General features: G+C 43.9%; 1 long non-coding RNA gene across 1 annotated transcript; it reads right to left on the reverse strand.

Moving 5' to 3' along the window:
- Positions 1 to 394: 394 nt before the first annotated feature.
- Positions 395 to 46,924, reverse strand: LOC140475964 (uncharacterized). Its single transcript, XR_011960381.1, has 3 exons — positions 46,798 to 46,924; positions 3,642 to 4,251; positions 395 to 1,131 (listed from the first exon to the last, which is right to left on the reverse strand). It is a non-coding gene; the product is annotated as an uncharacterized lncRNA (long non-coding RNA).
- Between the last annotated feature and the right edge of the window lie 25,165 nt (positions 46,925 to 72,089).

Below are 72,089 nucleotides of genomic sequence, written 5' to 3' on the forward strand. Positions count from 1 at the left end.
CTGTTCTCTCCAAATAGATGGAACTTTATTTCAAACCAGGGGGAGAATCTTGAGGAGAAATTGAATTCCGTGTTGGCATCACGTGATCAGTCAGCCCTGTGCGCTTTTTGCTGAAGAGCTTGGTGAAAGGTACAGGGATGTAGCCAGTGACCGTATTGTGAAATTGTTGCATTTACAGCAATATTTCATTACAATATATGATTTAAAAGTTTAATTAGACTGTGCTTGTGTGTGTGTTAGACTAACTTTAATATTTGGTTTTTACTGATATTTTGCGGTTCGCCCATTATTCTTTTTTCCCCATAGACCACATCATTAATATTGCATGATTTTCTGCAACACAGTGATGCACAGGAACACAGCTACCACATTATTGGAGAACAACCTGTAATAACATCTGATCCTCTATCTTCATACCATACCCTGCTCTCTCCCTATCCCTTTAGTTTCTAGAAATCCATGTTTATATTCAGTGCCTTGGTTTCCACAGCCTGATCTTAGAGATTATTTCCCAGGTTCATCAGTCTCTTAGTGCAGACATTTATTCTCATCTCAATGCAAAATGGCCTGTCTGTACCTAATAATGTGGCCCCTTGATGTGATGTCCCAGCCAGGGGAATTTTCACCTCTGCTTCCAATCTGTCTCGTCCTGACAGAATTTTATATATTTCACTGATATCTCCACTCATTCTCCTCAAACCCATGGGATACAGGCCCAGCCACCCAGAATTCTGCTCCCACAACAAGCCTATCATCCCAGAGATCAGTCTGGTCATCTTCGCTGCTCTGCCTCAATGTCAGGTTTTTCCTTTATTAGGTAAGGAGACCAAAACTGCAAATAATAGTGTTCGAGATGATGTCTCACCAACGCCCTGTACAGCTGCAATAAAACACCCTTACTCCTGTAATCAAATCCCGCTGAAATGAAGGTGAATACACGATTTGTCTGCCTATCTGTTTTCTGCTCCTGCAATATTGCTTTCAGTGACTGGTGTACAGGGAGATCCAGATCCTTTTCAATGTTACAGCTCCCCACTTATTGTGTCTGTGTACACTGGTCAGCATCCCAATGCCATTCCGAGTATTGACTTCTCGATTCAGATCTCATTGCCCTAGACTGTCCTCGGAGGGCTGCACAGAAGGAAATAAAAATGCAGCGTAAGTTCCAGTATAGATCAACATTTTTCAACCAATCCCTTTTCAAATGAGAGGCTCCCATTCTGTTTTTCCCATCAAAGGTTACAATATCACATATCCCACGCCTCCCCTCCCCATTGCACCCTATCTGCCACGTATTTGCCCAGACATTCCACTTGTCTCAATCACCTTGGAGCATTTTGACGTCCTGCTCACCCACTCACAATCCGATATTGTTTAGTGCCATCAGCACACTTTGAAATATTTTATCTGATGCACTCAACCAAATATATGATGTGTATTAGGTATAGCTGCAGCCCAAATCCCGATCCTTGCTATATCCTCCAAGCCTTCCATTAAAAAAACAAATTGTTTTATTCCTACTCACTGCTTCCTGCCAGCTCTCCCATTCTAAACCCATATTAGTCCCAGTCCCATAGTATTTGTATTTGCATAATAGGCTTGGTGCTTTATCAAAAATCTTTCTGAAAATGCAATCATATTTCATTGATTGCTTCTCCATAATTATGCTAAACGTCATTTTCTCAAATATGATTCCCATTTGATGAATCTCTGTTGACTTTGTCTGTGCTCATTAATTTCAGTTCCAATACTTCCTCTAAAACTATTTGGTTGCTAATTTCATTCTATTCCCTTTTTCTCAACCGAATAATGTTCACTAGTATTGTTGGGAAGTTTTCTTTTTTTGTTTTGTTTTCTTCTGTGAAGGCATAACTAAAGTATTTGCTCCATAGGTCTGCCTTTTCCCTGTCCTCAAGTCTCTGGTATCAGACTGTCAGAAAGCTGCACCTTTTTCCACTTACTTTTGCCATTTACATATCTTCAGAAGATGTTCCAAGTTCAATCTTAAAACCCTTGTTAATATACTCTTCAGAAAACATCAATTTCTATCTGAAACTACTCAGTGATTGACCTTCCACAGCCATACAAACACAGAAGCACAGACTTTGTACCATCAGAAATACAGCACGGTCTACATTAGTCCCACTTTGCGACACAAGACCCGTAGCAGTGTAGCTTATGGCATTTCAAGTGCACAGCCGTGTATTTTCTCATGGTTGTGAAGTTACCATGACAGCTCCTCTCTCAGGAAGTGCATTCCTGACCCCAACACTCTCTGGGTGAAAACCAATCCTGAATTCCCTACAAATCTCAAACCCTTAACTTTAAAATGTGCTCCATCGTTCTTGGCCCTTTGACGAAAAGGAACAGCTGCTGTCTGTCCACCATGTCCACGTCCCTTGGAATCCTATCCTTCTGAATCACATGCCCCTCAGCCTCTCTGCTCCAAACTAAACAACCCATGCTTATCCAGCCTCTCTCCAAAGTTGATATGCTCCATCTCAGGGAACATCTTGGTGAATCTCCTCTGAGCCTCCCCCCACCCCCACCCCCCCCCCCCGCCCCCACACACTACAATCAGATCCTTCCTGTAATGTGGTTTCCAGAACTACACACAGTATTCCATCTTGGCCAAACCAAAGTTCCGCATAGCTCTTATAATCGATGCCTTGATGAATAAAGATTATGTTTACGGTCCCCTATGCTTTCTCAAATTGTGTATTAACCTATTTAGTCACATTCAGGTAAGTGTGGAGAAACACCCTCTGAGCTTCCTCGTCTGCTGCCATTCATTGAGTACTCCCTGTCCAGTTCCTTCAACCAAAGTGTATCACCTAATATTTATCAGGGTTACATTACATCTGCCATTGCTCTGCTCATCTGACCTTCCATCTGTATCTTCCTGCAACATAAGGCCTTCCTCCTCATTGCCAACCACCCGGCCAATCTTTGTATCAAACACAAACTTAGTTGTCACACTCCCACTACCCCCGTCTATATTCACAGCTGTATCATTTATGAATACCACAAATAATAAGGTTAATGATCACACAACATCAGGTTATAGTCTAACAGGTTTATTCGGAGGCACTAGCTTCGAAGCGCTGCTTCTTCATCAGGTGGTTGTGTGCTTTGAAAGCTAGTGCCTCTGAATAAACATGCTGGACTATAACTTAAGTAATTTTTAGGTTTGTCCACCCCAGTCCAACACCAGCACCTCCGAATCACAAATAATAAGGGACACAACACTGATCCCTGTTATACACCATTGGACACCGGTCTCCAATCACACTAACAGCTTTCAACCATTACCTCTGTCTCCTAACACTAAGTTGATTTGGATGCAACTTGACAAGTCACTAATTACTTCACCTGTTCCCTTGTTATTAATTTCTGCTTGACACACTTGCAGAATGCCTGGGGATTATCCCTAATCTTATCCTGCCAGCAGGTTTCTGTGACCCTGTTTTAGGCAGTTCTCACCGAGTGATGAATTTCCTCAAAATTACGTTCTTAAGTGGCCCAATCCCTTATCTTGTCATTATTTGCCTTGAATGTGGAATAGACAGCGAGGGAAGCGTTCTGTTAATTTCCAACTTGTCATATGTTTTGTGAATTTTCTAAATTTCACTGTGACCCACCTCTCATTCTTTGAAACTCTAGAGAACACAGGCCGAGTTTCCTCATCAGGCAATATCACCATCTGAGGGATTAATCCGGAGAATGTCCATTGCACTTCCTCTGTGGTCAGTATATTCTTTCTGAGATTCGGTCACCAAATCTGTACACAATGGACGCAGGTTTGTTCGCTGAGCTGGAAGATTCTTTTCCCGACGTAGCATTACCTTACTAGGGTACAACTACAGTGGACCTCAGGCGAAGCGAAGCGACAAATTCCTGCTTTCTTTTTATATGTTTGGGTTGTTGATATCATTTCCTGTGGCGAAGTCACTTTCTGTTCCTTTTCTCAGGGGGTGGTAGATGGGGTCGAACAACTAATAGCACATCGAGTTAGACATCTGGCAGAAATACATGTGGATTCTCTCCAGTGATCCTATTAATTTTTAAATATCCAATATCACATGCTGCATAACAGATTCCAACAGTTTCCCTGCAGATGTCAAGTTAATTGTTCGGCAGTTCTCCAAACTATGTCTTCTTCCCTTTATAGACGCTTGGATCCCTTCCATTATTCTAAAGTGCTTGGGCCAGGTTTACTAACTTCCATTTACCCGCAATGGCTTCCGGCCTCTGCAGAATGCACATGAAAATAAAACACAGTCATCGACAGTACAATTAATACTTCTATTGCTGATTTATGTCTGACATTTTAATATGAAGTACATCAGGTTTGTCAGACTTAGCAATGCTCCATCCAGTTACACTTTCAAGTACTACCTTGTTACTGATATAAATTGACTTTATGTCTTTAGTTGAACAAGGCATACATGGTCACTTGGTATTACTAGGTGACTTTGTGGATCTTCCTCCATGAAGAAAGATGAATAGTAACTGATTATTTTCTTGACCATTTCCCTGTTCTCCACAATAAACTCTCCTCTTCCGATTACAAATTTCCATATTTTCCTTCCTTTTATTTTGTTCCCTTTGAAATACAGATTGTAGATTTATGTAGTGTTTTTGTTCCTGTTTGTTTGCATTCATGTTCTCTTTCTGATTTCCTTATCAGTTTCATGGCCCTCGTTTCTGAATCGTGAATTTCTGAAAACTCTCAGGTTTCCACAATGAATTAAATTTTTCTGAAGCCACTTGCTATGATTAATACATTTTCGAAATTGTTATGTTAAGAATCATTGTGTCATTTTCCCTTTCTTTGGTATTTGTACCTGAAATAAATAGACGTATTTTTCAGACTTTGTATTTCTACAAATCTCCTGGTCCTGACTAGATATATTCATGAACACTGCAGGAGGACAGAGAAGGAATTGCGGGAGCCCTGGTTGATATTTTTGCATCATTTCTGACCAATGGGTGAGGTCCCGGGGGATTGGAGGGTAGCTAATACAGTGCCCTTACTCAAGAAGGGCTACAACGATAAACCTGGCAACTACAGACCAGTAAACCTAAAATCTGTAGTAGGCAACTTACTGGAAAAGGTTCTGAGAGATAAGATATATATGCATTTGGAAAGACAGGGTGTGATTAGGAGTAAGATTACAGTGATGCTAGAAAAGCACAGCAGATCAAGGAGCATCCGAGGACCAGGAAAATCAATGTTCCAGGAAAAAGCCCATCATCAAACTCAGCACGGCTTTGTGCGTGGGAGATCATGGTTCACAAATTTGTTCGAATTCTTTGATGATGTGACCAGCAATGTTGAGGAGTGCAGGGTGGTATACGTAGTCTATATAGATTCCAATAAGGCCTTCAATAAGGTTCTGCATGGTACGCTGCTCTGGAAGGTTAGATCGCATGAAATTGAGGAGGAGCTGCCAAATTAGATACAAAATTGTCTTGATGGTAGGAAGCAGAGGGTAATAGTGAAAGGATGCTTGTCAGACTGGAGGCCTGTGACTAGTGGAATGCCTCATGTGTTGGTGCTGGGACCACTACATATTACATATATCTATGATTTAGATGAGAATGTACAGGCATGATTTTTAAGTTTGAAGATGACACAAAAATAAGCAGCATTATGGAGAGTGAGGAAGGTTATCAGAATGTTTTTTTCAGAAATTACAGCAGTACCTTCATCACCTGGAGAAGTGGCTGAGAAATGGCAAATGGATTTTAATATTGATCAGTGTAAGTTCTTGCAGTTTAGAAAGTCAAATCAAGGCTGGAGTTCCATGGTGAATGGTTGGTTCCGAAGGAGTGTAGTGGAACAGAGGGACCTTGGAATTCAGGTGCATGGTTCTCTGAAAGTTGATTTAGAGGTAGAAAGGGCAGTGAAGAAAGCTTTCGGCACACTGGCATTCATCAGTGTATATCACTGAGTATCGAAATTAGGGAGTTACGTTGCAGTTATACAGGATGCTGGTGAGGCCATACTGGTAGCGTTATGTTCAGTTTTGTTCACTTTGCTATAGCAAGAATGTTATTAAACTGGAAAGAGTGCAGAAGAAACTTATAAGATGTAGCAAAGGACTCAATGGTCTGCGTTATATGTAGAGGTTGGACAAGTTAGGAATTTTTACTTAAGATGTATGAGGCTGAGGGGGAATCTGACTGAAGTGTATATGATCATGGGAGGAATGGACAGAGTGAATGCACTCACTTTTTTCCCAGGGGTTGGGCAATCACGGACTAGAGGGCATTAGTTTAGGTCAGAGAGGAAACAATAAGAGGGAATCTGAGGAGCAACTGCTTTTCATACAGGTGTGATACGCAAATCGAATGATGTGCCAGCGGAAGAGGTTGAGGTGGGAACATTTGCAAAATTTAAAAGGCATTTGGATAAATACAAGGACAGGAAATAATTAGAAAAATACAGGGCAAAGGCAGGGAATTGGGGTTAGCGTTAGTGGACAATTTGGTCGGAATGGACGAGTTTGGGCCGAAGGGCTGTCACCATGCTGTCGGACTCTATGACTCTAACAACCAGTGGTGCCATTCCACTGAATGTTATATTGCACTTTCCCAATTTACTGGAGCGAACTTGACCCTCCAGGCTACCATGATGATTGACCAGAATGTTCGAGCATTCTTTATTTTATGCAGCCAACGTGTAAAATGCACCTTATTAATGTCACTATTCCTTAAAAGCTGCTTCAGAGCAAGGTTATTAATTCATCCTTCTTATCACGCAACACGAAATCCAAAATAACCTGCTCTCTAGTTTACTTCACCTAATACTCTTCAACCCACCTCAGATACACTTACAGAATTTATTTCTCACAGCGTGAGCAGTCACTTAGTTAATGCAGTTTAGATGCAACTTGAGATCAACCAATAAAGCTGCAGTGTCCATGATACTTGCTTATCCAACTTCCAGAGTTTGTGATGCTCAGAATTTCTGCAACCACTTTGGTTTCGATATATAACACAACAATATTTGCCTTTCCTTGCTATCTGTAAGCTCTACCTAAACTGATTCTGTGGAATCTAGGGGACAGCTCTGTGTCATTATTAGTGATAGACATGGACAAGACATTCAGGGAGGCTCACCTTGACACTTAGATGATCTGAAGTAATGTCCATCAATACAGGACAAGCATCAATATCTTCCCCACTGTGTCAGGATAAAGGTCACTGTATTCTCTCTGCTCCCTCACACTCAATGTATATCTGTTATAGCACCGACCCCCAGAAAATCCTCATGCTCTATCTCCAAATAAGGCTCAGGCACTACCACTCTCACTATTGAATTCAACCACTTCCTTCCGACACTTTCTCTGTCACCTAGGTAATACCCCCCACACTAATAATACTACATGGATTCAAGACTATCAACTGACTCGTTTCAGACACATCAAAACTCCCCCCAGTCCCACCTCCACCAGCACTAAAAGCAGGGCCACCCATTCCTGCCCTCACTCCCTCCCTCCCTTTCTCCCATTCCAAGAGAAACAGCCTGGAATAGGACAGAAAGGGCCAAGCCGGATGATGGATTGCCCAATATCCATTCTCTCACCCGCCTACCCCCACCAAGTGGGGAGGACCCTAGTACGAGATGGAGCGGACTGTGATGTCTCATGTGGAGTTTCTGAAACATCAATGTCCCACTGACCGATCAAGGACCAGTGCTCAGTGAAAGACAATTCTCACTTGAAACCCACTGGAAGTTCCAACGACAGTCCTTTCACTCCCCCTGTCCCCTCCAAAAAAAAATACGGATACCTCATTACACAGAGATGCAGACACAGAATTATTTGTAAACACCCCAAAATATGAACAAACACAATACATACAAGGGGATAGGCATACAGACATGTAGAAACACACAGAGATGTATAGAGTCACACACAAATAGGCACACAGATAGAAACACACAGGCTAATACACAGAAAGGCAGACGTAGAAACACAAATACACAGATGACAAGAAGATGGACACACACACACAGACAGACACACAGAAGCACAGACACTAGTGTCATTAAGATACAAATAGATAAGACTTTGATTTATAAGCGGATCAAGGATTCTCAGGGGAAGGTAGGAGAATGAGGATGAGGAACATATAAGAAATTATTGAACGGCTTATAGGACTCGATAGGCCGAATTACCTCAATCTGCTCCTTTTTCCATGCTCATGTGATGTTATGCTATCAGGTATTCTCTTCGTGAGACAGCAGAAGATGCTGGGTTGGATACATATTTGATTTGAAAGGGTCAGTGGCAATGTGGAACAGGTTTGGAGTCCGGAATGGTTTACGTTTATACCTAATTATTCTGTCCTTATGTCCGAAAAGAGGTAGTGATTTGATGTTCAGTTTTAAAACAACAGTTTCTAGAAAGAAAGATGGACGCCCCTTTCCCTTTAGCGTTGTGCTACCTTTAGTGCCCTCGTCCTCAGGGAGCAGTGAAGACTCAGTTATTGAAGATATCCAAGGCTGAGCTTGACTGGTCTTTCCTGGACTGGAGAATCAATGTTATTGGAAACAGACGGGAGATAGATGGACAGACACACACGGATCAGCCATGAATGGTGCCGGAAAATGGCCAATGCTGACCCTACGACGCATGTTGTTCCCTCAATCCACCCTCGAGGCTGTTACAGAGATATACTGTTGCCCCTATCCCGTGTGTTGTTCCCTAAATCCACGTGCGAGGTTGTTACAGAGATATACTGCTGCCCGTATCCCGTGTGTTGTTCCCTCAATCCAGCCCTCGAGGCTGTTACAGAGATATACTACTGCTCCTACCCAACGTGTTGTTCCCTCAATCCAACACTCGAGGCATTTACATGGTAGGGGACCAACCCAATTAGTCAGACAAGATCATTACAATGAGACAGGAGGAGACCATGCTGTCCCTCTAAGGAGTTACACAGAAATATAGAATGAAGTAATTCAGCTCGTTGAGTACATTACACAGCCCAGGAGGAGGACATTCAACCCATCTGAACGGCTACACAGGAACAGGGAAGCTGTCGGTAGCTGGAAATAGAGAGTAGAGACAAATGTTTATTTTCAGGTTGCAAAGATGTTACTGATGGACTGCCTCAGAGATCACTGAGGGGTTATCAGTGATCAATAATATTTTTCAATGATCTGGAAGAAGGGGAGGGAATGGCGTGGAGCTCAATTGGATGGTCATTCAATGTCTCGTCAAATGGACGTTGTGAGTCTGCAAAGTCATAGACAGGGAAGGTTAATCAGCTAAGCTTCAGCAGAAATAACATAAGGTAAGATGTCTATTTTTGGCATGAAAGATAAATCAGTTTAAAAGCAGAGAGATTGCAGAACTCTGTGATACAGGCGGTTTTCATGTTCTTGCGACATGAATCGTATGAAGTCAATCTGCAGATGCAGTAAGTGATTTCAAAGGTAAGTGGAATGATGCTGTTTTTGGAAGAAGGCATCGGTTTAATGGCAGGAAAGTTTTACTGCATCCGTACAGGGCATTGCTGAGTCCGAACCTGATGCACCGTGTCCAGTTTTGATCCCCTAATCTAAAATAAAATGATATAATTCTTTTTGAAGATTTTCAAAGAGGTTTCCCTTTACTCATTCCTGGAATGCCGGCCTTTTGTTATGGGGGATTATCAGTTTTGATTTTAGCTGAGAAATGGTATTGAACTGTCCATGACTTTCTGAAAAGTGTATCAGCTGGATGCATTGTATCTCTTGTCAGAAGGACTAAAGCTAGAGAATAAATTTTAGGAAAAAGATGTATTGACATTAACACATATACTATGAAGACACCTACCAATATTTACAAATTACACAGACACATGTAAGTATGTCATCAAATTAAAAAGTGGAGACTTTTTTTTGCGATTGAAAGGAATTGTGTACAAAAAGAACAATGATGCCCCTGCATATAATCCATAATCTGGTTTTCCAGAGAATGCTCCAGGAGAGCACATTTGGCGCAGTTTGGTGTTCAGTTGACATTATTGTATGTTTCAACAAGAGAGGGAGAAAAATGTTCCCTGCCTGAGAAGCAGCAGCCGATTGATCCCTCTTACTTGCTTTGTCCTGCCCGATAGCAAAGTGTGAGAACATAAAGTACTTGATTTATCTTTACCACTTGTGAAGGATTCCTGGTGAGGATTTATTGGAATCTCTCCACTGCCTGAAACAAAGGGATTTCAGCCAAATCCAACTGTTCCAGTAAGAAATTCCACTATCAGAAGCTTATGTGAGCAGAATAACATCAAAGGCAGAATAACGTTTGAGACACTCTATCATTTTACTATTTGTTATGAGCTCACATTTTTCTTGAAAGTGACCTATTCTGAGACCTATATCATTGGTCACATCACAAAATTGGTTGCATTTAAGATTGGTGTAACCAGTGGAGAAGTGGGACTGGAAAAAGAAACAGTGACCTTCCAACATTGGCTGAAACACAAATTAGAAATTCTCAAAGGGCTGTTCAAGTGGGAATTCCCTTCCCCAGTAGTTTGTTGTCCCTGGATATTTGAATTTATTCAAAGTTGTTTTTGTTTGACATTTGACAGACAAGTGAATGTAGTAAAATGGTATACAGACAGAAAAGTGCTGCTGAGACCATAATACATCACCCATGACCTTTATGTGTGGTGAGGCGGTGACAAAGTATCGAATGGTCCACTCCTTCTGCTCAGTCCTATGTCCCTATGTTCCATTCAACCCCTCAAAGCTCATGCAAGGAACGGATGGAGGCCACTTGCTCCAAATACATGGTCCACAGTAACACAGGATCTCATTCTGTCCCTCCAGACTGTCTCACACAGTTTGGTGTGGGTTGGAAAATGTTGTTTGGAAATCTAGTCTGCGTTCGAAATACTCCTCTGTTCCTTTTACAGAGTGTCTCCTCTCTGCAACGTGTGCTTCATTTGTTGATCATATTAAAGACCCAGATTCACTTTGAATACAGCCCTCATACTTCACCCAGAGATTACGTACAAAATACTTTTCTCTCTCTGATTACAAAGTTCAATAACAGAACTTTCCGGAAAATTACAACCATTAACTTTGTAATTACAGAATATGAGAACAAAAAGAACAGGATCAGATCGTTCGCATGGTCAAACAATTGTATACCATTATGGCTGATTTACTGTTGACATTAACTCCTCGTTAATGCCCAAATCGTCACACCCCTTAGCGCTCTGACAGTTCAAAATTCATTTATCTCCTCCGTAAATACTTTCAGTGATGTAGCCCCCATAACTCTCTAGCCCAGATAATTTCTGACAGCGATTCCCCTCTGCGAGAGGAAAACACTTCCTACACATACACCGTTACCTATTGATATGAACAAGAGGTGAACACAGGGGCTCAGGAAAGAGTGAATGGCTTTGAGGTCAAGGCAGTATTTGACTGAGGATGGCATCAGGATCACCTACTTATTTGAGCTGAATGGAAATCAGGTGTAACCTCCCAGTGGTCTGGGTCTTTCCGAGAACAAAGAAAGATGCTTGTGGTCAGTGGCCAACAGTCCTCTCAGTTCTGGGACATCTCTGCAGAAGATCCTTAGGTTAACCTCCTCAGCACATAACATCTTCAGCTGCTCCATCAATGTCTTTCCCCATCATAAGATCTGAAGTGGGGATGATGACTGAAGATCACACAATGTTCAGAACATTTTGCTCCCCCTCAGTTCCTGAACCAGTCTGTGTCCATGTGCAGTAAGACCTTGATAGCATTCAGCCTTGGCTGTTAAAGTGTCAATAACATTCATGTAACAACACGGCCAGACACTGCACATTTGCACAGTTAAAAGAGGAGCTCATTCAGCATCTCAAGCTGGTTACACACGGATATGTGGAAGCCATTCAGCCCATCGAAACTAACGAACAAAAAGGGGGAGAGCCCATTCAATCCTCCTGCCTGTTCCATAGAAAGAAGAGGGGCCTGATCAGTACATCGAGGTGTTAAACAGGAATATGCAAAGCCCAATCAATCAGACCCTTAAATCTGTTCCATGAGACCAGGAGGAGGCCATTCAACCCCACGAGACAGTTATACAGGAACAGCAGGGCATCATTGATATTCCAATGTGACAAGCCAGTGAAACTGAGACTGCACTGATAGAGGGCTCCATGATATTAATTACGGTTCCATTGTTTGTAGAACGTGTGCTACTTTAACATGATTTGCTGGCAGTGAAGAGGGAAGTCAACTGTTTTGTGTCAAGTCTCAAGGAGGCATCTCCCATCTCCGAGAAGACGCACCCATGTTCTCCATGGAGGTCAGAAGCTGCAGGGAAGAGTTAACTCTTTTATAATGAAGGTATTGTGGCTGCTGTCGGGATTATGGATAACATTACGTTCATTGCAGGATCACGCACCAATTGGACTGCATTAATGTTGGGAGATTTTATTCAAAAGCCTGGACCTCTCCGTCTGTCTGTCTGTCTGTCTCTCTCTCTCTCTCTCTCTCTCACACACACACACACACACACACACACACACACACACACACACACACACACACACACACACACACACACACACACACACACACAAAATCCCTCACTCTGTCTCTCTCTGTATCTCAATTGAAATAGGGTATAGGGGTGGTTGGGTCGATCATTCTCAAAGGCTCTTAAACTATCGATAATCATGTAACCCAAATGAGAAAAATGTCATGAAATTTATCACCGTATCAGTGTCTGTTTAGAACATCATCACTGATTGTCCATCCCCCTTAAGGTTTAATTCAATCACCTCTTATGCACTCACTGAGCTTCATGCACTGCTCTTAGTGCCATCATCCCAGGGATTAGTCTGGTGAAACATGAGAGAACGTCTATCAATAGTATCCCAAATACTGCCTCAACAATACTCTCAGGAATGATCGCAATAATTCCCTTCTCTCACTTAGACATCGCCGATTCGTTTCTGTGCCACAAAAAGCCATTCCTTCTCTATGCCCGACATCTGACATGGAATCTATAAGTCCCTTATCAGCATCAATAAATCACATTTGCCTATGGAGATGTTCATCACTCTCAGGGAGAATTTCAATGTGATTGAATACACCTAAAATAGTAGATGATCACCTACCTGAATAGAAATTAGCTGTAGGAATACGGGAAACAGACAGAGGAAGAGAGCTATCTTTACTTTTGTTATTCTCTCACATGATGTATGAAGCACTGGTCAGGGCAACATATTATGCTGATCTTGAACTGAGTGGCTGGTTCAGCCTTCCACAGGACAGTAAAGAGTAAAACACATTGCTGTGGGTTTGAAGTGTTACAACACAGAAGCAATTCTACTGCTTACTTAAAACCAGCAACAGAGAAAAGACTTATCCAATGCAGTAATCTGTGATAATTCTCAAGTCCAAAACTATTTAAAGTAAAAATTAACAACTTTATTTCTTCAAGTATAACAGAGAATAATAAACTGACAGCTATTTACAACTTCTTCCTCTGATCTATCCTTGACCTTCCCCCTCCACAATACTAGGCCAATAACACTCCTACTTAAGATTTACAAAACAAAACTTCTTATCTCAAAACCAGGAAGCTTTCAGTTCCTCTCCATATTCATGTCTTCTTTTCTTCTTGTGGATTCTGCTTCACTAGTTACTAATCAATAAAAGTTCCTTTAGGAGAGCTGTTTTTCAGGCAGTCTTCACCTGCTAGTAGCTTGGCAGTTCTCCTCTCAACTGTTCAATTTTCCATAGTATTGAACCCCCAAAGCATCGGATTGTGTCATTGGTTTTTAAGATTGTCAGTATATTAAATTCAAACTTGATTGTAGGTGGGTATTTTGGCGTATAATTTAAACTGTTTGGCTGAATTTGTTTTTGTTGAGAGACAATGAGCTAATCGAGCTGTTCGAACAAATGTTAAATCATTAGTAAGTGACGTTCTGGGTGGAGGACGTTGAGATCGAGCATTTGCAGAAAACAGAAAAAAAAAGCTTGTACTGGTCCTGCAGGTGCTTGATAACAGGAGGGTCGACTGAAAGGGACAGGATTTTACTTGGATAATTTTACAGAGATAGCATTGGCGAAGCTGGAGGAGCTTTCAGAGCCTAGGAGATTTGTAGATGTTAATGAACGTTAGAGATAAGTGGAAGGTCTTTATAGTGATTGGAATGGGGTCAGTCAGGTAAACCTCGTTTATAAAAGTTCCCTGTTTGGGACTGTTAACCTGCTCCAATCAGGGATTCCTGGCTCAGAAATAAACAGAAGCATCAGGTGCACTGTTCACGATAGGAGCCGGCTCTAATCTAGCGTGGGTCAGTGCCATGGATCATGCATGTAGAAATAAAAAGGGATTTGGTAACAGGATACCAGCCTCTGTGGAGTTATTTCAGTTTTAACATCTGGTAGGTATTACAGGGAGAGGGAGGGCTGGAGGTGTTTCCACAGATCGGGATGGATTTAGAATCTGGGTGTGACAGACACAGTGAATACAACTGTGTTGGGGCAGAAGGTGGTTACAGAATCGGAAGCATGGTAGGGACGAGAGGATGTTACACAGCTGGTTAGGTATTGGAGTAGGTTACACAACAGGAAATAATGTCGGGACTGGAGTTTAAAAAAAAAGAGTTGGACAGGGCTGGCGATGCTGGAAAAAGTTGGAGACATAATGAACACTGTTGTGGCTGGAGTTTATGGAGATACTGTAATCTGTCAGGGCAGGAGGAGGTTGGTAGCGCTGATTGTTGTATGATCTGGAGGAGATTGCAAAGATTAGGCTTCTATGGATCAGAGTAGTTGCAGAGAAGGGGAGAGCCGTAAAGACTTGAGAAATATTTTATAGAGAGGAAAAGTTATCGGGGCTGGAGGAGATTCCAGGGAAAGAATGTATATATGGCCTGTATGAGTAACAGAGATAAGGAGGTCTACGATGGCTGATGGAGGTTGCAGAGATTAGAATGTATCATACAGGATCAGCACAGTTACAAAATCGGGATATTTATGGATTTGGAGAACTCTCAAGACGCCACACTGAATGTCACAGACGCCTTGTGGCAGAGAAGGGTGTTATTTGGCCAATCATGGTTACACCAGCTCTTCAACTGAACTCTTTGCTGAGTAATGATATCCTTCACTCACATCCTCACATTTTTTTGTATCAAAAATCATCCAATCGCCTCCTGAATGTTTTAATCAAACATGCAGCTACAACGAATCTAAGTGCATCTTAACTACTTGCAAAGATCTTTTTCCATGTAGAAATACTCTTTCTAATTTCGATGCAGCTTTACTCCATCTTTTAACACGTTCATTATGAGGGGCCCACAGGAGGATTCTGAGACAGCTCCATGGTGGTTCTCAGTTTCCCCATAATTTCCCTCTGCTCTATCATCTCCCTCTGGACCTCCAGTATTCCTCTTGGTTCCCAATTCGATTCTCCATAAAACACAAATTCTATAGTTCTTCACCGAGACAGCATTGGATTTGTTAATCCTGCCGTTCCTATTTGAGTGACCATTCCTCGACTGGACCTAAGCCATCTCCTCTTTGCATGGAGCCCATGGTTCAGTTTGTCATTTTCTGACCAAATTGGTGTTCCAGTCAAACATTCCCAGCTTCATTCTTTCCCCATTGAAGGCTGCTCTCAGTCAACTAATGTTTCTTACTCTCAATTATTGTATATCATTCTATACCATCATCCTAAACTTTAAAATAAAATGATCACTCTGAACCAAAATCTTCCCCTTCTGACACAGGATCCACTTGCCCCTCCTTTTCCCAAGGATCAGGTCCAACAGTACATGCTCTCTTGGGCTGGACACATACTCCTGCAGTGAGCTCTCTTCCATGTAATCCAGGGATACTCGCCCTCGTGACCCTGCACTACCAATAACCCAGTCAATATCTGGATAAATTAAGTTTCTCAATATAACTAATCTGTAGTATTGTCATCGCTCTCAAATCACCCTGCATATTTATTCTCTCCATCTTTTCCAATGGGTGCTGGCCGACAGACTGTACCTCACAGTGTAATTGTATACTTTTTGTTCTGTAGCTCCACCAAATTCATTCTGTCCTTGGTCTGGATCCTCTTTCTCTTGGACTCGTTAGCTAACGCTAATCTAAACCAGTACATCTGCCATCATCCTTTCATTTACCTTCTATCATTTTGGAATCCTTTATACCCTGCAATATTTAATACCAAGTCCTGCCATTCCTTCAGCCAGCTCTCGGTGATCAGTCCATCAGATTTCCACACAGCAATCTACATCTGGAACTCCGCGCAGTCTGAGTGTTCATGTCCATGCAGAGTACCTCAGATTAAGGCTTTCTTTATTACTCCATCTTCCACTGATAAACGTGTTCTTGTAAGTTAGTACCAACTGTATCGCCCATTATTTTCAGAATCCTGGTAGTCTCCTCTACTATTCCTTTTTGGATCTTGAGCACACGCCAAGTTATTTTCAATCCCTGTCTATAAAACCCTGTGAGAAATTCAGTCCCAGCTGTGTCACGTTAGCCCATCCAGCTTGTACAGTTGCTGTTACAGTTACAGTTCCCCAGAACCAGCCCCAATGTCCCAGGAATCTGAAGCCCTTCCTGCTGCATCATCGTTCCAAGCAAACTCTCATCTTTCTAAAACTCTGAGTTCTGTTCTCACTTGTACACGGCACTGGGAGAATTACAGGGATTACTATATTTGAGATCCCGCTTGCTAACCATTCACCTAGCTACATAAATTCTGATTCCCAGACCACTTCACCCTTCCTACCCAGGTTATTCCTCCCAACATGGACATGACCTTTGATTGCTCACTGGCCCCCAGACGAATGTCTTGCAGATACAGTGACATTCTTAACCCCACTGTTCTGGAATTACAGACATGCTGACACCTTCTTCACTTTCCTGACTTTCCTGACTATTGCTTCTCCTTCGTTTTTACTTTTTTTCTGTGTTCAATCCTTCTTTCAGCAGTTAAAAAAGTAAATTTGCTAACTTACAGTAATTAAAGGCAGTCGCTAATAACGGTTTATTATTGGACAATGAACCTACAGCTTTTTTCTGTGATGTCTCATGCACTTCTTCCAAACTCAGTGCAGGCAGGCCCCCGTCAAAGAAAACTGCCTCTGTGACTCCCAGGTACATGTAATCCCCCAGCCTCCACTCCACTCTGCACACTCACAGGGTCACCGTCTCTGTGATTCCCAGGTGCGTGTAATCCTTCAACTCCCATCCTCTCTGCTCCCTCACAGGTTCACCGTTTCTCTGACTCCCGGGGACATGTAATCCCAGGGACGTGTAATGACAGCTAGTAAGTGTTGTAAGGTACTGGAGACCGTTGGATGTTACAGAGTTAGAAGACTGGCAGTAACTTGGGGGCGGGGGGGGGGGGTTACAGATGTTTGAAGCACTCGTGGTGTTCAAGGACCCTCAGGACATAAGGAAGTACAGAGAATGGGAGCATTGCAAATAGTGGGATTGTAGGGGCTGGAAGAGCTAAGATGGATAAGGAGGATGAAAAGTACCAATTTCGCACAACCAACCGCTGTAATTCACAGAGATTTAAGGAAGGCAACATGTGCTTTCATTGAATACAGTTATATGGAGAGTTACAGATACTTAGGGGCTACAAATTTAGAAAGGAAGAGGTTATAGGTGATCAGAAGTGTAAATAAGAATAAAGAAATTTGAGAGATCACTATCACAGATAGGAATGGAGGTGGTGAGACATTCTGATGAACAAGAAGAGCTGTTGGCAGAGGAGGATGCCACATATCCATGAAGAGCTGCATTGCCTGTATGCATTTACAGACACGAGGAGTGTTGTAGCGCCTGCTGGAGGTAAACACAGATACAACAGTTCCAACGGCTGGTGCAGAGGCTCAGGAAGTCAGTTCACCAACACCTTGTAAGCGACAACTCCAAATCAACAATGCATCCAGCAATGCTCATGACCACGAGGGAATAAATAAATAAAAGATTTACAAGTAGCGCTGAGGTCTCTCAGGAAGGCTCTTTCAGCAGCACTTCACAAACCCGGAACCACTATACCCTGGAAGGTCAGGAGCACTAGGTGCACGGCAATACCAGCATTTCCAAAGTGCCCTCAAAACTACGCTCCATCCTCCCAGCACTGTGTCTATCCCTACACCCAAAGGACCGCAATGGGTGAGGAAGGCAGCTCACCACCACCTTCTCCAGGGAATTACAGATTGGAAGGTAATGATGGCCAAGCAAGTGATGGCCACATCCCATCAATGAATTTGTAAAAGGGAAACTCATGGACTGTTCATGTCTCCTTTGCTTCCTCCACACAACCCACATTCACATCTCGTCCTGTGTCTGCAACAAACATGGAATCAGTCGATTTTGTCCATCCATCAAATGTATCAAATTCCTTTGTGAATAGTTAGGGGTCAATCACTAATCCATTTATTCTTTCTTAGTTTCCTGTTAAAGAATTCCCAATCCATGCCAGTTCATTCCCTCCAATTCCACATTTGCTAATATTCCTTATCCACCTCTTCAGTGGGAGCTTATTGAAAGGTTTCTGAAAATCCTGACAAACCATTCCTCCCTTTTATCTACTCTGCTTGTTCACAGCCAGACAGGAAAAAAAAAACTCCAGCAGGGTTTGTCAAATGAAATTTCAGTTTCAGAACAACATACTTGGCATGGGTAGAGGATTGGCTGATTGGCAGAAGACAGAGCAGGTTTAAAGGGGTCGTTTTCACGATGGGAACTGGTGACGAGGGGAATTCCGCAGGGGTCAATTTGGGACCACGCTGTACATGTTGTGCATTAACAGTCTGGAAAAAGGATGTGAGGGGGTACAAGAATTTGGTTTACAAGAAAGAGCCCACGATGAAATGCTTGCCATATGAGGAGCAGGTGAAGTCTCTGCGTCTGTACTTGATGAAGTTTCAGAGGCGGCGGTGGCAGGATCGCATTCAAACTTACAGAATACTGAGGGGCCTGGATGGAGTGAACGGAGGTGGGGAAGATGTTTCCTCTAGGCGGAGAGACTAGGGGCCAAGGGCACAGCTTCAGAGTGAAGGAACGAGCCTTTAGAATGGAGATGTAGAGGAATTTATTCAGCCAGAGGGTGATGAATCTGCGGAAAAGTTCGTGCTGTAGCGAGGGTTATAGATGAGGGTGACATTTACTCCGATAGGGCGACAAGAGCTGGAAAAGGTTACGTAGATGATTAGATGGATGGAGATACTAGAGGAGCTTCCATTAATAGGGTGGGTGATAGTGTCGTGAGAATGTTACACAGATAATGACTCTTGTAGGAAGTGGATTGGGAGAGTCACAGGCATTGGACTGGGTTCTACAGATCGAGAGTATTTCAGTGACCTGAGAGAATTAAACAGATATGGAGGATTGTGGGGTCTCCACACGTTGAGAGGGTTTCAGGAAGAAGGTATACTGATAAGGAGGGATGGTGGAGCTGTCGTAGTTAACAGAGATTGGGAGGTTTGGAGCTGTTTAATTGTTAGAGGGATATTTTTAGGGACAATAATATGGAATGCAGAGGGAGAGTTTAAATATTATTAAATTCCCTACAGTATGGAAACGGCACTTCGGTCCAACAAGTCCACACCAACTCTCCAAAGAGTAATCAACCCAGATCAATTTCCCTCTGACTAATGCACCTCACACTATGGGCAGTTTAGAACGGCCAATTCACCTGACTTGCACGTCTTTAGACTGTGGGAGGAAAACGGGACACCTTGGGGAAACGCATGCAGACACAGGGAGAATGTGCTAACTCCATGCAGGGAATCCTCCAAGATTGAAATCGAACCTGGGTCTCTGGTGCTGTGAGCAGTGCTCGCCACTGAACTGCTATGCCACCTAACCTGCAGAGCTACACAAAGAGAGGATGTTTGAGGTGCAGGGAGGAGCACACAGTGATGGGGAGTGTTGTTTCCGCTGGAAAAGGGTCTGGAGGTGTTTACACAGATAAGAAGGTCGGTACGCATTGGAGATGGTTAAAGACGTCGTCTGGTGCTGTAGGCCAGGAGACAGGAATGGGATCGGGCCTGCAGAAGGTTACAGTGATATCATGTTCGCTTGGAGCTTCAGGAAGGTACATAGGTGGGTATTTTGGTCCGGGCTGGAGGATCTTACAGAGACAGGATGGACTGCACTTATTGTGGAAAGCTACAGAAAGAGAGATTATTGTACTAAGGGCAGGATGGGATTGTTGAGATGGGCAAGTTATCGAGACTGGAGCAATTTACAAATAGGGAGAGTCATCAGCATTGGAGTAGGTTTCAATTATACAGCAGGATAATGGGAGGGGTGGAGGTTACAGAAATCGGAACTTTTCTGGCAATTACAACCATTCATGGCACTGGTGCAGATGAGATGGACGAAAAGGTGTGTTTCCTTGCTGTAAGACCCTATCACATGACAGGTGACCATCTGAGAGGGGGAAGAGGGAACAAAAAGATCCCAGGTTTCAATACCACCTTCTTAAAGGAGGCCTCCTTTCCCCTATGTTGTCCTGATGCTCACTAAGGCAGCACAGGCCTGGGTTGATAACTGAACATCCTATATTGTCATACGAAGGCTCAGAACTGCAGTGATGAAAGCTAACAAGAGAGTGGAGATTGAGCCTGGAACTTTCATGCTCTGTGTTTACCCTTCAGCACTGTATCTGGGTCAGGTCTTCTGGACCAAACTTCGATCCCTTAACTTCGCTCTGCTCTGTTCACTGTGAGTGATCTTAGCTCGCTGCAGATTTATTAAAGACTCCAGATCTCCCTGCCCTCTGGCTGACCAATTGTGTTCAAAGAGAGGATGGATGAAAAACCCAGCAGTTGGGAAGTTTATTGAGTCAGGAACGTCCTGATTATATGCAGAAGACAGAGAAATAGACCGAATGGGAAAATAGACTGATACAGTGAGGGTTACACATGGAGAATGGCACTGAGTCCCACAGAGATCTGCAAAATCTATGTCTCCATCCCTGGACTGCGTTGCCTCGTCTCCCTGGAGTACAGACTTCTTATGGCTTAGGATCTGGAGTAACTACAAAAGCTGCAGTCACCGGAAGCAATTAAACCCTCATAGTGACAGATATCACATGGAGAGATACTGAGTGATAGCACCAGAGTGCTGGAAGGTGTCAGGATCAAACCACAGTCAAGAAGAAGGGGTTTGATTCATGGTGCACTGAGATCAGAGCTCAGGGATGAGAGAGCTATCAGTGGGCCAGGCGATGGCCTAACATTACCCTCACTAGCCTCTTCATCCAGAATTTAATGCCAGTGGCATGGAAAAGCATCTGAATGCTTGATATCCGTTCAGGAAGGAAATCAATGGTAGACAGCTGGTCTGACCTACATATGATTCCAGACTCAGAGCAATGGAGTTGACTTTCAACTGCCCTCTGTATTAGTCTAGCAAGGCACTCAGCTCAAGGGCAGCTCGGGGGTTGGCATGAAATGCTGAGCAGCCAGAGACAGCAATATCCCACGAGTGAATTAAAAACAACATCGTTGGAACCTGTGTCCTTGCCAATCATGTCGGTAGGTTTATGGACAGAGCTTTAAACTGACATGGAGGTTGCAGGGACAGGGTTCAGGTGAAAGGAGCTTTCTAAGTCCAAAGTTTAACTAAAACTGTACATCAGTGAATTGGTTTGAGACAGCACATTGTGGGAAAGAATACATTATTTATTTTTTTCGAATTGCCAAAGTATCTCCAATAAGATAATAGACTTGTGACACAGAGATAAATGGGATTTAGTCAGCAGAGACACGTGCTTACAGAATGAACAAAAGGTGGAACATAAATATTCAATGGTACACAATCTTGTGGGATCTCAGGCAGAATGGGAGTACAGGATGGGTAACCCTGACAGTAATCAATAACAAAGGCAATACATAGAAAGCATGTGGTCTCACATGATGTGGCTGAATCAGCCTGAATGTGAATCCTGGGTCCCATGTGTCACAAACATAAGCAGAAGAACTTTGTTTTTACGTTGCCTAGCAGCATTTCATTGTTCCTCCCTGCATTAAACAGGAATTCATTGGAATTGGTAACAAAGGCATTATGATAGTTTTGGGAGACGTCAACCGTTGCATGACCTGGGACAGTCACAGTGGCAAAAGTGATATTATCAGACCTCCTTTTTGATTTTTTTTTGTCAGTGTTCCTTTGAATAACATATTGTGGAGTTAGCTAGGGATATCATGATCTCAGATCGACCGTTGAGTGACGAAGCTGAGTGAAGATGTGATGTAACACAGAGAACCTCCAGGAGATTGCAATATAGTGGAATTCAAAGAGATTGTTAAGTTTTCCAGTGACCATAAAGCACACCTGAGCATCAGAACCAAAGCCAATTACATGAGTTTGAGAGGAGAACTGACCAAGGTAAACAGGGGAAACAGACAGAAATGTCAGTCTGTAAATCAACAGTGGAAAACAATTAGAATTATAGAGTGATAGAGATGTACAGCAGAGAAACAGACCCCTCAGTCTAAGTCGTCCACGCCAATCAAATATCATAACCATTCTAGTTCCATTTACCGGCACTTATCCCACTAAACCCTTTCTATTCATATACCCATCCAGGTGCCTTTTAAATGCTGTAATTTTACTAGTCTCGACCACTTCCTCTGGCAGTTGATTCTGTACACACAGAATCCCTTGGTGTGAAAAAAGTTGCCCCTTAAATCCCTTTCAAATCTTTCACCTCTCCGCCCTGAACTTATGCCCTTTACTTCTGGACTCCCCCATCTCAGGGAAATGTCCTTGTCTAATTTTCCTATCCAAGCACCTCCTGACTTTATAAATCTCTATACGGTCACCTCTGACACTCCAGGGAAAACAGCCCCAGTCGATTCAGCCTCTCCTTGTAGCTCAAATCCTCCAACCCATGCAACATCCTTGCAAATCTTTTCTGAACCCTTTGAAGTTTCACAACATACTTCCAATAGGAAAGAGACCAGAGTTGCATGCAATATTCCAACAGTGGCCTAACCGATGTCCTGTACAGCCGCAAGATGACCTCCCAACTCATATACTCGATACTCCGACCAATAAGGAAAGCATACCAAACGCCTTCTTCACTATCTTATCTACCTGTGACTCCACTATCAAGGAACTATGAACCTGCACTCCAAGGTCTCTTTGTTCAGCAACACTCCCTAAGACCTTATCATTAAGTGTATAAGTCCTGTGAGGATTTGCTTTTACAAAATTAAGCACCTCACATTTATCTAAATTAATCTCCATCTGCCATTTCTCACTCCATTGACTCATCTGATAAACAGGAGACAGTGAGGTCTGCAGCTGCTGGCAATCAAAGTTAAGAGTGTAGTGCTGGAAAAGCACAGCAGGTCAGGCAGCATCCGAGGAACAGGAAAGTCGACGTTTCGGGCTGGAGCCCTGCATCAGGAATGAGGCTGGGAGCCTCTGGGGTGAAGAGCTATATGGGAGAACGCGGGATTGGGGTGAAGGTAGCTGAGAGTGCAATAGGTGTTTGGAGATGGGGGGTAAGAGTGTTAGGTCAGAGAGGAGGGTGGAGCAGATTGGTGGGAAGGAAGATTGACAGGTGGGACAGGTCATGAGGGTGGTGCTGAGCTGGAAGGTTGGAACTGCGGTAAGTGGCGAAGGGGAAATTAGGAAACTGGTGAAGTCCACATTGATGCCATTGGGTTCAAGGGTCCCAAGGCAAAAGAAAAGGCGTTCTTCCTCCAGGCGTCGGGTGGTGAGGCAGTGGCAGTTGGAGGAGGCCCAGGACCTGCATGCTCGCGACAGAGTGTGAGGGGGAGTTGAAATATTTGGCAATAGGTCGTGGAGTTGATTTTCAGGTGTCCTGGAGACCTTTTGTGAAGCACGCTGTAAGAAGGCTCCTAGTCACCTCATCTCCTGTACATTGAGAACACGGACACCGTCTCGCAGAGCACATGAGAGAACATGTCCGGACATCTGCACCAGTCAACCCCACCACCCCGTTGGGCAGGATTCGAACCTGTGTGGGCCAGCCCCAATGGAATTCTAACCCATCGCCTTAACCACACGACTACAACTACATGCTTACAGATGTTACAGAGCTAAGGAGGATTGTAGGGACTGGAAGAGGTTTCACAGTTTATGAGTGCAGTGTGGACTGGAGGAAAATACCAAAATAGGGAAGGTTTATGAATGAAGTATTCTGCAGAAAACCTTTACAGGGTTAAAGCTGGATTCTTGACAGTGAGGAGTAGCAGAAAAATCTTGGGTCAATGTCCAGGGATCCTTCACAGTTGCGAAACAAGTTGTTAGGGTTGTGAAGAAACAATGACGTACCGGCTTTCATTTGCAGGGGCCTTGAGTTTAAGAGCTGTGAGGTTATGTTGCAGCTCGATACATCCTGTGGTTAGAGCACAATTAGAATATTGTGTTCAGTCCTGGTTGCCTCATTACAGGAAAAATGTGGAAGTTTTGGAGAGGTTGCAGAGGAGATTTATCAGGATGTTGCCTGGTCTGGAGGGGAGGTCTAACGAAGGAAGGTTGAGGGAGCCAGGGCTTTTCATTTTGGAATGAAAAAGGATGAGAAGTGACTTGATAGAGGTACGAGATTATGAGAGGCAGACATAGGGTGCGTGACCTGAGATTTTTCCCAGTGCGAAAATAGCTATAACTAGGATGCAAAATTGTCAGATAATTGGAGGAAGGTTGAGGGGAGATGTCAGAGGTAGCTTCTTTACACAGAGTGTGATGGGTGAGTGGAATGTATTGCCAGTGTGGGTGGTAGAGTCAGATACAATCAGGACATTTAAGTAATTTTTAGATAGACACATGAATGATAGCAAAATGAATTTCTCAAAATGGAGACCTGTGACCCTTGGTGTTCCCCAGGGATCCGTGCTGGGACCACTGTTGCTTGTGATACATGTCAATGATTTGGAGGAAAGTATTGGTTCCTTGATTAGCAGGTTGCAGATGACACTAAGATTGGTGGAGTAGCAGATAGAGAAGGGGACTGTCAGAGAATACAGCAGAATATAGATAGATTGGAGAGGCGGGCTGGGAAATAGCAGATGAGGTTCAATCCGGACAAATACGAGGTGATGCATTTCGGATTATCTAATTGGAAAGTGAACTATACAGTAAATGAAAAAGTCCTGGGGAAAATTGATGTACAGAGAGATCTGGGTATTCAGGCCCATTGTTCCTTAAATGTGGCAATGCAGGACAGTAAATTGGTCACGGCGGCATATGGCATGCTTTCCTTTATTCGAAGGGGTATCGCGTACAAAAGTTGGCAGGTCACGTTACAGTTGTATAGAACTTTGATTCGGTCATATTTAGAATATTACACACAGATCTGGTCGCCACATTATCAAAAGGAGGTGCATGCTTTGGAGAGGGTGCAGAGGATGTTCACCAGTAAGTTGCCTAGTATAGAGGGCACTAGCAACGAGAAGAGATTGAATATATTCGGATTATTTTCGTTAGAAAGATGAAGGTTGACTGGGGACCTGATTGAGGTCTGCAAAATCATGGGATGTATAGACAGGATGGATAGCAAGAAGCCTTTTTCCCCAGAGTACGGAACTCAATTACTAGGGGTTACGAGTTCACAGTGAGAGGGGGAAGGTTTAGGGCAGATACGCTGCAACGATCTTTATGCAAAGGGTGATGGGGATCTGGGACGCGTGGCCAGCAGAGGTGGTACAGGCGGGAACGATAGTGTCACTTCAGATGTATCCAGACAGATGCATGAATGGACAGGGAGCAAAGGGGTCCAGATCCTTACAAAATAGGCGACAGGTTTCGACAGAGGAACTGTATTGGTGGAGGCTTAGAGGACTGAATAGCCTGTTCCTGCGCTGTGATTTTCTTTGTTCCTTGAATGGCTTGCAGGTAAGATTGATCTTAGAGACGGGTAAAAGATGGACACAATATTGAGGGCTGAAGAGCCTGTACTATGCTGTACTCTTCTGTGTTCTAAATAGGGAGGGTTACAATGACAGGAAGAGGTTTCAGGAGGCTGGAGAGGATGGTATCTGAATGAATAGGCACATTAGGGAGGTTTAATAGGATTGTCCGCGGTAACAGAGACAGCAATGGTCTGATCTGGTGCAGACGACCCAGACTTGGAGGGTCGTGGGGGCTGGAGGTGGTTTCACAGGGAGGGAAGACCATAGAACCACAGGGTGTTACAGAAATGTGGAGAGCTGTATGGCCTGCAGGGGTTCGTGGAGATGGGGAGTTTGGGAGGGATGGGCAGTTTACAGGGAGAAGGAAGTTGGTAGGATGGAGCAGTTTACACAGACAGGGAGGTTTTCGGTGAATGGAGCAGATGACAGAGATAAAGTGGGTTGTACAGACTGGAAGACCAAACAGAGATATGGAGGGTAGTTATGACTGAAGATGTATATATATATTTCCTTCTGCAGATTATTTAGATATGAAGGGTGTGGAGACTGACAGATATTCCAGAAGGGCAGTAACTTTGGTTGAAGGGTTGTATGGGAGGGTGACATTTACACAGATAGGGGTGTAAGAGCAGGAGAAGGTTATGGAGATGAGTACCTGGATGGAGATACAGGAGGAGCTCACATTGATAGGGTGCGTGTTAGCAATGGGATGACGTTACACGGAGTCTTGTCAGAACTGTATCGAGAGAATCATAGGCTTTCAGCGGATTCTACAGATCGGGAGTGCTGAAGGGACCTGTGAGGATTGTAAAGTCTCCACCGAGTAATCGTGTCTTTAGGACTGGAAGAGATTACGTAGATACAGAAACATTGAAGACAATATGTGCCTTCTTCTTTTTATTGAAGAGAGCCTCAATATCCCCCATCAGACAGGGATCCCTAAATCTGCCAGCTTTTCCCTTCACTCAATCAGAGACATATTGGATTCTTCAGATCACATTTTCAAAGCCTCCCATTTGCCAGTCATTTCCTTTTCCTTCACACAGACTCACCCAGTTGATGGGAGCATGATGTAGTGGAGCCTGTTTTGGACTTGGATGAACAACCTTAAAAATCTCACAAAACCAGCTTACAGTCCAAAACGTTTATTTGGAAGCACTAGATGTCAGAGCACTGCTTCATCAGGTGGAGCACAATCATAAGGCACAGAATGTATAACAACAGGATAGCAGTGTCATGGAATGTAATATCAAACACATTTAGTTTAAGTTTTCATCTTTAAGAATGATTACCTGCACTTCAAAAGCTGGTGCTTCGAAATAAACCTGTTGGACTATAACTGGTGTTGTGTGATTTTTAATTCACCCAATCAACCTCTGCTCGATCCTGCCAAATGGCCCCAAAAGTGGCCCTACTCCAGTTTAAGACCTTAAAATATGGACCTGCCTGATCTTTTTCAATAACTATGTTAAACTAAGACAGCTGTGGTCACTGGACATAAAGTGCTCTCCGACTGTCACTTCAGTCACTTGCCTGACCCCGTTTTCTGAGGGGAGATCTCGTTTGAAGCCGCCTGAGTAGAGTGCAGCCCTCTACATATTGATCTCGGAAACTTTCCTGGACACATTTGACAAATTACACCCCATACGGGCCTTTTACACTCTGGGTGGTCCAGTCAATACAGGGGAATTTAAAATCTCCAACCAGTACTGCCCTATTATTTCTTTCAGTACATGCAATCTCCCTTCACATCTGCTCCTCTAGTACCCGCTGGCTATTTGAGGATCCAGAACAATATCCCAGCAGACTGACCAATGTTCTTTTGTTTGTTATTTCTAAACATATGGCGTCATTTGATCACCCCGAAAGAGTATCCTCTCTAAGCACTGTTGTTATGTCCTCCATTATCCAAAGGGCACCTCCCCCTCCTCACTTACTTGTCCTTCTGTCCTGCCTGTAGCTTCTGTATCCTGGAACACTGAGCTGCCAGTCCTGTCCTTCTCTCAGCCATGTTTCTTTTATGTCTATATTATCCAAGTACCCAGAGCCAATCCATGCTCTGAGCGCATCTGCCTTACCAGTCAGGCCTTGTGCATTGAAATAAATGCGCGTTAAATCAAAAGTCTTTTCCCTCCCTTGACTGTGCCCCTCGATATCCTGGATAGAAAACTTGCTCTCGAAGGCTGATGCATTTTTCACTTAACTGGTCAATGGGCCTTCTCTTACTCAGAGTCCAAAACCCTGCCAAACTAGTTTAAACCCTCTGGGATAAGACAAGCAAATCTCCCCCCAGGGATACTGATGCCCCTCTGGTTCAAGTCAAACCCGCCCCCCTTGTTCTGGTAAAGGAAGAGATTGCTGGAACCCTCGTGGATATATTTAATAATTTGCTGGCTCCGGATGAAGTGCCGAATGACTGGAGGATAACTAACGTGGTTCCTTTATTCAGGAAGGGAAGCAGGGATAGGCCAGGTAATTACAGAGCAAATAGTCTGACAGCAGGGAGAGGGAAATTATTGGACACAATTCTGAGGGACAGAATGAATCAACATTTGAAAAGGCAGAGATCGATTATGGATACTCATCACGGATTTAGTAGAGAATGATCCTCTCCCAAATTCAGCGGAGATCTTTGTTTGAAATTACGATTGAGGATTTTGATGAGGGCTATGCAGATGATGTGGGTTACATGGAGTTCATTAAGGCATTTGACAAGGTCCCTCATTGAACGCTGGTCCAACTGACCAGTGGGATCCAAGGCAATTTGGCAACCTGGATGCACAACGGTGGAGGGTAAGTTTTGTGTTTGAAATTCTTTCACCAGCGGGTGTAGTAACCATTGCTGGTTATTATAGAACATAGAACATAGAAAAGTATAGCACAGAACAGCCCCTTAGGCCCACGAAGTTGTGCCGAGACTTAATCCTAATGTAAAATATAGTAGCTTAACCTATGCACCCCTCAACTCTTTCCTAACCATGTGCATGTCCAGCAGTCGCGAAAGTGTCCCCAATGACTCTCCTTCCACCACCTCTGCCGGCAACACATTCCATGCATTCACAGCTCTCTGCATAAAGAACCTACCTCTGATGACTCCATTATACCTTCCTCCAAATATATTCAAACTATGACTTCTCGTACCAGTCAATCCTGCCCTGGGGAAAGGTCCCTGGCTATTTACTCTATCTATTACTCTAATTGTTTTGAACAGTATTATGTACATTAATAACTCGATGTGAGAGCACAAGGTCTCATTTGTAAGTTTTCAGATGACATGAAAGGTGAGGCTGTTGTCCACAGTGAGGGGGGATGGTCTCAGGCGACAATCTGAAGGTTGAGGACAGAACAGCTGGTGAGAGAGGAGGGGTATTGGAGTTTCTGATCAGTGAAAACATTACAGCATTAATTAGAGAGGATATTCGTGGGGATCGTTCAGTGAAGATATAATGGTGCAACTGAGAAATGAGAATGGGTTATCAGTTTGATATGACTGTACTACAGGCCCCCAACAGTCAGCGAGAATTTGAGCAGCAAATATGACGGGAGATCTCAGATATCTGTAAGAATGATAGGGCTGTATTGGTCAGGGATTTTAACTTTCCAAACCGAGACTCGGATTGCGAGAGTGTTCAGAGCTTGGATGCAAGGAATTTGTTTGGCAGGTACAAGAAAGCTGTCCCAGTCAAAATGTAAATGGTCGGACTACAGGAAGAGGTAAAACCTGACTTCGCTTTGGGAAACAAAGTAGTGAAAGGGACTGAGTTGTTAGTGGGGCAACACTTTGCCAAAGTGATCACAATCGAATTAGTTGGAAAATGGCGATGGAAAAAGACAAACCTGGTCCACAAGTTAAAGATCAAAACTGGCCTTTCCTTAATCCAGATGTTATTAGTCAAGAGCTTTTAACAATTGATTGTGGAGGCTATGTGCAGGTAAAGTGATGTCAGGCAGGTGGAAAGCTTTCAAAAGGGAGTTAAAATGAGAGTTCAGAGCCATCATATTCCTGTTAGTGTGAATGACAATGCTGACACTAGTAGGAAACTCTGGATGACTGTGGGTATTGAGGTTCTGGTCAACAAAAAGGGGACACATGTCACATATAGCCAGCTGGATTAAGGGAATCCATCGAAGAACATTATGGGTGCAGTAATTCACTTAAAAGCGAAATCAGGAGGGCACAAAGGGGACCACAAAAAGCATTGGCAGATCAGGCTGAAGAAAATCCAAAGAGATTCTACAATAGATTAACAATAGAAGATTAACTAGGGGCAGAGTATGGATCCTTGAAGATGAATGGGGCCATCCAAGTGTGGAACCACAGGAGATGGGTGAGATCCTAACCAAAAATATCATGTTTGAACTTACTGTGGAGAAGGACAGGGGATGTAAGAGAAATAAACAGTGATGTCTTCACAATACCCCACATAACAGGAGGTACTGGAGGTTTTTAAATGCATATAAGGGAAGCTCAGGACGAAATTGTGGGCCCCATAAAGAGATTTGTCTATCACTGACAGCCACGGTTGATGGGCAGGGTGCCTGGAGGGTGGCTAATGTTGTGCCAGTGTTTAGGAAAGGCTGCAAGGGAAAGCCAGGGAGATAAACACCAATTAGCTTGATGTCAGTGGTACGTACATTGTTGGAAGTGATTCTGCGGGACAGGAGTTACATGCATTTGCAACGGCAAGGATTGATTACGGATAGTCAGCACAGCTTTGGAGTACTGCATAGGATTCTGATCATCCTGATTGAAGATGCATTGCCTGAAACTGTAAATGGAGCAAATATTGAAGAAGATGTTACTGATACTGGAGGTTTTGAGAGAATCGGAGAGACTGGATATGCTGGAAAGAAACATGGGGGGATGAGATAGATTTGGCAGATAAGGCTAAGGAGAATGCAAATAATTTTCTATAGCATGCAACTACACAAAAACAACTGGACAGACACTAGGGCTCCTCACAGATCAGTGAGGCCATCCAAGTGTAGACATACAGGAGATGGGCGAGGGCCGATATGAGCATTTCATGTCAGAACGTACTGCGGACAAAGACTAGGAAACAAAGGGAAGAAACAGTGATGGCTTGTAAAGAGTCCCCATTACAGAAGAGGTGGTGCTGGAGGTCTTAGAAAACAAACGTAGAGAAAGCCCTAGACCCTGAACAAATGTATCCCAGAACATTGTGGCAAAGTAGTGGCAGGGACACGAGCAGTACGATTTATATCATTGTCTTTCGCATTTCCATTGGGTATAGGTGGCTGAGGGGTGACCTTATAAAGATTTAGAAAACCATGAGGGGTACAGGTAAGTTGATTAGCCAACGTCTTTACCCCAGGGTAGTGGGGTCCATATCTAGATGGGATGGAACTGCAGAAAGAGAAGGTGTTAGCAATTCTGGAAAGTGTAAAAATCGGTAAGTCCTCTGGGCCAGATGGGATTTATCCTTGGCTTCTCAGGGAAGCCAGGAAGGAGATTGCCGAGACTTTGGCTTCGATCTTTTTGTCGTCATTGTCTACGGGAATAGTGCCAGAAGGCTGGAGGACAACAAGTGTTGTCCCCTTGTCCATGAAAGGGAATAGAGACAACCCTGGTAATTATAGACCAGTGAGCCTAACTTTGATTCTGGATAAAGTGTTGGGAAGGTATGTAAAAGCTAGCATTTATAACCATCTGGAGATAAATAAGTTGATGAGGGATAGTCAGCACGGTTTTGTGAAGGGTTGGTCATGCCTCACAAACCTTATTGACTTCTTTGAGGTGACCAAACAGGTGGATGCGGGTAAAGCAGATCTTGGTAGTACAGATGAGCAGAGAGATCACTGTGTCCATGTACATAGATCCTTGAAAGTTGCAACCCAGGTTGATAGGCTTGTTAAGAAGGCTTTCAGCATGTGAGCTTTTATTGGTACAGCGATGGAGTTTCAGAACCATGAGATAATGCTTCAGTTGTATACAACTCTGGTGCAGCCACATCTGGAGAGTTGCCTCTGGTTCAGATCACCGCATTAGATGAAAGATGTGAAAGATTTGGAAAGGGATCCAAGGAGATTTACTAGGATGTTACCTGGTACAGAGGGAAGGAGTACATAACCTCCAGTTATGAGGAAGGCTTAGGGACTTGAATCTGTTTTTGTTCGAGAGAAGACATGTGAGGCTAATTGATGGAGACATACAAGATAATCAGAGGGTGAGATGGGTTGTGCAGTGAGAGCTTTTTCCCTCGGATGCCGATGTCTAGCACGAGAGGAGATAGCTTTAAATTGAGATAGATATTCATATTATTATTAATTAATGGATATGGGACAGATGCCAGTGGTACTCAGAATAATCACGGAATGGAATGCATTGCCTGCAACAGCAGTAGACTCGCCAACTTTAAAGGCATTTAAACGGTCGTTGGATAGGCATGTGGTTGAGAATGGATTAGGGAAGGTTAGATGGACTTCGGATTGATTCCACAGGTTGGCGCAACATTGAGGGCCGAAGGGGCTGTACCACGCTGCCATGTTCTATGTTCTGTGTTCTGGAAGGTATAATTATGAGATGGGAGAGAAAAAACTTAAAAGGGTTTGGAGAAGAAAATTTTCTAGACGATGGTGCAGGCATAGAATGAGCTTCCAGGGGACGTGGTAGAGAAAAGTACAATAAGAACTTGGGAAAGACATTTGGGCAGGTACATGGAGAGGAGAAGGTTTGAAGGGATATGGATCAAATGCAGAGAAATGCGACTCGTTCAGGGATTCTGGACAGCGTGGACTAGTTGGACCAAAGAACCGTTTCAGTGCAGCATGGCTCTACCTGCAGTTATTGGAGGAGGTGACTACCGAGATAGGCATGTTGTAGACACTGAAGAAAGTTACAGATAGAGGGATTTTAGTCTGGAATGCAGTACATTTCAAATATGTGGAGGGACTATTGGGAAAGGAGGAGGTTACAGGAACAGGAAATGTTATTGGAGTTAAAAATTATTGAAGACGCTGGTCCGCAAGACTTGCCACAGATACAGTGTTGCGGAGTAGTGAGTCTCAGAACAACAGAACTGACAGTAGGGGCAGTGACTGAGCCTGGGGTGTGCCTGTACTATATTCCCCCTCCAGCACTGTATCTATGTCATCTTTTGTTAGCTGATGTTTGGAGCTCTCTCATTCCTCTCTTCTCTGTGCACTGTCAGTGATCTTACCTCACTGCAGGATTTATTGAAGACTCCAGGTCTCCCTGCCCTTTGTCTCTCTGGCTGACAAACCATCTTCAATGTGGTGATGGACAAGACACCCAGTAGTTGGGAAGTCTACTGAGACAGAGAAATAGACAGAATGGAAAATTAGACTGATGCAGTGAGGATTACAAAGGGAGAATGGCACAGAGTCCCAGAGAGATCTGGAAAATCCCAGTCTCCATCCCTGGCCTGTGCTGTTGAGTCTCTCTGGATTGGAGGATTCAGTTAGCTCAGGATCTGGAGTAGCTGCAAAAGCGAGAGACACTGACAGATGCAGCAATTAGACCCTCACAGTGAGGGATACCACTTGGAGAGAGACTGAGTGATATCAGCAGATTGCAGGAAGATTTCATAATGAAACAATTATGTCGAAAGAACAGGTTTAGGTTCCTGATGCACTGATATCAGTGCTCAGCAATGAGCAACCTTTGAGCAGGTGAAATAATGACCTAGTGGTAATTATTGCTACAGCATGTATCCAAAAGGTCACCCAATGTTCACTGGAGACAGATTTGAATCCCCCCATCAGAAGTGGTGGAATTTGCAGTCAATACTTCTTTTTAAAATTGCAATTAACAATCCATTAATAAGTGCAAAACTATTGCTGACATCCAAAATAACGTTTGTTCATCAAAAAGGCACTTGGGGACATCTGCCTATCCTCACGTGGTCTGCACGACATACTCACAGCAAAGTGTTTGCCTCTCAATGACCCTCTGAAATGGCCAAGCAAGTTACTCAGCTCAAGGGCAGCTAGGACTGGGCAAGAAAAGCTGGTCAGCCAGAGAAACCCACACCCCATACCTGATTTAAAATATAATCCATTAGGATGGTCCCACTGGCACTGTGCTGGAACCAGTGTCCTGGCCAATCATGTTAGTAGGCTTATGGACAGGGCTTTAAACTGACAGAGCGGATGCAGGGATAGGGTTCAGGTGAAAGGAGCATTCCAAATCCAAATAAAAGGTGAAGCATCGGACCAACATGGGGATGTGGCTGAAGACAAGCAGAAAGGAACAGGAAGGGACAGAGTTTAACTAAAACTGTACATCAGGGAATCGGTTTGTGACAGGAAATTGTAGGACACGTATATTATGGGTTTTTTTCGAATGGACGAAGTCTCTGCAATAAGGTAGATGGATTTGTGACAGAGATAAAAGAGAGTTAGACACCAGGGTGACGTGGTTACAGGGTGAACAAAAGGTGGGCATAAATATTCAATGATTTGTAACCTTGCGGAATTTCAGGCAAAAATGGACATCGCTATCAATAATGGATACCAAAGGCATTACAGAGAAAGCATTTGGCCGCAGATCATGAAGTAGGGTCAGTCTGAATGTAAACTCAGGCTATTACTTGCCAAGACACAAGCAGCAGAACAGTTTTCGGCCACCAAACAGCATTTCATTGTTCATCGCTGCATTAAACAGGAACTCATTGGAATTTTTAATAAAGGCATAATGACAATTCAGTGAAACTTCAAAATTCGTATAATGTGGGACAATCACACTGACAACAGTGATATTGGAAGGGGATTTCGGACAATTGTTTTCAGTGTTTCTTTGAATAACACATAGTTACAGCCCTAGCCAGTTGCACAATGTCAGATCGACCGTTGTGTGAATGAAACTTAGTGAATGAGTAATGTCACCTGGAGAGATCCTCCGGGAAATTGTGATAAAGTGCTGTTTAAAGCAATACAAAATGTTAAAGTGAATCACAGAAAGGACAAGCTACGATTAAAAACAAAAATAGCCAATTACATGAGTTTAAGAGAAGAACTGACCAAGGTAAATAGGCTAAAAAGACTGAAACGTGTGTATAAATGAACAGTGGAAAACATTTGAAGGAACAGTGTAAAACACTCAGCAAAAGGAAATTCCATTGAAACAGACAAAACCTCAGCGAGCAATTCAAACCTGTCCCTCACTCAGGACAAATTCAAGTATGAGGTTTAGAAGATCACCAAAAAGTATTTAAAATCCTGAAGTGAGAGAGGGTTTTAGGAGTAAGAGTTAAAGGGATTGCAAAGGGTTTGTTAACAGGAGGGGGGGGTGGGGCAGTGGGAAGGGGAACCATTGTCAGGGTTTAATGACACATCAGGAACAGGGAAGGGGAAGGTGCTGAAGGTGGGGAGAGTGTTACAGAGAGTGGTCAGGGCCTGAACAGTGTTACAAAGCCAGGACAGATTGCTGCAGCTGGAGGGGTTTGCAGAGGAAGGGAGATACGTATGTATTTTTATTTATTCATTCATGAGATGTGGTTGTCACTGCCTGGACTAACATTCTTTGACCCCACTGCTAATTACCCAAAGGGCTCCTCAGAGTCAGCCATATTGCTGTGGGTCTGGAGTCAAATGTTGGCCAGACCAAGTTAGAATATTTGATGTCCTTGCCTAAAGCAGTTAAGTTAACCATATGAGTTCTTCCTACTGATCAGCAATACTTTTATGGTGGCCTCACCACTGTCTTGTACAGATACAACATGACATCCCAACTCTTACTCTCAATGTTCTGCCCAATGAAGGTAAGCATCCCAAACACCAGCCTGTTTGCTTGTGACGCAATTTTCAATGAACTGTGTACCTGCGTCACTACGTCACTGATTGACAACACTACCCAGGGCCCAAACATTAACTGTACAAGCCCCACCCTGGTTTGTTTCACCAAAATGGAACACCTCACAGATATATAATTAAACTCCATCTGCTATTCTTCAGCCCACTATCCCAGCAGTACTGTTCATCCTGTTGTATCATAGATAACCTTCTCCACTGACCACTTTGACACCAATTTCAGTGTCACCCAAGAAGCTTACTTACCAGGAAACCAATATTCCCATCCAAACCATTTATCCAAATGACAAACAACAGTAGGCCCACTACACCACTGGTCACTTGCCTCCAGTCAGAAAAACAACATGTCTCCCATCACCCTTTGTCTCCTACCATTAAGCCAATTTTGTATCCAGGTGACTAGATCCTCCTGAATGCCATATTCTTTTACATTGATCTGAGCTTATTACCCACTTTATCGTATGGAACGTAGAACACAGAACAGTACAGCACAGGATCCTTCGGCTGTGATGCCATGCCAGCCTTTTATCCAACTGTAAGATCAAACTAATCTACATACCAGTCATTTTACTATCATTCATGTGCCTACTCAAGAGTCTATTAAATGTCCCGAAAGTATCTAATTTTACTACCATCGTTGTCAATGAATTCCAACCACATTCCATTCTGTCCTTTCTCTATCCTACCATTCTCTATCCTTTTATCCATCCTCCATTGACCTGAAAATTATACCCCCTTGTAACAGCCATTTACGCGATAGGAGAAAAAGTCTCTCACTATTCACTTTCTCTGCGCCTCTCATCAACTTGTTCACCTCTACCAAGTCGCCCCGCCCCCTTCTTCACTCCAATGAGCGAAGCCTCACAAACCTTCCCTCAACCTTTCTTCATAAGAAATGCCCTCCATTCCAGGCAGCATTCTGGTAAATCTCCTGTGTACGCTCTCTAAAACTTGCACATCCTTCCTGTAAAGAGGGGGCCAGAACTGAACACAATATTCCAAATGTGGTCTCACCAGGCTGCTATAAAATGCAGTAAAACCTCATGGCTCTTAAAATCAATCCACTTGCTCAGGAAAGCCAACACAACATATGCCTTTTTAACAATTCTATCAATGTGCGTGGCAACTTTGAGGGATCTATGGACATGGACCCCATGATCTCTCTGTTCTTCCACACTACCAAGTATTCTGCCTTTCACCCTGTATTCTGCATTCAAATGCAACCTTCCAGAATGAATCACTTCACACTTTTCCAGATTGAACTCCATGTGACACTTCCAGCCCAGCTCTGGGCCTGTCAATATCCCATTGCAACCTACAACAGACCTCCACATTACCCACCACTTCACCAACCTTCATTGACAAACTTACTAATCCACTCTCAAACATCCACATGCACGTCATTTATAAAAATCACAAAGAGCAGGGTCCCAGAGCCGATTGTTACAGAACATCACTGGTCACTGAGCTTCAGGCTCAATACTGTTCGTCTGCTGCCATACTCTGTCTTCTCTGAGCCATCCAATCCTGTATCCAGACAGATAGATTTCCCTGTTTCTCATGCCTCCTCATTTTCTGAATGAGCCATCAACGTATTCTGCCATATCCTCAAAGGATTCAATAAAGTTTGTGAGGCATGACTGCTCCTCACAAACCCATGCTGACTGTCTCCAATTTAACTATGGTTTTCCAAGTAGTCATATATCCTGTCTTTAGAGTCGGCTCTCCAATAATCTGCACACCACAGACATTAGACCAAATCTGTAATTCCCATGATTCTGCCTCCGTAACATGGCATGGACTCCACAAATCTTCCCTGCTCTGCCATGTTCCTCAGAGTTAGGGACAAATATCAGGACAGGAGGAGTTTGCAGACATTAGGAGGTTTGCAGTTTCAAAAGGAGGCTTCAGTAATTTTAGGTTTCATGGTGATGAAGGCATTTGAGGAGGGAGGGAGGGAGGAATGTAGGGAATTAAGACGTTTCACAGTTTAGGTGTTTTGTTAGGACTGCAAGAGGTTACTGAGTTGGGGAGGGTGTAAGCACTGGTGGATATTACATAAACACGTGGTTTTGGTTGCAATGGCAGGAAGAGAATGCAGGACGCTGGAGAGTATGGGGTCTGAAAGAGGTTACACAAATGGGAAGAGTTTTCAGGAGTGGAGGTGTTTACAGAGATAATAATGGTCTGATCTGGAGCAGAGGACGCAGTCTGGGCGGGATGTGGGTAGGGGAGATGGTTTCACAGGGTCTGAGGACCTTTGAGCCACAGGAGGTTACAGAAATGTGGAGGGCTACAGGGATGAAGTTTGGAAATGTTGGGAGGGATGGAGAAGTTCACAGGGATAAGCATGTTTGTAGGACAGGGCTGGATCACAGACAGGGAGTGTTTTAGGTAGCTGAGCAAATTACAGAGATAAAGATGTTTGTATCGAGTGGACGAACAAACAGAGATATGCCGGGTCGTCATGACTGAAGATGGTTATAGACATAGGAAGGCTTAGGTTCTGCTGGTTGTTTAGACATGGAGGATGTGGAATCTGGAATATTTTTCAGAGATTGATGCATCAAGTTTGGTTGGAGACAGTTTCACAGATAAGGGAGCACAGCAGTAACAGGAGGAGGTTGCAGAGGAGGGTGATGTTTACACAGATGGGGGTATTAGAGCTGGTCAAGGTTATGGAGATGGGTAGATGGTGGAGACAGTGGAGGAGCTCATATTGACGGGGGCGGTGATAGTGACGGGAAGGCGTTAAATAGATAGTGGGCTTTGTAGAAACTTGATTGGGAGAGTCACAGGCATTGAAGTGAGTTCGACAGATCGAGTGCTGCAGAGACCTGAGAGGATTACACAGAAAGGGATAGTGTTCGGGTATCCACAGACTGTTGGTTTTTAAGGGACTGGAAGAGGTTTTGTAGATAGGGAGGGCTGTTAGAGCTGCAGGAGCTTATGGAGAGTTGAAGAGTTGAAGAGTTGGAGCAGTTTACAGAGGGAGGTTTCTCAGATAGGAGTAAATTACAGATAATGAGGGTTGTGTGGCCTGAGAAAGTGAAAGAGGGGGAGAGTTTTCAGGTCTGGAAGAGATTACACTGACAGGGACCGTTGAAGAGTGTGAAGCAAAAATGCATGGAGAAGGTTACGCAGTTAGGGAGGGATGTAGGGACTGAAGGTAAATACACAGACATGGAGGGTTATATTGTTAGACGGAGCTTAGAGGGATAGGGACTGGTGTAGGGATTTACACAGATAGGGAAGTTTGTGTTTTGGTGAAGTTTACACTGATAAAGACAGTGTTAGAAAGTGTTTCATGGACTACAGAGGAGCTCAGAGAGAATGTATTATGGGGAGTGGAGGAGATTGCAGACACAGAGATGACTGTCCGGTTGAAAAGAGCTTCTACAGACCCTCAGTGCTGTAAGGCTGGAGGGAGGTTACAATAATGAGGGATACCAAGACTTAATTACTTCACTGATATAGAGCAAGTCTCAGCACATAACTGTCAAAGGGAAGTTGAGACAGTCCAACTAAGTTTCAGAGATATGAATGTTCATGGGAGTTTCAGGACGGAACAGTGTTTGGGAGTGGCGTAACAAATGGCAATAGTTATAGGTAGGGTTCTAAAAGCAGGAAGAGGTGACAGTCATATCGATCTTTGTAAGCACTGGAGAAGCTTACATCGGAAAGGAGTGTCTGAGAGACTGGAGGAGATTACAGTGTTAAGGAGAATACTGGGGATGAGGCAAGGTTCAAGAGACAGGGATGGTTGGCAGGACTGGACAAAAATCGGAATAGAATCTCCACAGCCTGGAACCAGGCCATTCGGCCCAAGCACTCCATTCCAAACCTCTGAAGAGCATCTGACCCAGACCCACCCCTCCACCTATGCATTAAAACCTGCATTTCTCATGGATAACTCAACTAAACCACACTTTATCATAGTCAATCCACTGATCGTGCAACGTTTGGACTGTGGGATGAAACCAGATCGCCCGGAAAACCCACATAGTCGGAGGGAGAACATGCAAAGTCCACATAGACAATTGCCCAAGGCTGGAATCGAAGCCAGGTCCCAGGCGCAGTGAGGCTGCAGTGTTAACCACTGAGCCATCCCTGTGTCTGATTATACAGAGCACTGCAGACATTAGACCAGGTTCCAAAGTTCACAAGGGTTTATTGGAAAAGGAGGAATATATAGTCAGGAATAGGACAAGGTTACATAGATGGTGTCAATGAGAGGGACTGGAGGAGGTTAACGCAAAAGGGAGGGTTGTGGAATCTCCAGGCAATAAGAGGTAGGAACGGTTGGGCAGACTGAATGAAGTTAGTACTACTCAGAGTTGTACACGCTGGGTGAGGTTCCAGAGTTAGCAAGGATTCTACAGACTGGCTGAGGTTATAGACAGAGGCAGTTGTGTGAATGAAAGTTGTTACAATTGAGAGGGGGTTTCAGACACATGCATGGTTATAGTGGCTGCAGGATGTTTGAGAGCTAGAAAGGCTAGTACTGACTGGAGGTGGTCAGAGGTAAGGAACATTGTAGAGAAGGGAGTTTGTTACAGAGACAGAGAGGTATGGAAAGAGAGGGCAAGGTTACAGATATTGGGACGGTTCAAGTGGCTTCAGAACGTTATGCAAAGGGAGGGTTGGCAGGAAACGCTACAGAACTGAAGGACTCTGTACAGACCGGGAGGTGAAATGGATGGTGGAAGGTTAGAGATAATGAGGTGCTGTATGAAAGGATGGAGGAGTGCTGTGGGGACTGGAGAAGGTTACAGTGACACCATGTGCTGGAGAGGCTGGAGGAAGGTTCACAGATGGGGCGGTCAGTATGGGCTGGATGTTACAGAGAGAGTGGGCTGTAGGTGCTGGGCAAGATGGCAAACATAAGGATTTTTGTAATGTTTTGGCGATGGTGGTCATAACACTAGGTTTCAAAGTCATTTTGGAAAAAGAATAGTTCAGAAGTGAAGAGGCCAAATTTGGGGAAGCCCCGTAATCGTACTAATCTCACTGCCACTGGGCATTCTCACTATCTGGAGACAGGGTCTGGAAAACACAGGCTGGGAGGAACTATTTGAAGTTACGTTCACATTCGGAAAGAGGAAGTATGTTAAAATGATACAGGGAGAATTCAGGGCCAGTGTGCTCCCTGAACAGCAAATATTGGGCAAGCAATACTGTGAGCTGGATAAAGGAGGTACACAACGATGGAAACAGGCGAAGCTCTTCAGAAGTATCAAGAGTGCAAGAGGGTCCTTAAAAAATGAGTAGCAAAAATGGCCATGAAATATCCTCATTAAATTACTGTTAAGGAAAGGTCATAAGGTATTTTATAAATATAGTTAGAGGAAGAGGATTCCCAGCTAAAGAGTGGGGCCTGTTCGAAACCAAAGGGAGAATCTGTGCATGGAGCCAGAGGATGTAGGTGAGGTCTATAATGAATACTTCCCATCTGTATTCACACAGGAGAAAGACATTGTAGCCGCGGACTTCATTTTGGATGGTGAGGTTCTATAACATGGTATGATCAATAACTAGGAGATATTAAATGTTTTCTTTACCATAAAGTTGGAAATAATCCCCAGTGCCCAATGAAATGTATCCCAGGCTGCTATGGGAGGTAAGGGAGGAGATTGCTGGGGCCCTGATGGACATATTTAATACTTTGCTGGCCACAGGTGAAGTGCCGAATGACTGGAGGATCGCTAATGTGGTTCCTTTATTCAGGAAGGGCAGCAGAGATAGGCCAGGTAATGACAGAGCAGGGAGGCTGACAGCAGTGGGAGGGACATTATTGGAAACAATTCTAAGGACGAATCAACACTTGAAAAGGCAGTGATCAACTCAGCTTAGTCATCATGGATCGAGTAGAGGAAGATACTGTCTGAGGAATTCAGTTTTTGAGGTGGTGTCTAAGAATATTGATGAGGGCAGTGCAGATGATGTGGGTTACATGGACTTGAATAAGGCCTTTGACAAGGTCCGTCATGAAAGGCTGATCCAAAGGTAAAGAGCCAGTGGGATCCAAGGCAGGTTGGCAAATTGGATGTAAAATTAGCGGATAGACGTCTTTGTGTTTGAAATTCTTTCACCAGCGGGTGTACCACAGGGATCTGTGCAGGAACCACTGTTGTTTATGATGTGCATTAATGACTTGGATGTGAAAGCGGAAGGTGTCATTAGTCGGTTTGCAGATGCCATGAAAGGGGAGGGTGTTGTCCACAGTGAGGGGGGTGGTCTCAGGTTGCAGTCCGATGTCAATCAGATGTTATCTGAGGAGAGTTTATTTCTGATCAATGTGAGATAATAACTTGTGGGAGGTATGATAAGCAACGGACAGACACAATGAATGGTCAGTCCTTGCGGCGTACTGAGGAACACAGGGACCTTGGTGGATAAGTCTATTGATTCCTGAAGGGGTCAGCACAGGTAGGCAGGGTGGGTAAGACACCAGAACTGGGAGCGGGAGGGAGACCAATATCCTGATGGGGTAAATCACTACAGCTACTTGAGAGGATATAAACTAGTCTGGCAGGGTATTGGACCTTAAACAGTTGTAAATTCAGAACGAAGATTGAGGCTGGTACACAAGTTAAAGAGAATGATTTCAAAAGACAAGGCAGGCAAGAACATAGCAGGGAATGGGGGGAAACTGATGATTAAAATGCATTTATTTCATTGCAAGGGGCCAGACAGCTCAGGAAGATGAACTCAGGACATGGATTGGAACATGGGACTGGGATATTATAGTTATTACAGAAACACAGCTGAGGGAGGGGCAGGACTGGCAGCTCATCGTTTCAAGGTAGAGATGCTACAGGAAGCATCGAAGGGGAGGTAAGAGAGGACGCGTGGTGGTGGTGTGTTTTGATTGCATGAATCATCACAGCAGTACTTAGAGAGGATATTCCAGTGGGATCGCCCAAGAAACTATGTGGAACTCAGAAATAAGAACGTGTCATCACTTTGATGCGGTTGTCCTACTAACCCCGAATAACCAGTGGCAGATTGAGGAACAAATATGCCGGGAGATCTCTAATATCAATCATAATAATAGGGCTGTAATTTTAGGATTTTTTTTTAAACTTTCCAAACCTAGACTGGGAGTGCCAGTGTTCAGCGTTTGCAAGGGAGGAATTTGGTAATTGCGTTGCAGAAAACTCCCAGTCAATATGTAACCGGCCTGAAAAGAGAAAGGGACAAAACCTGACCATTCCTTGGGAAACAAGATCGGGAAAGGGACTGAGGTGTTAGTAGGAACGCATTTTGCTAAAGTGACCACAGTTCTACTAGTTTACAAATAGCTCTGGAAAAGGACAGGCCTGATCCACAAGTTCAGTTTATAAAACTGGGCCAGCCCAATCTTGATAGTATTAGCCAGGAACTTTCAAAAGGTGACTGGGGAGTGTATTTGCAGGGAAAAGGAAGTCTGGCAAGTGAGAATATTTTATAAGTGAGATAATTTGAGCGTTCAGCGCCAACATGTTCCTGTTTGTGTGTAGGTCAATGCTGAAAGCATTTGGAAATGCTGGCTGTCTATTGAGGGTCTGGTCACGGAAAACGGGCACATGTCAGGTATAGCCAGCTGGGTCAAGGGAATCCTTGAGGATCATAGGGACTGTAGGAATACACTTTGGGTAGAAATCAGTTATGCAGAAAAGATACATGAAAAAGCCTTGGCAGAGAAGGATAAGGAGAATCCAAAAGTGATTGTATAAAATATTAAAAGTAAACGAGTACCTCAGGCCAAAATTGGGGCCCTTAAAGATCAATGCGGCAATTCATGTGTGGAACTGCAGGATCTTTCCTAAGACCCTAAACAAATTTTTCACTCCAGAAGTTACAGTGGACAAAGACTGTGGAACTCAGGGAACAAGAGTAATATGTTAGACCACAATTGGAGTTCTCTGCAATTCCAGTATCCCAGCTATAGGAATGATGCTGTGAAACTTGAAAGTGCTCATAAAAGATTTACAAGATGTCGCCAGGGTTGTTGCTGAATAAGCTTGGGTTATTTTTCGTGGAGCATCGGAGACAGAGGGGTGACCTGACAGAGGTTTATATAAACATGAGGTGTATGGATTGGGTAAACATTCAAGGTCTTTTCCCAGGGGTTGTGGAGTCCAAAACTAGAGGCACAGGTTTAAGGTTAGAGGGGAAAAGTTTAAAAGGGATTGAAGGGACAGCTTTTTCATGCACATGGTGATGCTTGTATGGAATGAGCTGAGAGAGAATGTAACATAGACTAATACAATTACAACATTTAAAAGGTATCTGGTTGGGAATATGAATAACAAGGGTTTAGAGGTACATGGGCCAAATGCTGGTAAATGGGATGGATGTGTTAGATCTCTTGGTCAGCATGGATGAGTTGGACCGAAGGCTCTGTTTCCATGCTGTCCATCTCTATGACTTGAAAAGAGTGTATGTTTTAGAAGAGGTGGTGCTGGAGGTTTTAAATCACAAAGGTATGGAAAGCCCTAGGACCTCATTAAGTGTATCACAGGACATTGTGGGATGCTAGGGAAGAAATGGTGGAGCCCCTAGCAAAGTTATTTGTACCATTGACAGCCAAGTGTGAGGTGCTGGAAGGCTGGAGGGTGGCATAGTGGACAGTGAAGTAGGTTTACTAAGATTACAAAGGGACCTTGATAATATGAGTGAATGGGCTGAAAAACCGTAGATGGTATTCAATCTGAATAAATGCAACGAATACATTTAGTACAACAAACAAGGGTAGAACTTGTGCAATTAATGTTCGGGCCTCAGTTAGTGTTTTAATGCAGAGAGACATCCAGGTTCAGTTACATATTTCTTGAAGTTTGCATCACAGAATGGATAAGGCAGTGCTTGGCATGTTTGACTATTGCTCAGTCCATTGAGTGTAGGATTTGGGACGTCATGTCGTGATTGTATGGACATTGGTAAGGCCTCTTCTGCAATACTCCATCCAGTTGTGGCCACCCAGTTATGGGGAGGATATTATTAAGCTGCAGGGGTTCAGACGAGATTAACCAGGATGTTGCTGGGTATGGAAGGCTTGAGATTGAAAAATGGCTAGATAGGCTGAGTCCTTTTTATGAAAAAAAATGAGATATATAGATCAATTTAATGGTAGGTGCCTTTTCCTCAGGGTGGGGGATTCTCAAGAGGACAGAGCACATTTTTAAAGTTAGAAGAGAGAGATTTTTTTAAAAAGGCATGAGTGTAAATTGTTACACAGAGAGTGGTTTGTATGTGGAATGAACTTCCTGAGGAAGGGGTGCATGTGGGTACAATTACAACGTTTAAAAGACATTTGCATGAGTATGTGAACAGGAATGGTTTGGAGGGATTTGGGCCAGCAACAGGGAGCTGGGATGAGTTTAGTTTGAGTTTATGGTGGGTATCAAGTGAAGGGTCAGTTTCCATGCTTTATGACTCGATGACAAGAATTGGTTTCATTCCATGATTTAAGAAAGGCTGCAATAGAAAACCAGGGAACTAAAGACCAATTGGCATAATGGTGGGTAAGTTGTGGAAGTGATTCTTCCAGGCAGGAGTCACATTCATTTGGAAAAGGCAAGGATTGATGAAAGATAGTCAGCACGGCTTTGTGTGTACAAAGTCAGGTCTCATTAACTTGATACTTTTGTTGAAGTGGTGACCATACATTGTCTACACTAAAGTCAGCAGAGTCTTTGACAGGATTTAGCAAGATATACTGGTTCGTAAGATTAGTTCACATGGGATCGGGGGAACTAGCCAACTGGATACAAAATTGGCTTGACAATAGGAGACAGAGGGCGGTGGGAAAGGGTTGTTCAGACTGGAGGCCTGTGACCAGCGGTGTGCCATAACGTTCAGGGCTGGGTCCACTGATGTGCATCACCTACACAAACGATTTGGTTGACAATATAGGAGTCATTGTTCGCAAGTTTGTAGATGATCAAATTAATGGTGTAGTGGGCAGTGAATACAGTTATCGAATACAGTGAATACACTGACCAACTGGGGCAGTGGTCCAGGGAATGAAAGATGGAGTTTAATTCAGGTTTTGAATTTTGTTAAGACAAACCAGGGATGAATGACACAGTTAATCGGAGGGCCCCGGCCAGTGTTGTCGAACAGTGAGAGACCAAGGGGTACAGTTACAGGGTGGCGAAAGTGTCCAGCGCTTTGTTAGGTACGTTGGAGATATTGTCCTAAATAGTTTGCTTGGGCAGAGGAGGCTACGGAGTGACATAATAAAGTTTTACAAAACCATACGGTTCCTAAGAATGGTGAATAGCCAAGGGGAAGTGAGTCCAAAACTAGAGCCTATAAACGGGAGGTGAGAGAGCAAAGATTTAAAGCGGGAGCTGAGGGGGAACATTATCTATGGAGGATGGTGCATAGACGGAATGGACTGCCAGGGGCACATGGGAGAAACAAGAATAATTACCACATGGAAAAGACATTTGCGGAGGAACATGGAGAGGTACATGGAGAGGAGAAGGTTTGAAGAGAAAAGGGCCAAACGCAGGCAATGAGACTCGTTCGGTATAGGAAACCTGGGCAGCATTGATGAGTTGGACCACAGGTTCTGTTTCCGTGCTGTATGACTCTGTATTCATTTAAAGAGGATTAGAATTCCGAAATAAAGCATGTTGTAGACACTGAAGCTTTTTACAGCAATAGGGATGGTAATCTAGAATGCAGTAACTTTCAAATATGTGGAGGGAGTACAGGGAAGGGAGGAGGTTACATGGACAGGAAATGTTATGGGAGTTACAAATTATTGAAGACACTGGCGCACAAGCCATGCCACAGACACAGTGTTACAGGTACTGAGTCTTAGTGCAGTGTTGGAGGGAGAACACAGAAGAGAAAGATCCCAGGCAGCATTCCCGACATCTTGTGGGAGGCCTGCTTTAACCTCTGTTGTACTGATGCTCACTTAGACAGCAGAGGCCTGGATTGATAGCTCTGAACTCCCGATGCTGTCTCACAACGTAAGTTAAAGTCGACGTGGTGATTGAGGCTGGGGTGTGTTTGTTCGATGCCCCCACTTCAGCACTGCATCTGTGTCATGTCTTGTTAGCTGATGTTTGGAGCCCTCTCATTGCTCCCTGCTCTGTGCATTTTGAGTGATCTTACCTCACTGCAGGATTTATTGAAGGCTCCAGATCTCCCTGCACTTTGTCTCTTTGGCTGACCAACCATCTTCAGTGTGGTAACAGACGAGACACCAAGCAGTTGGGAAGTCTATTGAGCCATGAACTTCCAAAGTACCTACAGGAGACAGAGAAATAGACAGAATGGGACATTAGACTGATGCAGTGAGGTTTACACAAGGAGAACGGCACTGAGTCCCACAGAGGTCTGGAAAATCCCAAACTCCACCCCTGCTCTGTGTTGCTGTGTCTTTCTGGAGGTAGAATTCTGTTGACCCAGGATCTAGAGTAACTGCAAGAGCGGGAGGCACTGACAGAATATGCAATTAGACCCACACAGTGAGGGATACCACATGGAGAGATACTGAGAGATATCACCAGTGTGCTGGAAGTCGTCGGGATCACAGAATCATGGGTTTAGCTTCATGATGCACTGGTTTCAGGAATGAGCAACTAGTGAGCAGGTGAAGTGATGCCCTAGTGGTATTATTGCTAGAGCATGTATCCCAAACCACAGCTAATGTTCGGGAAGACAGATTTGAATCCCACCATCAGAAATAGTGGAATTTCAAATCACTAGTAACAATTCATAAATAAGTATGAAACTATTGCTGATGTACAAAAAACCCAAATACTTGTCCCTTAGATAAGGACATCTGCCCATCCTGACGTGGTCTGGATGTCATACCCACAGCAAAGTATTTGCCTCTCAATTACCCTCTGAAATGGCCGAGCAAGTTACTCAACTCAAGGGCAGCTAGGGCTGAGAAAGAAAGGCTGGTCAGCCAGAGACACCCACATCCCATACCTGGCTTAAAAAAATAATCCATTAGGATGGCCCCACTGGAACTGTGCTGGGAGCAGTTTCCTGGCCAATCATGTCGGTAGGTTTATGGACAGGGCTTTAAACTGACAGAGAGGATGCAGGGACAGGGTTCAGGAGAAAGGAGCTTTCCAAATCCAAAAAGAAAAGGTGAAGCATCGGAACAGCATGAGAATGTGGCTGAAGACAAACAGGATGGGACAAAGTTTAACTAAAACTGTACATCAGTGAATCAGTTTATGACAGGAAATTGTGGGAAAGAGTAAAACATGACTTTTTTGGAATGGACAAAGTCTCAACAATAAGGTAGATGGATTTGTGATGCAGTGACAAGAAGAGATTTAGACACCAGGGAGACGTTGTTACAGGGCGAACAAAAGGTGGAACATAAATATTCAATGGTTCACAACCTTGTGGAAACTCGGGCAAAATTGGTAACGCTAACAATAATGGATACCAAAGGCATTACAGAGAAAGCATTTGGCCGCAGATCATGAAGTAGAGTGTGTCTGAATGTAAATTCTGGCTACTACTTGCCAAGAACACAATCAGCAGAACAGTTTTTAGCCACCGAGAAGTATTTCATTGCTCATCACTGCATTGAACAGGAACTCATTGGAATTTTTAACTAAGGCATTGTGATAATTTTGGGAAATTTCAATTTTCGCATAATCTGGGACAGTCAGACGGACAAATGTGATATTGGAAGAGGAGTTCCAAGAATTTTTTTTTTCAGTGTTTCTTTGAATAACACATTGGGCAACTGGCTAGAAACGTAATTATCTCAGATCGACCGTTGTGTGATGAAACTTAGTGAATGAGACATATCACCTTAAGAGATCCTCTAGGAAATTGTGCTAAGTGCAGTTTTAAGAAATATAATTTGTAAAGAGACTCACAGAAAGGACTATTTACAACTAGAAATGAAAATAGCCAATTACTTGTGTTTGAGCGGAGAAGTGCCCAAGGTAAACAGGCTAAACAGACTGAAACATGTGTCTGTAAATGAACGGTGGAAAACATTTGAAGGAACAGTGTAAAGCACTCAACAAAAGGACACTCCATAGAACCAGACAAAACCTCAGCAAGAAATTCCCACTGGTCCCTCACTCAGGACAGAGTGGATCATATTAGATTATCAGGCTGAGAAGATCACCAAATATTACTTAAAATTCTGCAGTAATGTAGTGTTTAGGAGTAAGTTTTAAAGGAATTACAAAGGGTCGGCTAGCAGGAGGAGGTCAGATGGAAGGAGTACCATTGTCAGGGTTTATTGTAACAAAAGGAACAGGGAGAGATGAAGGTGCTGGAGGTGGTGAGAGTGTTACAGAGAGTGGTCAGGGCCTGAACGTTGTTACAAAGTCAGTACGGATTGCTGCAACTGGACGGGTTTGCAGAGGTAGGGAGCGCCTTGTGCATTTTTATTTATTTATTCATGGGATGTGGGTGTCACTGCCTGGACTAGCATCCTTTGCCCCCACTGGTAAGTACCCAGAGGGCAGCTCAGAGTCAGCCATATTGCTGTGGGTCTGGAGTCACATGTAGGCCAGACCAGGTTAGAATGTCAGGTGTCCTTCACTAAAGCAGGTAAGTGAGCCAGATGAGTTCTTCCTACTGATCAACAATGTTGTTATGGTGGCCTCACCGATGTTTTGTACAGATTCAACATGACATCCCAACTCCTACTCTCAATGCTCTGCCCAATGAGGGTGAACATCCCAAATGCCTGCTTCACCAGTCTGCCTACCTGCGACACTACTTTCAAAGAACTGTGTACCTGCATCCCTGGGTATCTGATTGACCACACTACCCAGGGCCCGAGCATTACCTGTACAATTCCCATCCTGGATTGTTTCACCAAAATGGAACACTTCACATTTATCTAATTAAACTCCATCTGCTATTCGTCAGCCCACTATCCCAGCAGTACTGTTCATCCTGTAGATTCACAGATAACCTTCTTCACTGTCCACTTTACCACCAATTTCAGTGTAACTCAAAAATAAAATCTTACTTTCCAGGATACCAATATTCCCATCCAAACCATTAGTCCAAATGACAAACAACATTGGACCCACTGCACCGCTGGTCACATGCATCCAGTCAGAAAAACAATATGTCTCCCATCACCCTCTGTCTCCTATCATCAAGCCCAGTTTTGTTCCAGTTCCCTCACTCCTCCTGAATGCCATATCCTTTTACATTGATCTGAGCTCATTACCCACTTTACCATATGGAACAAAGAACACAGGACAGTGCAGCACCAGACCCTTCGGCCATGATGCCATGCCAAGATTTTATCCGAACATAAGATCAAACTAACCTACACACCCTTCTTTTTATTATCCACGTGCCTATCCAGAAATATATTAAATGTCCCTAATGCATCTAACTTTACTGCCACCACTGGCAGTGCATTCCACACGTCCACCACTCTGTATGTAACGAACCTACCTCTAAAATCTCCACTTAACCACTCACTAATCACCTTAAAATTACACCCCCTTGTAATAGCTATTTATGTCAGGGAAAAAAATGTCTCTCACTCTGCACTCTTTCTGTGCCTCTCATCACCTTGTTCATCTCTGCCAAGTCACCCTCACACATTTTCACTCCAATGAGAAAAGCATTAGCTCCCTCAACCTTTCTTCATAAGACATGCCCTCCAATCCAGGCAGCTTCCTGGTAAATCTCCTCTTTTCCCTCTCTAAAGCTTCCACATCCATCCTGTAATGAAGAGACCAGAACTGAACACAATATTACCAGTGGGGTCCAGCCAGGGCTGTATAGAGCTACAGCATAACCTCGCGGCTTTAAATCCCCCAGCTAATGAAATCCAACACAATAGATTCCTTCTTAACAAGCCTATCATCTTGGGTGGCAAACTTTGAGGGATCTCTGGACCTGTTACCCAAGATCCTCCTGTTCCTCCACAGTGCCAAAGATCCTGCCTTTAACATTGCAGTCTGCATTCAAATTCAATCTTTCAAAATTAATGACTTCACACTTTTCCAGATTGACTTCCATCTGCCACTTGTCAGCCCAGCTCTGCATCCTGTCCTTGCCCCGTTGCAAACTACTACAGTCCTCCACACTATTCACTACTCCACCAACGCTTGTGTCATTGGCAAACTTACTAACCCACTCTTCTACTCACACATCCAAGTCATTCATAAACTCAGAAAGAGCATAGGTCCTGGAATCTCTCCCTGCAGAAAAACACTGGTCACTGAGCTCCAGGATGAATGCTTTTCATCTGTCATCACCCTCTGTCTTCTGGGGGCCATTAATTCCATATCCATACAGATAGGTTTCCCAGCAACCCATGTCTCTGTACTTTCTGAATTGAGCCTCAAAGATGTTTTGTCACATTCTCAAAAGATTCAATAAGATTTATAAGGCATGACCAGCCCCTTACAAAGCCATGCTGACTATCTGTAATCAAACTATGGTTTGCCAAGGAATCATAAATCCTGTCTCGGAGTCCTCGCCAATAATTTGCACACCACAGACATAAGACTGACAGGTCTGTAATTCCCAGGATTATCCCTATTCCATTTCCTGAACAAGGGAATAAAATTTGCAACTCTCCAATAATCTGGTCCGACTCCAGTGAACAGTGAGGGTGAAAAGGTCATCGCCAAAGTGCAACAATCTCTTCCCTCGCTTCGTGCAGTAACTTTGGGTACATCCCATCTGGTTCAGCGGACTTATCTATCCTTATCTTTTACAAAATTCTCATCATATCCTCATTCTTAACATCAACCTGCTCACGTATATCAGCCTGTTTCAGGCTGTCCTCACAAATGTCCCTCTCAGCAGTGAATACTGAGGCATATGATTCATTAAGGTCCTTCCCTACCTCCTCCGACTTCAGGCACTAGTTCCCTCCATTATCCCTGATAGGCCCTACTCTCACTCTGGCCATCCTCTTGTTCCTCACTTACGTGGAGACTGCCTTACGGTTTTCCTTAATCCTTCCCAACAATGACTTTTCATGTCCCCTTCTAGCTGTCCTAAGTCCACTCCTAAGTTCCTTCCTGGTACTTTCAGATCATCCCTACAGTGTGGAAACAGGCCATTTGGCCCTACACCTCCATATCAACCCTGCAAACAGTATCCCACCCGGACTCATTCCCCCACCCTATTACTCTCCAATTGCCCTTACTAATGCGCCACACCTACACATCCGTGAACACTATGGGTAATTTATCTTGGCTGAGTCACCTGACATGCACATCCTTGGGATGTGAGGGGAAACCGGAGCACCTGGAGGAAACCCAACGCAGACACGGGGAGAATGTGCAAACTCCACACAGACAGTAGCCTGAGGCTGGAATCAAAATGGAGTCCGTGGTGCTATGAGGTAGCAGTGCTAACCACTCAGCCATCGTGCTGCTCTATGTTACCTTCGAAAAAGCTTTCTGACCCTTGTTTCCTCAACCTTAAATAAGCTTCCTTCTTCCTCTTGATTAGATTTTCGAAATCCCTTCGAACCATGTTAAATGCCTCGCTGTCCATGTGGACAATGTTCACTGGTCTGCCTTCATCTATCTCTTGGCCACCTCCTCGAAGAGTCAATCCGGTTTGTGAAACACTGTTTTCCACTCACAAAACCATGCTGACCACCTCGAATCAGCCCTTGCCTTTGTTAACATATGTGGTACCTTTTCCTCATAATCTCCTCCAGCAACTTCCCCACCACTGGGCTCACTGGGCTGTAATTTCCTGCTTTTCCCTGCAGCCCTTAAGTGATGGAACAGCATTATCCTCCCTCCAGTCTTCCGGCACCACACTGCATCTGTTGATAATATAAATATTTCTGTTCGGGGCAGTGCAATCTATTCCCTAGATTTCCGTAATATTCTAGGATACACCTAATGAGCTACTGAGGATTGATCTAACTTTATTTGTTTTAAGATTCCAGCACTTTCTTTTCTCTGTTGAGGATTCTTTCTATGACATCACTATTTACTTCCCCATTTTCCCGAGCTTCCATTTCTTTCACCACAGTAAATACTGACAACATTATTTTGTCGAATATCTCACCCACCTCCTCTGGTTCCACACATAGGCGAACTTATTCATATTTCAGAAGCCCTATTCTCTACCAAGTTACTCATTAGCCTTTGTTGAAATTTGTGTAAAGGCTTCTGATAATTCAAAGACACCATATTCCCCCGTAGCACTACACCCCTTCTATACCCTTTCAATTCAGCCATTTATATTCACACAAACAAATTAAATCCAACAGGCTCAAAAACAAATTCACTTTTATAAAATGTGTTTCTAGGTGGCCAGTTATTGTATTTTAAAATATCCTTTCTAACAATTTGAGTATACTCAAGACTTAATGTCAAGCTAACACTATTTGGTTTCAGACTGGCAAGAGAAAGGGTTATGGGAGTTCTTGTTCATCAATCTAAAAAGGTTAGCTTCCAAGGTCAGCTGGTAACAGAAAAGTCAAATCAAATGCTGACATTTATTAGAAAGGGAATGGAGTCTAAAAATAGACAGATCCAGATAAAATTAGGCAAGGTTCAAGTCAGACCACACCAAGAATATTATGAACAGATTGAGTGTCCGAAGGAAAGATACTGTTGCATTGGAGGCATGTCAGAGAAGGGTCACTCGGCTGATCCTGGGAATGGAGGGATTTTCTAATGAGAAGAGGTGGAGTAGATTGAGGTTGAACCCATTGAAGTTTAGATTATGAGAGAGAAATGAAATGAACCATCCAAGATTCTGACGGGCTCTGATCGGTCAGATGCTGTGAAGTTAGAAAATAGAACAGTAGAGCACAGCAACAGGCCCTTCGGCCTACCATGGCTGTGCTGTGCAAGATGCTATTCTAACTCATATCATCTGCCCGCACATGGTCCATATCCCGTATCCCTGTTCATGTTTCTGTCTAAATGCCACTTTGAAACTTTATTCACATTCTGTTGCTACGACCTCCCTTGGTAAACTCCACTCTCTATATTAAAAAAAATCTTGTCACAAACATCTCGTTAAAATGTCCTCTTTCTCACCTTAAACCTACGTATTGGAAACTTACACACTGGAAAAGAGTTTCCGACTATCGACATTATCTATCCCTCTCCGTATGTTATATTCTTGTACCTGGTCTCCTGTCAGCCTCTGATACTCTTGCAAAACAATCCAACTTTGTTTAATTTCCTCTTACACCTAACACACCATGAAAAACCTAACACAGGCAACATGCTGATAAACCCTTTTTGTACCCTCTCCAAAGTCTCCACATCCTTCCTATTGTGTGGAGATGAGAACTGCACACACTACTGCAAATGTGGCCAAGCAGAAGTTTCATACAATTACAACATCTGATGCAAACCACTATACCCAGCGTTGTGACCGATGAAGGCCAGTGTTCTATTTGTTTTCTTTCCTGTCTGACACACATCAGTTGGCATTTTCAGGGAGTTAATGTCTTGCACCAAGATCTTTCTGTTTATCAACTTTCCTCTGTATCCTCAATTTCCGCTTGAATCTGACATCACCTCACGCTTGTCCAGATTAAAATCAATTTGCCATTTCACTGCACATCTTTCCAACTGATCTGTAAAGCTCTGTAACCTTGGACATTCTTGTTCGTTAACCCCATCTCCACCAATTTTCATTTCATCTCCAATAATTATCTTTGTCATTTCCCTTCGTTTCAGTTGTGAGAGAATTTGTAAACAGAGGTTATAAAATCCAATCAAGGGCTCACCCATTTAAGATGGAGATGAGGAGGAATGTCTTCACTCAGATGGTAGTGACTCTTTGGGAATTCCTGACTGGAGGGGGCTGTCGAGGCTGGGTCATTAAGAATATTTACAGCAGAGATGGTCAGATGTTAATGAATCAGGGAAACAAGGGCTTTGTGGAAAAGGCAGGAAAGTATAGTTGAAGAGTATAAGGTCAGCCATGATCAGATTGAAGGGCAGAGCATCCTCAATGGACCAAATCTGTCTAATCTCACTCCTACTTCTTGTGGTCTTACCACAAACTGAGCATCTACATTATAACATTGTGGGTCCCTGCTCACAAAACGCCTTTAGATTAGGAATTTTAGGTATTTATTATTACACAGCATATGATCTACAAGAGACAATTTTGTTGATGGCTCCTTGATATGATGTCATGGAAAACCATTTCATATACAATCCAGGATTCCATCTATTATAGCCCTGATACTCATTAGTTATCCAGTCGGGATGGAAACCACCGTCACACACAGTAACTGTACTGCCCTTGCTACAAGTATATTCAGTGTCCTGATCGTAACCATATTGACATTACCATCACTTTCTGGTGCCCATAAAATAATTCCTGCTAACGGTTGCTGCTGCTTGCTCCACCCAAATAGACTCCAACATTTGATCTTCAGATCCATATGACTGTCTCATTAATGCATTAACCTCATTCTTTCTTCACAACTTGTTGCCTTTTTGCATAGATCCCAACAATCCTTTAATATTCCTTTCCCTGTGATGGTCATTCTGCAGCTACATCTCCGGAATGACGGCTCCATCACATCTGTTCACTGTCATTCCATCTGCCTTATGGCGAATACAGGGAGTCATTCCTCAGTAGTGTGAGTTTGAACAGATGTATAGCGGTTACAGAGATAGGGAGGCTTACAGGGACACAAGGATGTTAGAGTTAAAGAGAGTTACATCTGATCAAGAATGTCAGCGGGACAAAGGGGTTTGGGGATTGGAGGAATTTTCAGAGATAGAGGGAGCTGGATTAAATTCTGGAGATAGGGATAGGGATGGGTGTAGGGTGAGGCAGGCAGACAGAGGGGCAGACAGGGGGTGTTTCCAAGCGAAGAGTCCTAAGAGAGAAATGGAAGGTCGTAGTGACGGAAGACGTTTACATATATTCGAAGGCTTCTAGGTTCTGAAGGCTCATAGATAGGAAGGCAATGGAGAATGCCAGGTTACTGGGTTAGAGACAGTTACACAGATGGGAATGTTGCTCAAACTGAAAGAGGTTCCTGTGGTTGGAAGGGTTGGGGGAGAACCAGGGTCAAATTTAAATAGATTAATTTCTAAGAATTGGAGAAGAATAAGCAGATTATAGGTAGGTTTTGAGACTAGATAAACTGGCATTGAAAATGAGTCTTATTGGAATTGGAGAGTCATAAAGATTGGGGAAACTGCTAAAATTGGGAAATCGCCAGGAACTTCAAGAAATTACCCAATAAGGGAAGATTAAATGGGCTCCATAGATTTTTTTGACAGGACTGGAAGAGGTAATACAAATAAAGATGGATTTAGGGGTAGCAGGTGTTTATGGAGATAGTGAGGGGTTGGAACAGTTTACATAGACATGCACGTTTTTTAGGCAGTACTAAGATACACAGGCTTTAGTTAATGCAAGAATGGGAAGCTTAATGGGACTGGACGACCGAAGAAAGTTACGGACAGTAGTGGTGGCTGCAGGTGTTAACAGATTACAGAGAGACTTGCAGATTAGAGAGAGTGTGGGCATCAGATTCTGACAGACATTGTAGGAACTGGAGTAGCCTTGGCAAATGGGCAGTTTGTAGTTATAGAAGGTGCTGAAGGGACTGGAAGCAGGAAAAGGTGTGTGTGTGGGAGGAGTCGGGGGGGGGGGGGTTGTTGTGGAGGCAGCTTGTGGTTTGAGATACGGATGGCTGCAGAAACCGCAGGGGATCATACAGACAGGGAGTGTTGTAAGAGCAGGAGAAAGTAGCAGAAATAGAGAAAATGCAGAGCCTGAACAAGGTTCAGCAATCAGGAGGTTTCAAGGTGCAGGATAATGTTACAAAAACAGGTGCAGTTGTCGGGATTAGAGGACCATACAAATATAGGGAGAGCTTTCGACACTGCAGGATATATTACAGACATGGGGAGAGTTTCACAACTAAAGGGAATTAGAAAGACCAGGAGGCTTTGAGGTTATTGGAGCAGCTTTGACTGCTCCAGAGAGAGATGTGGAGGCTGGAACAGGAGACATAGTTAGGTAGGATTTTAAGAATAAGGAGCACTTTTCAGAAAAACGGAGGGATGTAGGGATGGGACATGGTGAGAGTCACAGTGAGAATTACGGAAGCTTATGAAGGTAACGGAAATAAATAGTGCAGTCACATGGGGAGGAGGAAAAGGTATACGGATATGTAGTGACTTAAGTAGATTACATGCACAGGGAGGGGAGTAGGGACCAGCAGAGTTTACATAGATTGAGTACGCTTTAGAGAAGAAGAGTTTATCGTCATCATTACGTTTATAGAGACTAAGTTCCATGATAGGGACGGTTGAGCTGGAAAATTTCTACAGACATGGAGGATGTTATCAGGTGGAGGAGGTTCCTAAAGTCAGGAGTTCCTTGGGAGATTACACTGATAGTGAGATTCTCAGGTAGGAGCCTGACATAGTTACAAAGACAGGGAGGTATTTAGATCGGGAAAGGAATACACAGATCCGGACAGCTCAATGGAGTGAATAATTTTTCACGGACAAGGAAGGTTTGGAGGAGCTGCAGACCTTTACCCAGATAGGGAAGGATGGAGAGGTTAAAGGCAAATACATTGACATGGAGGGTAACATTGGTAGGAGGGGCTTACAGGGATAGACAAGACTGTCGGGTTTACCGGGATGAAGGAATTTAGTATCTACTGGAGACGTTTAGGGATTAGGTTGTTAGGGGTTGGAGAAACTGACAGAGACAGAGAGCATTGTGGGGACTAGAGGAGATTCCAAACAGAGGAAAGATGATCAGGAATGGAGGATATTACAGAGATCACTAATACAGCATGGGCCAGGATTGATACCTGGGACCACCTGGGTTGTCTCAGTGAGGACCATGCAGCAGAGGGGAAAGAAATGCCCTCACAAGATGGTGGGATTGAAGACTCGAATGTAGCTATTCCTTGCCCAGCAGTGTCCAAGATCTCTCAGTCATATTTCTGCTATGGCTGGAATATCCCAGTATCCAGAGCCAATCCATGCTTTGAGCTCGTCTGCCTTCCCAGTCAGGCTTTGTACGTTGCCAGTCCGCCCAACTGCACCCCCCAACCCCCCACCAAGGGATACTGGTGCTCCTCTGCTTCAAGTCCAAGTCGGCCCCCCATCTTGTACAGGTCACCTCTAACCCAGTCGAGATCCCAATGCTCAGAAGAACTGAATACCCTGTGTCGCCTACACCAGCTCCTTCACCACACATCCAACGGATTATGGGGTTTCTATGTCTATCCTCAATGGCATGTGGCACTGGGAGTAATCTGGAGCTCACTACCCTTGAGGTGCTGCTTTTTAACTTCTGACCTAATGCCCGATACACATTTCATAGGGCCCCATCCCTTTGTCTACCTCTGTCATGTGGACCGATGTGCATAATAACCTCTGGCTGTTCACCCTCCATCTTCAGAATGTTCAGTAACAGCTCAGAGTCACCTTTGACCCTGGTACCGGGAAGGCAGCACACTATCCTGGGGTCACTTCTGCAGCCACACAGTCTCCTGTCTGTCCCGCTCACAACTGAGTCTCCTATAATGAGACTGAATGTGGCAAACAGAGACTGGCTTGAACTACCTGCAGTCAGGCCTATATTTGGAAAATGGAGTATTTTAAAGTGATACAGTGAGGATCCATGGCCAGTGTGTTAATAAACTGGGAATGACAAAGGGAGAAAGTCCAGTGAATACTGATCAAGTGATATCGTGAGTTTGATCGAGGAAATGCAGTTCAATAAACACAGGGGTGAAACTCTTCACAAGAACAGAGAGGGCAAGGGGCCCTTAAAAATAAGGGGTAAGCAATGGCCATGAAATATCCTTGGCAGACACTATTAAGGAAATGCTGCAAGATATTTTGTGACTATAGTCAGAGTCAGAGGGTTCCCAGTAAAGACTGCAGCCTGTTGGAAACTAACGGGACAATCTGTGTATGGAGCCAGAGGAAGTGGGTGAGGTCTTCAATTAATACTTCCCATCTGTAATCACACAGGAGAAAGGCATTGTATCCGGGGATTTCTGTTGAGATGGTAATGTTTGAGAATATGTTAAGATCAACATGGAGGAGGTATTAAATGTTTTCACAGGCATAAAGGTGGAGAAATCCCCATAGCGCAATGAAATGTATCCCAGGCTGTTATGGGAAGGAAGGAAGGATATTGCTGGGACCCTGCTGGATATATTTAATACTTTGCTAACCACAGGTGAAGTGCCGAATGACTGGAGGATAGCTAATGTGGTTCCTTTGTTCAAGAAGGGCAGCAGGGATAGGCCAGGTAATTACAGAGCAGATAGTCTGACAGCAGGGGGAGGGAAATTATTGGGAACAATTCTGATGGACAGAATGAATCAATAATTGGAAAGGCAGGAAACAATTAGGGATAGTCAGCATGGATTTGGCAAAGGAACATCCTGTCTGATAAATTCAGCGGAGTTTTCTTTGAAATCACGAATAAAAGTATTGATGAGGGCAGTGCAGATGATGTGGATTCTTGGGGTTCACTATGGCCTTTGACAAGGTCCCACATGGAAGGCTGAACCAACAGACCATTGCGATTCAAGGCAAGTTGGCATAACAGATCCACAATTTTTGGAGGGTTGGTTTTGTGTTTGAAATTCTTTCACCAGTGGGTGTACCACAGCGATCTGTGCAGGATCCATTGCTGTTTGTTATGTGCATTAATATCTTGGATGTGAAAGAAGGAGGTATAATTATTAGGTTTACAGATGACATGATAGCTAAGGGTGTTGTCCACAGTGAGAGGGGTGGTCTCAGTATACAGTCTGAAGGTTGAGACTGGGACAGAATTTCAAGAGACTCATTTAAATAGACAAGGCAGGCAAGAGCACAGCAGGCAATGAGGGAAAACTGATCAATTAAACTACTTTATTTCAACATAACAAGCCCAACAGGTAAGGCAGATGAACTTGGTGCATGGACATGGGACTGCGACGCCATAGGGATGACAGAAACACAGCTGAGGGAGGGTCAGTGCTGACAGCTCAATGTTCCAGGGAACAGATTCTACGGGATGGAGAGAACAGGAGGTGAGAGAGGAGGGGGATTGGAGTTTTTGATCAGTGAAGCATCACTGAAGCGCTTAGACAGGATATTCCTGGGAATCGCCCAGTGATGCTGTAATGGTGGAAATGAGAAATGAGAATTGGTCATCACTTTGATATGACTGCACTACAGGCCCTCAATAGTCAGCGGGAAAAGAAGTAGCAAATATGTCGGGAGATCTCAGATAGCTGTAAGATTGGTAGAGGAGTAGTGGACAGGGATTTTAACTTTCCAAACTTAGACCGGGCCTGCCAGAGAGTTCAGAACTTGGATGGGAGGGATTTGTTAGTAGTGTTCTAGAAAACTGACCCAGTCAGAATGTTAATGATCGGACTACAGGAAGGGGTAAAAACTGACCTCCCCTTGGGAAACAATGTAGGGAAAGGGACTGAGGTGTTCGTGGGGCAACACTTTGGCAAAGTCACCACAATCGTATGAGTTTGAAAATAGCGATGGAAAAGAATATGGCTGGTCCACAAGTTAATGATCAAAACAAGCCTTCCCTGAATCTAGAAGCTATGAGTGAAGAGTTTTAACAATTGATTGTCGAGGCTATTTGCACGTAAAGGGATGTCAGGCAGATGGGAATCTTTCAAAAGGGATAAAATGAGAGTTCGGGACTAGCATATTCCTATTAGTGTGAATGACAATGCTGACACAAGTAAGAAACACTGGATGACTGGGGGTATTGAGGCTCTGGTCAGCAGAAAGTGGGTACGTGTCACATATAGCCAGCTAGATTAGTGGAATCCATTGAAGAACATTGTGGTGGAGTAAATCACTTCACAGGGAAATCAGGAGGGCCCAAGGGGGACCACAAAACGCAGATCAGGCTGAGGAAAATCCAAAGAGATTCTTCAAATATATTAACAGCAGAAGATTAACTGGGGCACAATTTGGCTCCATGAAGACGAATGAGTGGGACCAGAGGAGATAAGCGAGATCCTGATCAAAAATTTCACGTTTGAATTTACTGTGGAGGAAGACTGGGGAGATCAGGGAAAATAAAAACAGTCATGTCTTCCATGAGGTACTGAAGGTTCTAAAGTGCATATAAGATGGATAAATCCTTGGGAACTAATCAAGTATAGAACATAGAAAAAATACAGCACAGTACAGGCCCTTTGGCCCTCGATGTTGCGCCGATCCAAGCCCAACTAACCTGCACTAGCCCACTATACTCCATATGCTTATCCAATGCCCGTTTAAATGCCCATAAAGAGGGAGAGTCTACCACTGCTATCGCAGGGCATTCCATGAACTCACGACTCGCTGAGTAAAGAATCTACCCCTAACATCTGTCCTATACCTACCACCCCTTAATTTAAAGCTATGCGCCCTCGTCATAGCTGACACCATACGTGGAAAAAGGTTCTCATGGTCAACCCTATCTAAACCCCTAAGCATCCTGTACACCTCTATCAAGTCACCAATAAACCTTCTTTTGTCCAATGAAAACAGCCCCAAGTGCCTCAGCCTTTCCTCATACGATCTTCCTACCATACCAGGCAACATCCTGGTAAACCTCTTCTGAACCCGTTCCAGTGCCTCCACATCCTTCCTATAGTATGGCGACCAAAACTGCACACAATACTCCAAATGCGGCCGCACCAGAGTCTTATACAACTACAACATGACCTCAGGACTCAGGAACACAATTCCTCTACCAATAAAAGCCAGTACACAATATGCCTTCTTCACCGCACTATTTACCTGGGTGGCAACGTCCAGAGATCTGTGTACATAGATACCAAGATCCCTCTGCTCATCCACACTACCAAGTATCCGAACATTAGCCCAGTACCCCATCTTTTTGTTTCTCTTACCAAAGTGAATCACCTCACACTTACCCACATTGAACTCCATTTGCCACCTTTCTGCCCAGCTCTGCAGCTTATCTATATCCCGCTGTAACCTGTCACATCCTTCCTCACTGTCAACAACTCCACCAACTTTCGTATCATCCACAAACTTGCTCACCCAACCTTCTAGCCCCTCCTCCAGGTCATTTATAAAAATGAAAAACAGCAATGGTCCCAAAACAGATCCTTGCGAAACACCGCTAGTAACTGCACTCCAAGATGAACCTTTACCATCAACTACTACGCTCTGTCTTCTTCCAGACAGCCAATTCCTAACCCAACCCTCCAACTCACTCTCAATGCCATACCTCTGCACTTTTTGCAGTAGCCTACCATGGGGAACCTTATCAAACGCCTTACTAAAATCCATATACACCACATCTAATGCTTTACTCTCGTCCACCTCCTTAGTCAAATTCTCAAAGAATTCAATAAGGTTTGTGAGGCACGATCTGCCCTTCACAAAACCATGCTGACTATCCTTGATCACATTATTCCTATCCAGATGTTCATAAATCCTATCCCTTACAATTCTCTCTAAGACTTTGCCCACAACAGAAGTGAGACTCACCGGCCGAAACTTACGAGCGTTATCTCTACTCGCCTTCTTGAACAAGGGAACCACATTTGCTATCCTCCAGTCTTCTGGCACTAATCCTGTAGACAACGAGGACATAAAACTCAAGGCCAATGGCTCTGCAATCTCCTCCCTTGCTTCCCAGAGAATCCTAGGATAAATGCCATCAGGCCCAGGGGACTTATCTATTTTCTCCCTTTCCAGAATTTCCAACACCTCTTCCCTACATACCTCAAAGCCGTCCATTCTAATTAGTTGTGACTCAGTATTCACATCGGCAACAATGTCCTGTTCCTGAGTGAATACTGACGAAAAGTATTCATTCAGTGTCTCTTCAGCCTCAACACGCAACTTCGCATTACTATCCTTGACTGGACCTATTCTTACCCTAATCATTCTATTATTCCTGACATACCTATATAAATCCTTTGGGTTTTCCCTAATCCTACCAACTAAGGACTTTTCATGTCCCCTCCTTGCTGCTCTTAGCTCTCTCTTCAGATCCTTCCTTGCTACCTTATAACTCTCAATCGCCCCAATTGAACGTTCATGCCTCATCTTTACATAGGCCGCCCTCTTCCCTTTAACAAGGGATTCAAACTCCTTATTAAACCACGGCTCCCTCACACGACCCTTTCCTCCCTGCCTGACACGTACATACTTATCAAGGATACTCAATAGTTGCTCCTTGAACAAGCTCCACATATCAATTGCGCCCTTGCCTTGAAGTCTACTTCTCCAAGGCACGCATCCTAAGTCGTGCCTCACCGCATCATATTTTCCCTGCCCCCAGCTATAACTCTTGTCCTGCAGTGCACACTTATCCCTCTCCATCACTAGAGTAAAAGTCACCAAATTGTGGTCACTGTCGCCAAAGTGCTCACCTACCTCTAATTCTAACACCTGGCCTGTTTCGTTACCCAGAACCAAATCCAGTATGGCCTCACCTCTTGTTGGCCTGTCTACATATTGTGTCAGGAAACCCTCCTGCACACATTGGATAAGCACCGACCCATCTAACGAACTGGAGCTATAGCTTTCCCAGTCAATATCAGGAAAGTTAAAGACCCCATCACAACCACCCAATTACTTTCACTCTTCTCCTGAACCATCCTCGCAATCCTTTCTTCTACGTCTCTAGGACTATTAGGAGGCCTGTAGAAAACTCCTAACAGGGTGACCTCACCTTTCCTATTCATAACCTTAGCCCAAACTACCTCAGATGGCGAGTCTTCATCCATCGTCCTTTCCACCGCTATAATACTATCTTTGACCAGCAATGCCACACCTCCCCCTCTTTTACCCCCACCTCTGAACCTACTCAAACATTTAAACCGTGGAACCTGCAACAGCCAATCCTGTCCCTGTTCTACCCATGTCTCCCGTAATAGCCACAACATCGAAATCCCAGGTACCAACCCACGCTGCAAGTTCACCTACCTTATTTCGTATACTTCTTGCATTGAAGTATACACACTTCCAGCCATTTTCTTGTTTGCAGGCACCCTCCTTTGAGATTGATGCCATGTTCCTAACCTCCCTACACTCCAGGTCCTGCACGCTAAAGCTTCCGTCGAGGTTCCCATGCCCCTGCAGAGATTGTTTAAACCCCCACTCCAAGAGCACTAGAAAACCTCCCCCCCAAGGATACTGGTGCCCCTCAGGTTCAGATGTAGACCATCCTGTTTGTAGAGGTCCCACCTTCCCCAGAAAGAACCCCAGTTATCAAGAAACCGGAATTCCTCCCTCTTGCACCATCCCTGTAGCCACGCATTTAACTGTTCTCTCTCCCTATTCCTCGACTCTCTATCACATGGCACTGGTAACAAACCAGAGACAACAACTCTGTTTGTTCTAACTCTGAGCTTCCAACCTAGCTCCCTAAAAGCCTGCCTAACATCCTCAGCCCTCCTCCTACCAGGATATTGGTATATCCCAGGATATTGTGGGAAGCTCAAGAAGAAGGTGTGGGTAACTTAAAGAGATTTTTCTATCACTGACAGCCTGGTGGTGATGAGGTGGAAACCTGGAGCGTGTCTAATGTTGTACCAGTGTTTAGGAAAGGCCGCGAGGAAAAGCCAGAGACATCAACACCAATTAGTTTGATGCCAGTGGTGCGTACGTTGTTGGAAGCGATTCCGCGGGACAGGAGTTACATTTGCAACAGCAAGGATTGATTAGGGATAGTCAACACAGCTCTGGAGTAAAATTCTGACTATTCTGATCTAGGAAGCATTTCCTAAAATTGGAAATGGAGCAAAAATTGACAAAGCTGTTACTGATACTGGAGCGTTTGACATAATCGGAGAGGTGGGCGGCACGGTGGCACAGTGGTTAGCACTGCTACCTCACAGCGCCGGAGACCCGGGTTCAATTCCCGCCTCAGGCGACTGACTGTGTGGAGTTTGCACGTTCTCCCCGTGTCTGCGTGGGTTTCCTCCGGGTGCTCCGGTTTCCTCCCACAGTCCAAAGATGTGCAGGTCAGGTGAATTGGCCATGCTAAATTGCCTGTAGTGTTAGGTAAGGGGTAGATGTAGATGTAGGGGTATGGGTGGGTTACGCTTCGGCGGGGCGGTGTGGACTTGTTGGGCCGAAGGGCCTGTTTCCACACTGTAAGTAATCTAATCTAATCTAATCTAATCTAATCTAATCTAATCAAGGTTGGATAAGTTGGAATGCAACATGGGGGGGATGAGGTAGCTTTGCCAGATAAGGTTAAGGAGAATGCAAATAATTGTCTACAGCATACAAGCACAAAAAAACAACTGGAGAGACAATAGGGCTCCTTAAAGATCAGTGAGGCCATCCAAGTGTAGAACCACAGGAGATGGGTGAGACCCTAAATGAACATTTCATGTCAGAATGCACTGTAGATAAAGATTAGGAATCAAACCGAAAGAAACAGTGATGGCTTGTAACGAGTCACCATTACAGAAGAGGTGGTGCTGGAGGTCTTAGAACACAAATGTAGAGAAATCCCTAGATCCTGAACAAATGTATCCCAGAAAATTGTGACAAAGTTTTGCAGGGACCCAAACAGGGATATTTGTGTCATTGTCCTTCGCATTTCCACTGGGCGTAGGTAGCTAAGGGGTGACCTTATAAAGGTTTAGAAAACCATGAAGGTGCAGGTAAGTTGATTAGCCAACGTCTTTACCCCAGGGTAGTGGAGTCCATCACCAAATGGGATTGAACTGCAAAAGGAAAAGGTGTTAGCAATTCTGGAAAGTGCGAAATTTAGTAAGTCCCCTGCACTGGATAGGATTGATCCTTGGATTCGCTGGTAAGCCAGGAAGGAGATTGCGAAACTTTGGTTTTGATCTTTATGGCATCATTGTCTACAGGAATAGTGCCAGAAGGCTGGAGGATAGCAAATGTTGTCCCCTTGTCTAAGAAAGGAAGTAGAGACAACCCTGGGTAATTATAGACCTGTGAGCCATACTTCGATTCTGGGTAAAGTGTTGGAAAGGCTTGTAAAAGAGGCTAGTATTTATAATCATCTGGAGATGAATACGTTGATGAGGGATAGTCAGCACAGTTTTGTGAGGGGTAGGTCACGCCTCACAAACCTTATTGACGTATTTGAGAAGGTGACCAAACAGATGGATGTGGGTAAAGCAGATCTTGGTAGTGCAGATGAACAGAGAGATCACGGTGTCCATGTACATGGATCGTTGAAACTTGCCACCCAGGTTGATACAGTTGTTAACAAGACATTCAGCGTGTGAGCTTTTATTGGTACAGGGATTGAGGTTCAGAACCATGAGATAACGCTGCAGTTGTACAAAACTCTGGTGCGGCCGCATTTGGAGTGTTGCCTATGGTTCAGCTCACCGCATTACAGGAAAGATGTGAAAGATTTGGAAAGGGTTCAGAGGAGACTTACTAAGATTTTACCGAGTCTGGAGTGAAGGTCTTATAAGGAAGGCTGAGGGACTTGAATCAGCTTCTGTTCGCGAGAAGACGTTTGAGGTCAATTAGTTGAGACATATAAGATAGTCAGAGAGCTAGATGGGTTGGACAGTGAGAGCCTTTTCCCTCGGTTGGCGATGCTGAGAACGAGGGCAGACAGCTTTAAATTGAGGTAGATACTAATATTAATAAATAGATATGGGGCAGATGCCAGAGGTAGGTTCTTTACTCAGAATAGTCAGGGCATGAAATGCATTGCCTGCAACAGTAGTGGACTCACCAACTTTAAGGGCATTTAAATGGTCATTGGATAGGCATATGGACGAGAATGGACTAGTGTTCGCTACTTGGGCTTCAGATTGGTTCCACAGGTCGACGCAACATCGAGAGCTGAAAGGCCAGCAATATCATGTTCTGTGTTCTAGAGAGCATAAATGTGTGATGGGAGAGGAAAGACTTAGATGAGATTGCAGGAGAACATTTTTCACACAGAGGATGGTGCAGGCATGGAATGGGTTTCCAGGGAAGTGGTAGAGAAAAGTACAATTACAACATGTAAAAACTTTTGGGCAGGTACATGGGGAGGAGATGGTTTGAAGGGATATGGGTCAAGTGCAGGAAAACACGACTCGTTCATGGACTCTGGTCAGCATGGACTAGTTGGATCAAAGGAACCGTTTCCGTGATGCTTGGCTCTGTCTCCAGTTATTGGAGGAGGAGACGACCGAGGTAAGGCATGTGATAGACACTGAAGCAAGTTACAGCGATAGTGATGGTAGTCTGGAATGCAGTATATTTCAAATATGTGGAGGGCTGTCGGGAAGGGAAGAGGTTACAGAGACAGGAACTGTTATAGGAGTTACAAATTATTGAAGACACTGGTCCACAAGACATGCCACAGATACAGTGTTGCAGAGTAGTGAGACTTAGTACAACAGAACTTACAGTAGGGGTGGGGATTGAGCCTGGGGTGTGTCGTAATGTGCTCCCCCTCTAGCACTGTATCTATATCATGTCTTGTTAGCCGACGTTTGGAGCCCTCTCATTGCTCTCTGCTCTGTGCACTGTGAGTGGTCTTACCTCGCTGCAGGATTTATTGAAGGCTCCAGATCTCCCTGCCCTTTGTCTCTCTGGCTGACCAACCATCTTCAATGAGGTGATGGACGATAGCAGTTGGAAAGTCTATTGAGTCAGGAACACCCTAAATACCTACAGAAGACAGAGAAATAGACAGAATGGGAAATTAGACTGATGCACTGAGGGTTACACGTGGAGAATAGCATTAAGTCACACAGAGATCTGCAACATTCCAGGCTCCATCCTTGGCCTGTTCTGCTGCGTCTCTCTGAGTAGGGGGTTCTGTTGGCTCAGGATCTGGAGTAGCTGCAAGAGTGAGAGACACTGACAGAGGCAGCAATTAGACCCTCACAGTGAGGGATACAACATGGGGAGAGATTGAGTGATATCACCAGAGTGCTGGAAAATGTCAGGATTAAACAATTGTTTCGGAAGAACCTTTGCTTTATTTTGCACTGGTATAACCGGTCAGGAATGAGCAACCTGTGAGCAGGTGAGGTGATGGCCGAGTGATATTATTGCTAGAAAATGTATCCAAAACCTCAGCTAATGTTCAGGGGAGACAGGTTTGAATCCCACCATCAGAAATGGGGTAAGTTTAAATCAATAATTTTAAAAAAACTTGCAATTAACAATTCATGAATATGTATGAAACCATTGCTGATGTCCAAAATATTCTTTGTTCATCAAAAAGACACTGGTCCTTTCGAGAAGGACATCTGCCCATTATCATGTGGTCTGCACGACATACCCATAGCAAAGTGTTTGCCTCTCAATTACCCTCTGAAATGGCTGAACAAGTTACTCAGCTCAAAGGCAGCTTGGGCGCGGGAGGGGGGCAAGAAAGGCTGGTCAGCCAGAGACACCCATATCCCACAAGTAAAGAAATACAATCCCATTGCACTAGGACCCAATGGAACCATGATGAGAACGGAGTGCTGGTAATTATGTTGGCAGGTTTATGGACAGAGCTTTAAACTGACAGAAAGGATGCAGGGACAGGATTCAAGTGAAAGGAGCTTTCCAAATGCAAAGATAAAAAGTGAAGCATCAGAACAGCATGGAATGTGACTGAAGTCAAGCAGACAGGAACAGGATGGAAAAACTTTAACTAAAACTGTACATCAGTGAATAGGTTTGTGACAGGAGATTATGGGAAAAAGTAAATTTTTTTTTGGAATGGACGAAGTATCTTCAATAAGGTAGTATCTTCAATTTGTGACACAGAGATAAATAGGAGTAAGATACTAGATAGACATGATTACAGGACGAACAAAAGGTGGGACATAAATATTCAATTGTTCACAATCTTGTGGGATCTAAGGCAGAATAGGAAAGGATTGTTGGGTAACGCTAACAATAATGGATAACAAAGGCATTACAGAGAACGTGTTTGTCCTCAGATCATGAAGCAGAGTCAGTCTGAATGCAAATTCTGGCTACTACTTGCCAAGGACACAAGCAGCAGAACAGTTTTAGCCACCAATCAGCATTTCATTGCTCATCACTGCATTAACCAGGAACTCATTGGAATTTTTAACAAAGGCATTGTGATAATTTTGGGAAACTTGAATATTCATATAATCTGAGACAATCACACTGACAAGAGAAGAGGAGTTCAAAGAACCTTTCTTTTTCCTCAATGTTTTTTTGAATAACACATTGTGCAACAGACGAGGGACGTAGCTATCCCAGAGCGACCGTTATCTGATGAAGCTGAGTGAATGAGTAATGTCACACTGAGAGATCCTCCGGGAAATTGGGATAAAGTGACATTTAAATAGTTATAATGCTTTAAAATGAATCACAGAATGGACAAGACACAACTGGAAACAAAATAGCCCATTTGCATAGATTTGAGTGGAGAACCCGCCTCAGGTGTGGCAAACTGTGTGGAGTTTGCACATTCTCCCCGTGTCTGCGTGGGTTTCCTCCGGGTGCTCCGGTTTCCTCCCACAATCCAAAAATGTGCAGATTTGGTGAATTGGCCATGCTAAATTGCCTGTAGGGTTAGGTGAAGGGGTAAATGTAAGGGAATGGGTCTGGGTGGGTTACGCTTCGGCGGGTCGGTGTGGACTTGTTGGGCCAAAGGGCCTGTTTCCACACTGTAAATAATCTAATCTAATTTAAAACTAACCAAGAGTTAACAGGATGAGCAGACTGAAATATGTGTCTGTAAGCGAACAGTTGAAAACACTTGAAGAACGATGCAAAACACTCAAAAAAGGACATTCCATTGAAACAGTCAAAACCTCAGCAAGAAATTTCCTGCTGTCCCTCACTCAGGACAAAATGGATCTTATTAGATTATCAGGCTTAGAAGGTCACCAAAAAGTACTAACAATTCTAAAGTGAGAGAGTGTTTATGCAGTAAGTGTTAGAGGGATTCTGAACTGTCTGCTAGCAGGAGGGGGGCAGAGAGAAGGGAAATTATTGTCCGGGTTTGATGAGATGATAGGAACAGGGAGATGTGAAGGTGCTGGAGGTGGTGAGAGTGTTACAGAGAGTGATCAGGGTCTGAACGGTGTTACAAAGCCAGTACGGATTGCTGCAGCTGGAGGGGTTTGTAGAGGTATGGAGGGACATATTTTATGTATTTTAATTTATTCATTCATGGGCTGTGGGTGTCACTAGCAGAACCAGCATTCTTTGCCCCACTGCTAATTACCCAGAGGCAGCTCCGAATCAGCCATATTGCTGTGGGTCTGGAGTAACATGACCACCAGACCAGGTTAGAATGTCAGATGTCCTTCCCTAAAGGATGTAAGTGAACCAGATGTCTTTTTCCTACTGATCAACAATGCTTTTATGGTGACCTCACCAGTGTCCACCACAACATGACAACCCAACTCCTACTCTCAATGCTGTGACCAATGAAGGTAACCATCCCAAATGCCTGCTTCACCAGCCTGTCTCCCTGTGACACCACTTTCAAAGAACTGTGTACCTGCATCCCTGGGTCACTAACTGACAACAATTCCCAGTGCCCGAACATTAACTGTACAAGTCCCGCCATGTCTTGTTTTATCAAAAGGGAACACTTCATATTTATCTAATTAAACTCCATCTGCTATTCTTCAGCCCACTATCCCAGCAGTACTGGTCGTCCTGTTGTATCATAGTTAACCTTCTTCACTGTCCAGTATATCACCAATTTTAGTGCCACCTACAAACTTATTTACCAGGAAACTAATATTCTCAGCCAAATCAATTATCCAAATGACAAACACCCCCAGTCAGAAAAACAAAATGTCTCCAACTACCCTGTGTCTCCTACCATGAGGTAAATTGTATATTCAGTTGACTAGCTCCTCCTGGATGTCGTATCCTTTTACCTTGATCAGAACGTATTACCCAGTTTTCCATCCGGAACGTAGAACATAAAACAGTACAGTATAAGGCACTTGGGCCCTCAATGTTCTGACGACCTTTTATCCTCCTCCAAGATCAAACTAACCTACATACATTTCATTTTGCGCTATCATCCATGTGCCTTTCCAAGTGTCTATTAAATGCCCCTAACGTACCTAACTCTACTACCACCACTGCATTACATTCGACACACCCACCACTCTGTGGAGAACCAAACTCTGAAATATCCCCTTAACCTTCTTCCAGTCACCTTAATATTATAGTCCCTTCTGATAGCCATTTCTGCCATGGGGGAAAAAAAATCACTGTTCACTGTGTCTGCACCTCTTATTATCTTGTTCACCTCTACCAAGACGTCCCTCATCCTTCTTCACTCCAATGAGGAAAGCCTTACCTCCCTCAACCTTTCTTCTTAAGACATGTTCTCCAGTACAGGCAGCATCCTTGTAAATCTTCTTTTTACCATCTCTAAAGCTTTCACATCCTTCCTGTAATGAAAGAACCAGAACTGAATGTAATATCTAAGTGTGGTCTAAGCAGAGCTCCATAGAGCTGCAGCATAGCCTCACGGCTCTGAAACTCAATCCCCCAGCTAATGAAAGCCAACACAACGTATTCCTTCTTAACAACCCTATCAGCCTGTATGGCAACTTTGAGGGATTTATGGACGTGGAACCAAATATCCCACTGTTACTCCACACGCCAAGAATCCTACTTTGAACACAATATTCTAAATTCAAGTTACGACCTTCCAAAACGAATCACTTCACACTTTTCCAGGTTGAACTCTTTCTGCCACCTCTCAGCCCAGCTCCCCATCATGTCAATGCCCCGTTGCAACCAGCAACAGATCTCCACACTACCCACCACTCCAACAATCTTTATGTCATTGGCAAATTTACTAACCCAATCTTCGGCTCCCACATCCAAGTCATTTATAAAAATCACAAAGAGCATGGTTCGGGAACTGATCCCTGCAGAACACGACTAGTCACTGAACTCCAGGCTGAATGTTTTCCATCTATCATCACCCTCTGTCTTCTATAGGCCAGGAATTCTGTATCCAGACAGATAGGTTTCCCTGTATCCCATGCCTCCGTACTCTCTGAATAGTTAGAGGTAATGAGGTGCTGTATGAAAGGATGGGGGAGTGCTGTGGGGACTGGAGAAGGTTGCAGTGATATCATGTGTTGGAGAGGCTGGAGGGTAGATCAGTAAGGGCTGGATGTTACAGACAGAGTGTAGGTGCTGGACAGGATGACAGACATAAGGATTTTTGTAGCGTTTTGGGGATAGTGGACATAGCAGGGAATAGGGGAAACCGATGATTAAACTGCATTTATTTCATTGCAAGGGGCCTGACAGCTCAGGAAGATGAACTCAGGACATGGATTGGAACATGGGGCTGAGAGATTATAGTTATTACAGAAACACAGCTGAGGGAGGGGCAGGACTGGCAGCTCATCGTTTCAAGGTAGAGATGCTAAAGGAAGCATCGAAGGGGAGGCAAGAGAGGACGCGTGGTGCTGGGCTTCGATTGCAAGAATCATCACAGCAGTACTTAGAGTGGATATTCCAGTGGGATTGCCCAGTGAAGCTATG

The sequence above is a fragment of the Chiloscyllium punctatum genome, chromosome 4 (assembly GCF_047496795.1).
Source record: "Chiloscyllium punctatum isolate Juve2018m chromosome 4, sChiPun1.3, whole genome shotgun sequence".
NCBI lineage: Eukaryota > Metazoa > Chordata > Chondrichthyes > Orectolobiformes > Hemiscylliidae > Chiloscyllium > Chiloscyllium punctatum.